The sequence below is a fragment of the Carassius auratus genome, chromosome 13 (genome assembly GCF_003368295.1).
Source record: "Carassius auratus strain Wakin chromosome 13, ASM336829v1, whole genome shotgun sequence".
NCBI classification, from domain to species: Eukaryota; Metazoa; Chordata; class Actinopteri; order Cypriniformes; family Cyprinidae; genus Carassius; species Carassius auratus.
The window spans coordinates 18,899,919-18,960,866 of NC_039255.1; the positions used below are offsets into that span (position 1 = coordinate 18,899,919).

General features: G+C 36.9%; 3 protein-coding genes and 1 pseudogene across 6 annotated transcripts in view; 2 read left to right on the plus strand and 2 right to left on the minus strand.

The window, feature by feature from the left end:
• Positions 1–3,906, minus strand: part of LOC113112954 (annexin A11-like) — a 16,410-nt gene extending 12,504 nt beyond the window's left edge. For 2 of the 3 annotated variants that reach the window (XM_026278941.1, XM_026278939.1), the window contains exons 1-2: positions 3,794–3,906; positions 1,167–1,394 (exon numbers count right to left, since the gene is read on the minus strand). In XM_026278941.1, coding sequence (XP_026134726.1) covers positions 1,167–1,386 — 220 coding nt within the window. In that variant the 5' untranslated portion in view covers positions 1,387–1,394; positions 3,794–3,906. The remainder of the gene's footprint in view (positions 1–1,166; positions 1,395–3,793) is intronic. The other variant, XM_026278940.1, reaches the window with a different exon arrangement.
• Positions 3,907–5,359: 1,453 nt separating this feature from the next.
• On the minus strand, positions 5,360–11,025 carry LOC113113280 (molybdenum cofactor sulfurase-like; annotated as a pseudogene).
• A 4,575-nt stretch (positions 11,026–15,600) lies between these two features.
• LOC113112955 (poly(rC)-binding protein 3) lies at positions 15,601–30,869 on the plus strand. Of its 2 annotated transcripts, none has more exons than XM_026278943.1 (14): positions 15,601–16,185; positions 17,572–17,660; positions 18,367–18,487; positions 19,590–19,613; positions 19,781–19,813; positions 20,201–20,317; positions 21,087–21,218; positions 22,457–22,585; positions 22,933–23,022; positions 24,260–24,301; positions 25,469–25,544; positions 26,443–26,495; positions 27,528–27,697; positions 30,573–30,866. In XM_026278943.1, exons 3-14 carry the CDS (start codon positions 18,404–18,406, stop codon positions 30,607–30,609), a joined length of 987 nt encoding a protein of 328 aa, XP_026134728.1. In that variant the 5' UTR covers positions 15,601–16,185; positions 17,572–17,660; positions 18,367–18,403; the 3' UTR covers positions 30,610–30,866. The 2 variants fall into 2 exon arrangements, with proteins under 2 accessions (XP_026134728.1, XP_026134727.1); XM_026278942.1 differs by having other exon boundaries at positions 15,616–16,185; positions 28,664–30,869.
• A 2,685-nt stretch (positions 30,870–33,554) lies between these two features.
• Positions 33,555–59,426, plus strand: LOC113112956 (brorin-like). The gene is made up of 4 exons (XM_026278944.1): positions 33,555–33,879; positions 40,800–41,550; positions 44,160–44,289; positions 58,444–59,426. Exons 2-4 carry the CDS (start codon positions 40,882–40,884, stop codon positions 58,593–58,595), a joined length of 951 nt encoding a protein of 316 aa, XP_026134729.1. The 5' UTR covers positions 33,555–33,879; positions 40,800–40,881; the 3' UTR covers positions 58,596–59,426.
• Positions 59,427–60,948: the final 1,522 nt, after the last annotated feature.

A 60,948-nucleotide genomic window follows, 5' to 3' on the forward strand; every position in this document is an offset into this window, starting at 1 on the left:
ACACTATAAGTGTTTATTCGTTTATGCATCCTTGCTGAAATAAATATTCTGGCATAGGCCATATTCATATAATTTTGTATAATTGGGATTTCTTTTTTGGGATTATCTGAGATCTGAACAGAAAAAAACAAAACAAAAAAAGTTTTTTTTTGAACCGTCAGATATTTGTAGGATTTTTAATTTTTTATATACAATGTGTGTGATCTTCAAATATGAATACATTCATGTCTGCTAACCCTTTTTAAGCCAACAGAGCTTCTAGCAAACAATGTGACATTCACAGAGTACTGTAGTACATAGTGAATGAGTGAATGAGTGAGTTGTTTTCAATGCACTACACCAATGGGTACAATACCTCTGGTGTTTATGTCCTCTCATGCGCCTATGAGTTCAGCACTGCAGTATGATCATGATAGACATGAACAGAGGCAAACTGACAGCTTTTGTATGAGAAGGTGTCTGGACATTGTGTTGACGCTTATATAACTACTAACACAACTGATGTAAATACACCGGATATTAGCTTCCCTGTTAGAACAGATCAGATTTCATTGTTAGCAAACTGACAGCGCAGACAGACAGTGCTAAAGAATAGATCTGAAAACCGATGAATCCTGCCTTAGAGTTTTGAACATTGTGATAATTAAAATAATGCTTATAAGTAAAACAAAGCAAGGTCAAAAGTGCTAGCATGTATACACACCAAACATTTTGGTCTGGCAAAATAGCTAAAGCAATCCGATTATGGAAAATGTGTGACAAACTAGACAACAAGTCATTGGTTTCCAGAACATTCATATGAGTCCGTTCAGTAATGTAATCCATATGACCTCTGGTGCAAAATAAGAGCCTTCAAATAAATGAGTGTATGTCAGTGCAAGACAATGCTAGAAACTAGCTAGCATTTCTAGCTAACTATACATTTAGTCACTCACTCACTTTTTTCCGCTGGCTCCACCTAAATATTCCACATTACCGTGTCAACATCACTATTCATCACTGTTCAGTGAAAGCCACAAAACAAAGTCAGTTTGTCCACTGAGTCTAATGTCTAAAATAAAACCTTCATAAACATTTCCATTACAAACTGCATAGAGCATGAGGTAAGGCAGGACAATGCACACTTATGGAAATCATTTACCAGATAACACCCTGCCCCGGCTCACCTGAAGGCACAGAAGGATATGACCCGGGCTGGCCAGGATAGGCACCTGGCTGGGACGGGTAAGCTCCAGGTTGGGGAGGGTATCCACCCGCCTGTGGGGGGTACATCCCAGGCTGAGGAGGGTAACCTCCTGCAGCTGGAGGATAAGCCCCGGGTTGGGGTGGGTATCCACCGGCCTGGGGAGGATAACCGGACTGGGGAGGATAGCCTGGATAACTCATTGTCCTGCCTGAAATTGAAAAAAGTAAGGGTTGTATTTAGCAAAATTGTGTAATAAGTAAACTGTCACAAGCCTGGATTGCAGAGACAGAAATGTAAAATATGATTTCAACATTTAGTTTGGTTGGGCACTGTAATTTTTTGAACAAACGCTAATGCATCAGATGCTTCCAGTTCATCTGAAGTCAATGCAACGATCGAGTCAAAACAAGTGAAATAGTGATTGTTTTTTTTTTCAAGTGGCTAAATGGGACTATAGAGTATTACACTTTTACAGCCATGTGTTTATACACAATGAAACTATTCTAACTCAATCTCTCCAACTTGTACTATAGATTTAAAATAGAGATGGAAAGGGTTGTTGAAAGCTTAGTGATGGTGATTCTGAAGTCATACGAACATGGTGTGGTTTGTTTATAACCTAAATTTAGCTTTAACTTCTGCTGATTGTATTCAATTATTCACAAAGTTTGTGAAGAATTTTTTTGATGAACAAAATGTGTAAGGATCACAAAACAAAATCAAACGCTTTTTTTTTTTTTTTAAACCAACCATTAACGGCAGTCAGTGTGTCTCACATATGGTTCAAACCATGGAAACACATTACATAAAACAAATTCAAGACAGCTATAGCAACCTACTCATATTCAGGAAGTAAAAGTAATTTTTTCCATAGGGAAATGTATTTTTTTGTGATAACACATTAAACTAATGTAAGACTGCCCATGAGCTCTGAGGGTTTTACACTTAACAGTATGAAATAAAAATCATTTTCAAAATGCCAGACTTCTCAAATGAACTCCGCCTATTTTCCTACAACACCTTTCAATCCCACCAATCAACAAATAAAAAGGTTGAACAGCTGGCAGCAAATGTTGAGCTCTATGGAAGTGTCATGCTCTGTTGTCTTTGCTAAATAACTAATTATTAAGGTAATGCAGAAAGACAATGTTATCTGCAGTAGGGTTAGAAAATGTAATACATAGGCTATAAATATGGATTACATGATAGGAGCAGATAAGATACAAAAAAGAAAACGGGGCTTTTATAATACTGCTCATTGACCTTTGTAGCATTGCCTCAGAGAGAGGTCCATATTTTGTGAACTTACAAATAAACAGCTATATATATTATTTAGCCTGATTTCATGCTCTATATGTGGTCACTGGTCATGGAAACTAATACTGATGTATCTGAAAGTAAAATACACTCTGCATACAATCTTATCATCTTTACTTAGTGTGGGGACGGTTCGCCACAGCACCCCACCTGCCATAAAACACATTACATGAACAGAGGACAGGAGTAGTACACACAGACTTTTAGAGATGAACTCGGTTGATAAAAAGCTCCACAACCCCAACATATGATGCTATCTAAACACTCAGACTTTCCAAACTTATCTATTGATGAATAAGATGTCGATTTCAGACTGGCCTCCGATGGGCCTCTATACAATCATGCATTGCTCAGGGCAGAAAAAGGGCTTTTGTTAGGCCTACTTTTTAAGAATGTGAATGTCCTACACTAAAATATCAAAACAGCTCTTTCCACCAACAGTTAGTCTCTCAACAGGCCTTGACTACACACTCAAAAACCATCACAACACCAACACCTGGAGAAGTGTCTCACCTCATATATATTTTGTGTGTGTGTGTGTGAGAGAGAGAGAGAGAGAGAGAGAGAGAGAGAGAGAGAGAGAGAGAGAGAGAGAGAGAAAATAATACACAATATTATATTATGCAAAACACTATATTATGTAAATTTAAAAATTAACTATATAGTGAAGTGTACAGTTCAGTAAACTTTAATTTTGCATATTGTTCTCTCTCTTTATATATATATATATATATATATATATATATATATATATATATATATATGTATATATATATATATATATATATATATATATATATATAACTATTAAATATGATAAGTAAAACTATTTACTTAGCATAGAATAATATGTTATACTCCACACTGTATACATTATTTTAACAAAAACATCTAAACTTGCATTTTATCCCAGAGAACAGTTACCGTCTCGGTTTTCCTATGGCAAATGTATAAAAGACCAAGTGTTCCGTCACAATAAAACAGTCTTTCTCTCCGTAACCATTACTTTATCACAGAACTGAACTGTGCTGATCCTTAAATGTGCGAAGTGAAGACCAGCGACAAAAGTACAAATGGACATTTAATGCACAGCATTATGGGTGGAGCTGTAAAAATGCTTGCTGGAAGAAGGCTTAGTGAACTTAAAATAACGCAGCCGTGTTCTTACGAGAATTAGAGAGCAGAAAGCGCATAAACGTCACAGCGCACTCAACAGCTTTATTACTCTTTTAATAGTTTCAAACATCAAACAGAGCGCATGTATATTGTAAAAGGGTATATGTTACTTACGGTTTACGCTACGGCCCGTCAGTCACTTCCTATGTCCAGAGTGCCTCTGCGCTGCGCTCGAGCGCGAGACACGCTACGTAATATTTAATGAGGTGGGTGGGACTCATTCTTTCCATGACTGTGCCACTCCAAACAATGTTTAACTAAATACTAAACATGTGACTCTTTCATACATTGACTCACGTTGTTTGGTAATAAAGGAATGACTATTGTAATCTTTCCATAAGTCCGTCAAATATATGACCCAACCTATTGTGGGGTGTAGTTACAGTTTAAAAGAGCAGCTGTATGAAATGCGTTGTAGTCTCTTTAAAATCTCAGTTTCTTTTAGGTAGTGTGTTTTGCTGATGCTGCTGTTTTAATATTAATATTTAATACAATGGATATGTTGTTTTTCTGGCACAAGTCACAAGTTTGACCAAGCAGAAAACACCCTAAACCCGGCCACGCCCATCTGTGCGTGCATAATATGACGTCCGTTTACGCGTGTGTTTAGGAAAACTCCAGTTGTTGTTTAATGTTGAAAGTGTTTGTGTGTGTGTGTGTGTGTGTGTGTGTGTGTGTGTGTGTGTGTGTGTGTGTGTGTTTAAACTCTATTACTGAGAATACATGGCACATTTTTAATTGAGGGTTCTCTCGTGGGGTTTCTTAAAGAGTGCAGAGCTGGTTTTCTGAGAAAAAGAAAATAACTTGTCCTTTGTAGATACAGTATTAAATATGGAAACGACGAAGAAGAATTTAGGTTTGATTAATAGTACTTGATTAATGGTATTTGTTGTTGTTTACTAGTTAAATATTTACACAAATATAGATTTTTTAAGTCTCCAAATTATTTTGGTACAATATCTAAAAAGCTGTCAAATAATAAGAACAAAAAATAAGATAAATATAATTTATTATAATGTTTTGTATACTCTTGTTTGATAAGGCTGTTTTTGTGATTTTATCCTGTCGGGAAATTTTTCAATGTGTGTGTGTGTATACGAAGTGGCTAACCTGAACTACAAACATAATGAAGTAAAAAAGCCGAGAACTTTTTCCACAATATGACTCCAGAATTTCACAATAGCACATCAATTCACTTTTAGAGCCTGTGATGCAAGATTTATTTCACTATCATGGTTTAACTTATTATTAGTTAAAATAATGACTACATTTTGACAGACCACATTCATGCATGATAATTACATTGAGGAAATGTTCCATAAAAGAAAATGTGTACTTCCTCAAATATTCACAGCAGTGATGCAAGGCTAACAGAATCTGATATCTAAGAAAAGGCTATATTTCATAAAATGTGGAAATGGTGGATTTTTTAGCTACTATGCCAAAATACTGTAGAATGTTTACAAGACACAAAAATGTAACATATTTCATATTGAATTAGAAAAAAGCCTAAAGTCTGTTCAAAGTGTATGATATATTTACAGTACATTTACATTCATTTGTTTGTCTAAAATCAAAGAAAATGGCAAAATAATTCTAAGGTTTTTCAGTAGATTCTGATATTCGTGGAATAACACAGGCCCCTATGGATAAGAAGAGGACAGCAGTTGTGTTCTTTGCTTACTGGTGAGCCAAGTAAATACAAAAAGTCACCTAAGAACAAGAGCAGAGGAGAAAAGAAAAGAAAAGTAATTTTTACATTCTGGAAATATAATCTCCATCTTCTTGTAAAAGCAATCAAAGGAAGAAAACATGAATAAGGAGTTTTGTTTCTACAGAACTTTCCACTTTTGCATTCAGAAACAGACCGAAGGGGTCCCTGGGTGCAAGTGGCTGATTTCTGATCAACTCCAATCTCCCAATCACCTTAAACAAAACATCAAGAAAAGGGCATGTGCATTTGTTTAAAACCTGGCTGATTATGACTGTCTATAACATCAGCTGCCCTACTGCTCTACTAACCTTACACTGTGTTTCTCCTATTCTCAATTGAGACCAGCCATCCTTTGGAAATGCCTCCTGTCCTGAGATGACCTGATTTGCCCTAAAACACTGAATGAGCTGCTTCATGTCATGCAGTGTTCCTTCATTCACACTATCATGTCTAACATACCAAATATAACAAAACATGTCAAAATAATGAATATAATATATATGTAGAGTACTGGCTGACATGAAGATGTCATTAAGGTAAATTGCTTGCCATTATAGGGATGTATACAAACAAATGTAATAACTGACATACAGTACAAAGGCAGAGCTACAATAAATAATGTGTATAATTTCCCGATAATGTTGTCTCTTAGCATGCTACGAATACTCTAAAGGTTTCCTACTTTTTCTTGTCGTAAAAATGGCCCATTTGTAAATTCTATGGGTCTGGCTTCCAGTCATATCTGCGTCCACTCCATCCAGCTATTTATAGCTGAACAAAACAGTTCATATGCTGCTTCATATTGAAAGTTGGTGTGTTCTATCATATTATTTTAACGTATTATCTTAACTATGAACACATTGGTTTGTAGTCAAAACAGTTTTACCTTTTACTGCACGTTGTTATTCTCCTCGTTATTTACCTATAGCGGCTAATGAATCCAAAGTCTCACCCATAAGCTTACTTCCATGTTGAAGAAAAAGGTGGCTACCTTAACTAAACTGTCCATTGCTCTGGTGCTGAATTGGTTGATATTGATAGCTCGAGAATCGATTATTTATTATATGCAGGGGAGAAAGTAAGAAAGTGGCGTTCTTTATATATATATATATATATATATATAAAAAAAAGCTCTTCAGAAATAGTTACAAATTTGCATTTGTCAGGGCTCATAGAATCTTATAAAAAATAATCCACATTGCAAACTAAATCCAACCCTGGATATTTTATTCAATTGCCCAAACGTAATATGCCTCAACACCGGCAGTATGCCTTCACTGGCATTTGAAAGGGTCATTTATATTATCATAATATATTCAACATAGTGTCTTCATTTACTCCCCAACCAGGGTTGATTTCCCAGCAACCGCATCAAATGATTGGTGTAAAATCACTGATTTCCATTATTGGATAAGCTACTTAATCACTGATTAAGAAGCACAAGATGTGAAAGGCCTATTACTCGCAGGATACCAGCAATGACATGGAAGCCTTGACGTGACTCCATCACCTTGTGTCTGGTGGAAGGCATACAGAGGCATGATGAGCAGGATGTTCGTGACTGAGTGAATGCACCAGCACACAGGGGTCTTACTCACCCAATATCCATCCACAGACCATATCCACATCTTAGAATTGCAGCTTCTGACATGGTAGCCAACGGACTAAAATTTTCACAGATTAAATAGTGCACATACACTAAACGACTCCGGGGACAGCGGCATCTTTGATTAACCTAAACTATTTGCTACATCACTGCCATAGTTGGACCAAACTGCCCACCCCAATCATTTCCTTTAAATAGAACCCTGAGCCATATTTGCCTAATGGTTTGCCAGCTGATGTATTTTGGATACTATAATTAAAAAGCTAACAATCATCATTGTAATAACAAATTTATTTGTTGCATAAAAACCCTTCAAGTAGCCTAAATGAACACTGGGTGTATTACAGCTTCAGACTGACTTACAGAAGACATACTTAACTAGAAACTTTTGGGGAAACACCTGTTAATGTTAAGACATACATAGCTTAAGGTATAACTTAAGAACGATGTATCATTAAGGTTTCCGGAAACGCACGCCTGGTCATTTTCTTATTAAGAATCTTTACTGACAGAGTCTCAAACATTTCTTTGTTTAAATATTTTATTATCTTTGGCTTTTTTGCCTTTATTGTGATAGGACAGTATGTTGACAGGAAGTGTGTGTGTGTGGGGGGGGGTGATTATTAACATAATCAATCCAAATACAAATGTATTTTACCTTTTGCTCACCCAAATTTCATATCATGCAGGTCATTCAGGTCTTTGTCTTATAAAACGACAAGGTTTTCCTAGAAACTCATAAAGCCTCTCCACAATCCACTGTCTGTACCTTACACCAAAACAGATTCATTTGAAGCTACAGCAATATTCATATTACTGTGGATTAGCTTCAAACACATTAAACTGTTTATACATTTTTAGCTCAACAATGTTTAAATGCACAATGCAATGATATAAAATATATAGAAGATACTCGTGTTTTATCTTCATAACCTGTCACCACAAACTTTGTTTTGGGATGTTCGTAGATCTGAATTTGTTAGACTGGTCTCCAAGGGAACAGTGACTTCCTGCATGCCTGAGACCGGAGAGAATACATTTCTTGACCATTTTATTGGAGAGAATATATTATTTTAGCTTAACACTGAATACATTATAATATATTACTAAAGAATAAATATCATTAATAATCTGAACTTTGACCACATAATGACAGACATGAACAAAAACAAAAACAAAAAAACAAAGCTATTTTTTTCTTGTAAAATAAAAATGTGGTTTGTTTTATAGTATCTTTCACATCCACAAGGGTGCCATGATATCGTCTAATGTCCTTGAACAATGGCACTTCAGCAGTACTTGAAAAGGCCCTTTCTACTAAGTATTTAGGCTCTTAAAAGGTGTATTTTATTTACATAAATCTGATGAGATGTCTGTAGTTGTGTTGTGCTTTGATGCGCTCTGACCTGAGACCTGCAGCTGCAGTGTGTTAGAGGCCAGACAGATGACAGGACGGATGAGACACAGATATGGCTCGCTTTTTTGGCTCAAACAAACTCTTTTTCATTCACAACCATCCACAGATGGTCATACAAAAAACCCTGTGGTCCCAGTGGTCACTCTGTCACCTGCTAGGTCACTCACAACAACAGAATACTTGCCATGAAAACTGGTCAACCTGCTTTTCATTGTCAAAACAGAGAAGGATGACCAAACAGCTTTCTGCAGGATGCACATGATTTGACAGGGTAGATGAAGAGATTTGTTAATTTATGGCTATTGGCATTGTTTTTCTTTCCTTCTTTTGACACACGTCTTCAAATTGTGTTATTCTCTCAGGTGAAGGAGTCCATTCTCATGCCCTAGTAGGCCATTTGGTTTTAATGGTAGTTCATAAGATGCTGCAGACAAAAAAATGCACGCAAAAAAACATTGCATAGTGCATTTAATAGACGCTTTTATTCAGGCTAACATTTTTTACCTAACATGTGTTCCCCGGGAATCGAACCCACAACCTTGCGCTGCTAATGCAATGCTCTACCAATTGAGCCACAGGAACACAAAACACAAAACAATTCACAACAAGTCCTCAAAACTAGAAATATATCCAAAAGACACACGCATGGATCCTGTGGCCTTGAAGGAAACCTTTATTAACAATTATTTCAAAGTCCTTTTATTTATTACATTCAATTTCTGTCTGTCTATCTATCTATCTATCTATCTATCTATCTATCTATCTATCTATCTATCTATCCAATATACTGTTTATAAATATACTTCTTTTAACAGGTTATTAAAATTAATTTGAAGACAACATGGCAGCTTCTGACTTACCTGAGAATACTCTACTGTTCGTTTGACAGTCCAGCAGGTTAAAGTTGAGGATCGCACCCTGTTCAGCAATATTCTTGAAGTCATTATCACAGTAGATCTGTTCCATTGCTATAACACAGACATGAGAAAACAATCTAGGTGTAGCGAGCTAATCCAAATGTGTGAAGCTAAAAGTTCATCATACTGCCTGGTTTTTCTCAAGACTTCAGTGGCCTCATTCCTCACCAGCAATGCTCCGAGTCCAGTCGGGAAGCCGAACATTTTGTAGAAAGATATCGGCACAGAATCAGCGGGATATTGGCTTAGATCCAGAGGTGAGCAGCTTACAAAACAGGCAGCGTCCAGGAGAACAAACCATCGACGTGGTGCTCGCATGCTGGATAGAGCTGCTGAGATTGAATTCGCTTCACATAGCTCAGAGGATACTTTCTGCCTGAGAAGTTACTTTGGGCAGAATAACAGAAAAGATGAGGTGCAGAGCTCTCCTCCTCTCCATTTGTGTGTGTCGGGGGTGTTCTCGCACTTCGTGAGGCAGAAGAGAAACTGTGACATCTCCCTGGAGTGCGGTCACACGGCGAATGCCCACCACAGAGGTGTGGCTGTCAGTGAGGTCGCAGAACTGACTTACCGGCCCCTCATTGGACACGGCCTTCCAGGAGAAAGTGTCCGCCACTACATTCAGAGCTGCAGTACTTTTTGTCATTTTTATAGTTTTTATTTTTATATCTTATACATTTATTTTATATTAATTATTTTAAGATTTATATTTAGCTTGAATTTAATTAATTTTAGTACTTCAGCTTTTTTATTTCATTTAGTTGTCAAAGCAGCTGTGTGTCCAACTCTTTCCTATTTGTATTATATTGCTCTTGGATCAATGTATACTGTATATGCATTATTATTATTAATAATACAATTAAATGACAATACATATTTCTATGCTATGACTCACTGAAAGATCAGATGATGTGAAAGTGCTTACCTGTACCTGACACTTTCCACAGTGTCATGCGTCAGTCTACTGCTGGGATTGTGACTGTGAGGATTGCCTGACAAAGAAAGTATGCTACGATTTAGAGCAAATTGATATTTTTTTATATTATTAAGTTGTGCATTCAACAATGCATATGAAGGAACTCACCATAAACATTCCTAGATATATTAAGATAAAATCCTTTAATCTGAGATGTTGTCCCTGCATGATCAGGTATGTGACACCTTATAAAGAGAAAGGAACCTGTGAACGTCTAGATGTAATTCACACTGGGATCAACAGAGGGCGCTGCCTTCTTTCTAACCACATGACAACAACAATTGAAGATAAATAAACACTTTGTAGCGCAGCGCTACCCACAATCACAACAGTGTTTTTTTGTGTCTAAACCATAATCGGCTATTTGCTAAACAAATATTAGTATGTTGTTAAAGCTTTGCAGATTTTGACAAGTTAATGAAGGTGAAGATGGTTATTGATTTTTATTTTATTTTATTTTTTTACCTTAACCACTTTTACCCGACCTATCAGTTCTCGTTGATCGACGCCTTAACCATAATAGCGCCAGAAACTCTTAAAACGCTCAAAAGTGCATAAGTCCGGGAACTCCTTCAAAGACTGAGTCTCCATCTGTGGAGTCAGACACAAGACAAGACAAGAGCTCCCTCTTTCGCGAATTTATGTTTGTCGTACCGTGTCCAATTGATAGAACCGGCTGAGACTGTCGATTTTTCCCAGGACAAAAAAATAGAGCTTCATTTAAAACCCCATGATGTCTAAAGGACTCGCATACAGAGGGAAGTTACCATTTTCATCAAATATAAAATTATAAATCCAAAAAGTATATACAAAAGTAAAAATTACATTTTTGAAATATATTAAAATAGATAAGTTATTTTAAATTGTAATAATATTTCACAATATTTTTGTTATAATACATCCTCGGTGAACATGAGAGACTTTTTATAGTTTTTTTTACTGACACCAAACTGTGTACTACATATGAGTTTTATTTTTTATTACATTTTCAAAGCCAGTATAATAAAATATTTTTCCTACAGTTCCTCTACATAATTTGAGAGTGTTGTCAGTTAGCCTAACATTATAGTGTAGCAAAAAGTCTACACATGACATTGCTCACTAGTGATGAGACAGTGCTGTTTAGAGACGCAAAGAGGTAATAATAATAATAATAATATATTTATTTTGTATAGCGCCTTTAAAAGTAGCTTTCTCAAAGCACTTTACATACAAGCATAACAGCAAATGAATAAACACAATGTAAGTACAAGAAACTAAACGCATAAAATCAAGTTCATGTAAAAGCAATCCTAAAATAAAATGTTTTAAGAAGAGATTTAAAAGTCACTAATGAATTTGCTTCCCTGATGTCGGCCGGGAGAATATTCCAGAGCTTAGGAGCATAGACAGAGAATGCTCGGTCACCCTACGTATGAAGCCGTGTCTTCGGAACAACCAAAAGACCACTCTGAGAGGAGCGCAGATTGCGACATGGTGTGTAGGGGATTAATAAGTCAGTCAAATACTCAGGTGCCAGATTGTGCAGAGATTTATAGGCCAACATAAGGATTTTAAAATCAATACGGTACCTAACAGGTAGCCAGTGCAGGGACTCCAAGACCGGAGTTATATGGTCCCTGGTCTTGACCCCAGATAGTACTCTAGCAGCTGAATTTTGAAGATATTGCAATTTATCCAGTGATGATTTAGATGCCCCAGCTAGAAGACCATTGCAGTAGTCAATGCGCGAAAAGACAAAAGAGTTAATCAACTTCTCAGCCAACGAAAAGGATAACATAGGATGTAGCCGGGCTATATTTCCGAGGTGATAAAATGATGTCTTAACTGTATTCTGGACAAAAGGCTCAAATGACAGAGTGGCGTCAAATAGGACACCCAAATTTTTTAATTTGGACTTAAACTCCAGTGCAACGCCATCAACAGACAGAGTAGGAGACCCAACCTTTCGCAGTTGATGTGGAGATCCAAGGAGCATGACTTCTGTTTTTGAGCCGTTTAGAGACAGAAAATTATTGGACATCCAAATCTTTATCTCAGCAATACAGTTAGAAAGATGCCCAACGTTCACTTGCTGACCCGGTCTAGTATGGATATAAATCCATACTAGGATCCATACAATTAGGTATCCTAATTCACACAAACTCTCTCTTTCTCTCTGTCTCTGTCTCTCTTGTCTCTTTCTAATAACTTAATTAGTAACTGCATTAGAATGCTAGCAATGGTTCAGGCCTCCATTACCAGCTTTAAAATTATGTTTTGGAGCTAGCAAAAGAGGCATTGGATGAAATGCGGAAGAAATAATCCTACCCCCAATACATTACAATTACATTTAGTCATTTAGCAGACGCTTTTATCCAAAGCGACTTACAAATATGGACAATGGAAGCAATCAAAATCAACAAAAGAGCAATGATACACAAGTGCTTTAACAAGTCTCAGTTAGCTTAACGCAGTACACATAGCAAGGGCTTTTAAATAATATAATAAATAAAAAGAGAACAGATAGACTAGAAAAAGAATAGAGCAGGCTAGTGTTTTTTTAAAGAATAGAATTAGAATAGTGAGTGCTAAAGTTAGAGGGTCAAATAAAGATGGAAGAGATGTCTTGAAGACTGAGTTGGATTGATTTGGGCAGGTGGGAAAATTTAATTTAAAAGTCTGTAAAAGTGACTTTGTGTTTGAGCTTTGTGTGACGTGTATTCTTTTCGGTTCATTAAAAATTCATCTTGCTGACAAGTTCTGGATTAATTGTAAAGGTTTGATAGAACTGGCTGGAAGACCTGCAAAGAGGGCATTGCAATAGTCCAGCCTGGACAGAACAAGAACTTGAACAAGGAGTTGTGCAGCATGTTCCAAAAGAAAGGGCCTGATCTTCTTGATGTTGAATAAAGCAAATCTGCAGGTTCGGACAGTTTTAGCAATGTGGTCTGAGAAAGTCACCTGATCATCAATCATAATTCCAAGGTTTCTGGCAGTTTTTATGGTTGATATGCCTAATTAGACAGAGAAGAGAAGTGGTCCAAGAACTGAGCCCTGAGGTACCCCAGTAGTTAGATGTTGCGACTTGGACACCTCACCTCTCCAAGATATTTTGAAAGACCTATCTGATAGGTAAGACTCAAACTACCGAAGTGTGGTTCCCGAGATGCCCTTTGCCAGTAGGGTTGATAGGAGGATCTGGTGGTTAACTGTGTCAGAAGCAGCGGACAGATCAAGCAGGATAAGTACTGAAGATTTGGAATCCACTTTTGCCAGTTATAGCAGTCTTAGTTGAATGTCCACTTCTGAAGCCAGATTGGTTGCCGTCAAGGAGGTTGTTCTGTGTGAGAAATGCAGAGACTTGGTTGAACACAGCTCGTTGAAGTGTTTTTGCAATGAAAGGAAGAAGGGAAGCTGGTCTATAGTTCTCTAAAAGAGATGGGTTGAGGGTGGGTTTCTTAAGTAATGGAGTTATATGAACCTGTCTAAATGTTTAGGGGGGAAAACACCAGTGTGGAGGGATATGTTAATGATGTGAGTGAGTGCAGATACAACTGCAGGAGAAATGGTTTGAAGGAGATGAGATGGAATAGGATCAAGTGGGCAAGTAGTAGGATGATTAGAAAGGATGAGTTTGGATACTTCTGCCTCAGAGAGTGAAGAGAAGGATGTGAATGAGTGTATGTTTGCTGGTGATATGAGCTTGACTGATTGTGGTCTGGAAAATTGTGCACTGATGTTTTTCATTTTATTAATGAAAAACATGGCGAAGTCATCAGTACTTAGAGTTGATGCAGAAGGAGGACAAAGGAGCGAGGAAAATGTTTTAAAAAGCATACCATAATTTTGTTATGGTAGTATGTCCTTTTAGCAGTGGAGACATTAGCAGAGAAGGAAGAGAAGAGTGACTGTTACACATTAAGGTCAGTAGTATTTTTAGATTTGCGCCACATCCTTTCAGCAGCTCTAAGCTTAGAACGATGTTGGCGTAGAACATCAGATAACCAAGAGGCAGAAGAGGTGGTACGGGCTGGTCTGGAAGACAAGGGGCAAACAGCGTCTAAACAAGATGTAAGAGTGGAGCAGAAAGCACTGTTAGCATCAATAGAGATTCCCTTTAAATATATCATCTGATCGATGTCTTGAGGTGTGGTTACCGTAATATAAGTCGAATAATTGACTACAGACCATTTAATTATTTTGTTATGAAACGGATATTCCTGGTCCTTTATTCTGATTGGTTGAGCGACGTTCGAAGCTGTTGTAATTTACACTACAAACTACTGATCTTTTGTTGATTTTGATTGCTTCTATTGTCCACATTTGTAAGTCACTTTGGATAAAAGTGTCTACGCCTAATGTTAATATATTCTCTATAAGTGCTACAAACATACACCTTTGTTTACTTCTGTGTGTTGTTCGGCAACACTTTGAAACTACCTTGTTTGGTGGAAGAATACTGCTTTTATTTATATCAGTACACTTATTTGCTCTGTTTTATTCTGTGAAACCTTACTACGTAGATGGAATAACCGTTTTATAAAAGCAACAAGCCCCGTGAAACCATGGTTTACAGTGAATTAATAATAGCTAAGGGGGTAACAGCTAACAATAATGTTAGTTGTTAGAAATTCACTGTAAACCACTGCTTCTTGAGGCTTATTGCTTTAACAGTTCTATTAGCAATTTTGGGATTTATATATATATATATATATGTATAGATAGACTCCTTTACCATTGTGAAAACAGTAATCAGTGACTGTTTTAAAATTTGTGTACTATTTATGTATTTTATGTAGTTTTATTAATATTTTGAAGTCGCTTATTAATTGTATATTTTATTTTTGCATTTTTTATTGTGTTTTTACTTTTAATATTTTTAAATAATTGTAATTTATTTTTAGTTTAGTAGTACTAATTTTAGTATTTCAGTACTTTAAAAACTTTTTTGAAGGTAGTTGCCATGGCTTTAGTTCATATCAACATTATAACTTGTTCTTACACTATTTATTAACACATATGCAGGGAGGGAATGGCAATCCACAGAGACATTGTTCATTTCCATCCCAGACAGCAGGCAGCGATTAAATATGCCACTTCTGCTCCACTAATTCATTCACTTTGAAATTCTACTGCCCAGCAGAGTGCATCTTTTTCTGTTAAAGGGCCACATTGTTTGCGCAGGACTTTGGCCTCATTAGCAGGAGTAGATGGGGGAGGGGAAACTGGCCAAAGAGACATTGTGTCTTTCTGTCCATAATGATGTGACACAGTCAATTTGGAGATGCTTATGTTGATTGGGGGTACCAGCAAAACATGTGGCATTTTCTTCTTCTTATGTGTCCTTCAAACTGTCATTATACATGCATGCATGTGTCTCACCTAGGTCTTCTCTGCCAAAATGGACCATGTATTTCAAGATGAGTCTCACAGTTAAACAATTCTGTCTTACTTTTTCTTGTGAATATTTTGCCAGACAATTTCAACTTTGCAATTTCACCAAAGTATGGAAAACTTGTTGCCTTCTGTTCTTCTTGGGATTCCCTAATGCACCCGTTCCCGGGATGAAGGCGCAGTGGCGTCGACTACGTGAGTATTAAGAACTGAGAGAGCCTCCGGGCTCACGTAGCCTGGGCTGAAGGCTTATCAGAGGCTAAGCCAGAGGGGGAAAAAAACAGTAAAGCTAGTCTCCAACGACCAGAGGTACAGGCACAAGGCCATCTGTCCATTCTCTGAATACAACTGACAACAAAGGAGGGCAACTCCGCACTCAGGGAATCATACACACTCTGAAGCCTCAAACGTTAACTCATCCTGGACTGACCAAGCAAGAAGAGTTGGAGAAGAATTTAAGTGGCCTCTTTCACGCTGTCTCAACCTCCATCACTTCTCAGGTCAGTTTGCTAACTTCAACCCAAAGCTGCTCGTCACGCTCAGGGACTTCCAAAGCACAGGAACAAATAGGCGTATTAATGCTTTTCTGGCAGCAACAGTGCTCTTGTTTTATCTTTGACAAAACTGTTATATCTTTCAAATACATTATGCATATTATGTGATTGTATATATACTATATGACACTTTATATTCTTGTTTCTACATTTACATATAATAATGCAGTATAACACTATATCTAAACAAATATAATGCATAGCTAAATTATGTTAATAATAATAAATTATATATATATATATATATATATATATATATATATATATATATATATATATATATATATATATATATATATAGAAATATAATTTATAAATTATATTCATGTTTATTCATATCAAAGTCATATTCTAGTTCTGACGCTACATAGAGTAACACTTGTTTAAGTTTTTATACATTTTGATTTAATTATAATAATGCAATATAACTAAATCTCAGCAAATATAATTTATAAAGGTATATAGGTATTTCTATACACATACCTTTCTATAAATAAACAAAATAAATATAAACTATGTTGAGGTTAATACATATAAATGTCATGTTTAAAAAATAATGCTCTAGGTTTGGGCAGTAATATTACATATTATTATTGAATGGACCTATTTAATTATATACTTTCTGTAATATATACAGATTTGTTATTGTTGTTGTTATTATTATTATTATTATTATTAAATTTAGTTTGAATAGTTAATTGCAGTGTATTGAATTCACAGTAGTGAGGACTAAGTCTTGGCCATTAGGATTACGCATTTAAAAAAGAGTGATCATTTCTGAACTCTAATCTGACACACCATTTACATGCCGCATCAACATTTCAACGGCAGTCGCATAAATTATTGATTCCTGATTCATAAACACGTTTGACATTTGAAAAACTTAGTGTGTGATATCTATATTCGGGCTTATTAGTGCTGTGTTATATGATGGCAGAATGCTTTCAGATGCCTGTTGACAAGCTTTGGAAGGACAGAAATGGGTCAAATGGGTTTTAGCATTAGCCAAACAAATCCAGGCCTACAGGATTAGACAGGATGGCAGCAGTGTGTTTGATGCATTTACCTGATGAAACAACACTGAACTAATAGCCACACAAAAGAACAGGCTTTTTACACCATTTGTTATTATTTCATATTAAGAATGCTGAATCCATAACTCATTGTTTAACTTCTGCATAAGGAGTCTTGTTGATGATTAAAATTGAATTCTGTCTTTGAGAATGATTTAACAAATAACCCTTTTACTGGCTTCGATGTTAAACAGAAGCAAAAAAAAACTAATTATATATAGATAGATAGATAGATATTTAACATTTGTTTCTCTTCTAGTCTATTTAAGGGGTTCACATCGCTTTAACAAGTTCCTCTGCTGCTGGAGTGTCATGGAAAGAGGGACCACATTTCATTTAACAGCTAATGTAAGTCTGAAAACATTTCAAAAGCAGTCGTTTTCAAAGAGACCTAACAAATGAAAGCACTGGGACTCAATTAGAAAAGATGTATTCGTGTTCTCAATTAAATAAAGAAAATGCATTCATTTATTGCTCGTAGTTGCAGGGCCTCATTAGAGGAATATGAGGAATGGATAAGGCATTATTAAAAGGAAATTTAAGACAATCTCCTAACTCTCCTTCTGATCTAGCACTGCCTCATTTTTTAGTTTCGCTCATGAATGTGCTCTGTGATCTCATCTGGCTTAGAATCGATTTAGATTGCGATAAGCTCGGTTTTAAAGTGAGGAATGTGGGAACAGATCACTCTCTGATAAATTAATGGGCATTGTTAGACATGGACACACAAACGTCACTTGATCCAAAGGCCTGGAAAGACACAAGTGGCTCTTTTTGAGTCTTTTCAAACACGGTCACACCATTTCTATCAAAGCAGAGCCATTAGAGAGGTTAGAGGCAGGACCCCGCTCACCCGCTTGGAGGGAAATAACGCCCAACTTAATGTCAGAGCACAGCAACAGGTATCAGCAGATAAACAGATTGAACACATTTATGGCTAAAAATGGTAATAGCAAGGAATTAAGAGGTTGGCAAGACTGAAATGTTTTCTCTCTGAAATTCATCTAATATCTCTCCTGACTGAACTGGTAAATTTGTCTGCTTGTGTGCACAGAGACAGTCTGTTTGAAGCATCTAGACCCAAGAGAAGAATGAATATGAATGAGAAGGAGGGAGGAGTATGTGAAGGGGGGCTAAATGTCACCCTCACCATCCGCCTGCTAATGCATGGCAAGGTAAGACACATCCGGATCCTCACAGAGCTGCGCTTGTTTTTATTCTCAGCCTTGTTTTGCAAGTGCATCCAGTGAAGCGATGAAACCAGTACTCGAGAAAGATTTATGAGTAGTGATCATTTTAGATTATAGATTGTCAGTATAATTGATTATAAAATGTTGTCTTTTAGAAAACATCATCAGAAATAGTACTGATAGCATATATAGTTGTCTGGGTCTGAAATAATGTCACAGTCTTTCTGGTTATGGTATCTATAGCTACACTACACAAATGTTTGGAATAATTACTTTTTTATGTTTTTGAAAGAAGTGCTCACCATGGCTGCATTTATGCGATCAAAAATACAATAAAAACAGTGAAATGGGGAAATATTATTAGCATTGAAATGAACTGTGTTATATTTGAATATATTTCAAAATATAATTTATTCTTGTGATGCAAAGGTGAATTTTCAGCATCATTACTTCAGTCCTTAGTGTCACATGATCCTTAGGAATCATTTTAAAATGCTGATTTGGTCCTCATGAAAAATTTCTTATTGTCATTGTTGAAAACAGTTGTGCTGCTTTATATTTTTGTGCAAAGCATAACAAAGTACCATTCAGTATTTGGGGCTTATAAAAGGGGTTGCACATATGTGCACTTTCCTGTACTTACAGTACAGTGTACATACATAAGAAAGTAGATTCAGGGTTAGTATATAATTATTACCAAGTTTTTCTAATAACTATAACAAGTACATAGCATGCACATATGGAACAGGACTGTAAAATAACATGAAGTAAAGTAAACAAATAGATATTATTACTTTTATTCAGAAAAGACACATTAATTTGATTAAATATGACAATAAAGACATTTACAATGTTACAAAAGATTGCTATTTAAAAAAAAAAATCAAATTCAAATACAATTCTAATCATGAAATAATCCTGAAGAAATGTATTAGTTTTCTTTGAAAATATTAAGCAGCAAAACTGTTTTCATTGTAATAAGAACATATTGACAGCCACGCTTCTTGTCACTTTATGCTGTCAGTAATATATCTAATTTTGTCATCTAAAAGAAAACACTGATTTTGTCTCTTTTATGTGTTTCTAGGAAGTTGGAAGTATCATTGGGAAGGTAAAATATTCAGTATTATCCTGATAATTGCATTATTGAATTTAGCATAACAGTCTTTATTCTTTGGCGTTCCTAAGCACTTCTTACTGTCTTTAAAACTGGCTTACAATCTAATTATAATGTACACTTTTTGATATAACTATGATTTTCCTCTTGTTTTGATTTAGAAAGGAGAGACTGTCAAAAAAATGAGAGAGGAAGTAAGTGCAACACTGTTCTTCATGATCAAATGGGACTTTAATTTAATTATGAATATCAAAAGCTTATTATATATTTCACATAGTAAGGTTTTTTAACTTTTTTTTATGAACTACGGACCGTTGCCTTGACATTAAATGCAGTGCATATTATTAATTCTGACAAGCTTCGTAAAGATGAAACTCATTTGGGGGGCCACATGTATATCAAAAACTAGACAGCAGAAAACAGCCTGGAATCATTTTCAGTTTGAGCAAAATCATCTTATTTTCTGCATGATCAGTTCAGTGGTATTTAACTGGCAGAGGGTGCAAATGTAAGCCTAGAGGAGAGACTGATCAATTAAACGTAATGCAGCACAAAAACTCTGCTCTTCCCTGTGGATTTAGAGTGGAGCCCGCATTAACATATCCGACGGTTCCAGTCCAGAGCGCATTGTCACCATTACTGGATCGTCTGAAGTCATCTTCAAAGCCTTCGCCATGATCGCAGAGAAATTTGAGGAGGTGGGTAGGAATTCCCAGTAATAAGCGATTCATGTTATGGATGATTTGATGCATTTTAGTACACTACAAAAATATTAATGTGGATTTACATGGCAACTATTTGCCATGCTTTCACATTAATTTGACGATTTAGTACTGAATACAGTGAATCCACAGTGAACAGGAGCAGGAAATGGGTGATATAAAAGTAGTATGCTATTGAATCACAATGGTCTGTGTCTGCATTACAGTGATCTTGTATATTTAGACGTTAACTGTAATAGTGTGACGACCACAGTAATATGCCTGCATTGCATCCATAAATTATGTGGTTGCATTTGTTTACTGTTCGATATATTATGTTGTTGTTGCTTGTTTTTTATTTATTTATCTATAACATTTTAATTATGTTTATTTTTAAGATTATACTTTTTAACTATTAGAGATAATGGGTTTTATATGCAGAGAGATCATACTAAGCATACTAATACTTAAAAGACAACAACAACTTATATCACCACGATAGTATTGATAAACCATCCTTCCTTAACTGTTCATTAATATTTCTATTAGTTACAATGTTGATATGTATAGTGAAGTTTGAGGAAGAGTCAATCACTTGCTTTATTTTCTCCATGTTGCACAGTGAAAAAAATTACAAACTGTGTTCTGTAAAACAACACCATAACACTTTTTCTCCCGTATAAACTTGTTTTTATAAAAAAAATGACACATTGCTTTGACACAAGCTGAAGTGAGCTTCTTTCTGATGCATATGCATCTCTTTCAGGATATCCTGGCATCCATGATCAACAGCACCGTGATGAGCAGGCCTCCTGTGACACTGCGTCTCGTCTTCCCCGCCAGTCAGTGCGGTTCTCTCATTGGCAAAGGAGGCTCCAAGATCAAAGAGATCAGAGAGGTAGATGTTCTAGGTAGAAGTTTAATTGTTGGCAGATGCGCAGGGTTTGTAATGCAGGTCACAGCGGCCCCCGGATGATGCGCGGAATGATCCGTTAAACAATTAGTTTCCGTTGCCTCAGTGGCAGGCAGAAACACTTCACATCAGCATGACTGATTGTCCTCATCAAATTAGATCTTTTTATTCCTGAGCACAGGGGGCCGCTCGATTCATGCTAAATCCACACGTTATGAGACGGCTGCAACCCTGAGCTGTAATTTCCTTAACTCTTGAACTCACTCGCTTTTCCTCAAACTCATCTATTCATGGCTTCCGTTGATGGAAAACACTGCAATTCATCTCAAAAGTGAAACCATTCGTTTTCATTTAGCTGTTGAAATTGACACGAGGACAGTGACGTTTGCTGGAAGGCTTTGTTTTTTATGTGGCTGGTGGATCACATTGAATAAATATAGCTGTCCTCGGCGCTGAGGGCTGTGAGGGGTGAACGGGATGCTTTTATTCCCAGTTGCTATGAATGTCTAGGACAGGACGGCCCACCAAGGCCTAAATAGACTAATATTTATATACAGCATCCAAATAGCTTGACCTAAATAACTGGCCAGATGAGAACAATGTCAGTTCTGGACATGAGAATAGTAATGCTGTAATACCAAAAGGGACTGTATGGCACACTTTGTTTGCTATTCACTTGGAAAGAAATCAGAATTTGTAATCTTACAAACTCCTCAGTGCTGAAATTTCTTTTTTAATTAGTGCTTGTATTGCAGTTGTGTTAATATGTGTGATGCGGACATTGTAAGTTAAAATGCTATTTATTAAACAAAATGTGCAATTCAAACATGAATAAGTTTCTCTCTGAAGAACTGTTCACTGAAATGTGCTTCTGGCATCCAAAAAAAAAAAAAAAAAAAAAAAACCTGAACCTTTAATTTTAAGAATGTAGGTAAGATTATGAAATATAACTTTTATAAATATAATAAATATAACTGATTTTACATTTTATGTGCGCACATTTATTTAATTGGTGAGTAGCTCTTTAATAAGCAGGATAATCTACAGTCATCCGCTCATTATTGCAAAATAAATCCAGGCAGACAGGGTGACCAGGAATGCGGATGTGGAGTGACCTTCTCCTTTTAAATGTCACTACTGAAAGAAATATGAAAGATGTCATTTGTGGCTTTTCTAATCATCCTGTCCAGCATGTGTTGACTTGAAGTGTTGCTGTGTGTCAGAGCACAGGTGCCCAGGTCCAGGTGGCAGGAGATCTACTGCCTGACTCGACTGAGAGAGCTGTGACCATCTCCGGCACCCCTCACGCCATCACACAATGTGTGAAACACATCTGCACCGTCATGCTGGAGGTCTGTGACAGAGCGTCTGCTTTTAACTTGCAAATCGGTGCGATTATGCACGATTTCCCTTATGCCTAAAATGTTATTTCAAGTGGGGAATACTTTTCAGGTCTATTTCACCTTCACACTTAATTTGTGTGCACTTTCAGCACATGGACTACATGTTAAATGTTCTTGTTTGCTTCATTAGTAACCAGCATCCGACCTTGGTTGCCTTTGTTTTGCAGGATTTTCCCTGGCCCGCATTAACTTTGGGCTCTGAACAGTAAAATCCAGTGAGGCTTAACAGAGTTCTAGACGCATACTGCCTAAACGCCTTTGCTTTTGTCCTGACTGTGCTTGTCTCCCTCATTTAGTCGCCACCTAAAGGAGCCACTATACCGTACCGACCCAAACCCACCGCCGGCGCCAGCCACACAGTGTTGTCACAACCTCATGCTGCGTCAGTGAGTACTCCATCTATCTCTTAATGTAGAAACCATACAATCGAAACATCCCTTCATGAGCATCAATGATTCCATAGTTCCCCGCAGTCCCAGTGGGACGCTCAGAGTGTGGATATTTACACTAATGATTAGACCGAGATCAGCTGGTGGAATAAATCTCACCCGTAATCAGTAATACAGTCACCAATGGGGCCACTGGACCATGCCAATGCATGCGGATCAGACCAGCTTTGAATCACTAATTCAGATCTGTAGGTGTTTGAATTGGAAAGATTGTAACTAATCATAAATACAGCTGTATAAAGCTGGACTAAACAATTTGTTCATCAGCATTCCATTCTATTCGGTTGTTCATATCTGGTGAAATACTTTCTCATAAGGGTGTGTTAGCTAAGTTTTGAGCCTTTATTTTTGACTTCTCTTGGTATGTTGTCAAAAGGGCTTCTGTTGCTCATTTGACTGATCATGATGACATTTAGTTTGACTAAGGTGAGTCCATATACTGAAAAATCATGACAACTGGTCTCTGGAAGATTAAAATGCTAAGAAACAGTTTAGTTCTGTGTTTGTTGCCATGTTTGACGATAGCATGGGATGTTCATGTGATGCCCCCTTGTGGTTACATTAAGAAGAGCTTAACATATTTCAGTCATAATTCCACCTGGCAGTATTAATTATGTTAATAACAAAGTAGTCTCAAGTAGACAGATTTTGACTTGTGATGTAAAGTCTGGTCCACTTCGCAGCTCATTCTGGTCAAGAGCCACTTAACATGAACAAAGCGGCCAACCACTGTTTGTTTTATTTTATGTATTATCTAGGGGACACATGATCCTTCAGACTACTATTGACTGTCAACTAATAACTAATTCAAAATATGACACAGAAATCTCGCCAAATACAGAAATCTGATGACTAATTATTTCACACAGCAAAATAGTTTTGCTTGAGGAACAACTGCTAGAAGCCACTAACCATTTCTTCTTCACAAGTGTTTATATTATCAATCTGGTACACTATTTTATATGATACAATCCTGTTAACCCCAATTGATTTGCACTGCATTTGAACTGCTTTGAGCTTACAATTTTCATAAAGGCTTTCTAGGTTTTTATTAAATATGCATTAAATGGACTGTGGGTGGTCCATGGGTGTGCCATATCATTAAGACTAATGACGAAGCAGCAAATAGGCAGCTGTTATCTGTACTAACCTAAACGTGTTATCTGTTCCACAGGCATTTGCTATTCAAGGACAGTTTGCCATTCCAACCCAAGACGTGAGTGTCTGTCACACAGGCTGATCAGTATCATTCACAGCACACTACAGTCCCCCGGCCACATCCCACCCCTTACACAACCACAGTTCTCCCACTGCATTCCTAACACACACCGATATCTCTGATATGGTCTCTGCCTACGACCGCTTCTTTAATATCTAATATCACTAACACTTGTTAGTCCGTAGTTATTTAATATCCCTGGTTCAGACACAAGTAAACAATATTCGTTAACTGAACCATTCACATATCAATGCTATGAATGTAAAGGTTTAAAGGCAGCACTGTATTGACAGATCCCTAAATATTACGGTTAGGTTTTTTTGAAATCTAAAACCTATGTAGTAAACTTCTGAAATTAATAACACCATACAGACTACATTCTGTGGAAGCCAGAATAACAAATCCAAGTAATTGTGGGATAAAGTTGAAGTAGATAACATTTGTCAAATATGACAATGTCAATGCGAGATAAACAGAGAAGTCGCAGGTATGGAAAACAAGTTGCAATTGTGAATTATTTAGTCCCACTGCAAGATAAAGTCACAATTTGACATATAAAGTAAAACTGCAGTTGCAGGATTTAAAAGTCAATGCAAAACATACAGTAAAGTCATAGTTATGAAAAACAAAGTTTCACTAGCGAGATTTAAGGTCACAATGAAGTCACAGGTATAAAATATATAAGTGATGGAAGGTTAAGTATTAAAATGACAATCAAATGTGATGATGTAATCATAATATTTGCATACTATACCAATTTTGTTGTGCTCGGTCTTCTTTCTTACACACATCAGTTTTCATTCTGAGCTGTGATTGGTCTTGCATGTAACACACGTAACACTGCATTGTCACATAGTGTACAGACAGCTGGCAGAAAAACAAGACGTGTGTCATGACAACTGCTTCATTTCACATACAAACACACCTCAAACTTGTACACCATTCTTTTCCCGCCTCTCAAGCAATTAAATTCCCTTAAGGAAATGCAAATCTAGTTTTTGATCACCTTACTTGGGAGAAGTGGACGGTAAGTCCGAAGGGGGACCTGATAACTAATCAAATTCTGAGACTTGATATGGGTGCCGTTCTGTCTGTAGATGTGAGTGTCCTCTGAAATAACTCCATTTTGATTGGCTAGTTCTAACCTCCTTCCTGCCCCCGCAGTTGACCAAGCTTCACCAGTTGGCTATGCAGCATATCCCCTTTACCTCCCTTGGGCAGAGCAACCCCACCTTCCCTGGTACGTACCCAGAGCTCCCCAGGGAAGTCTGTCTCTCCCTTTGTCTGTCTCTCTGCCTGTCTTTCTCTCGATCTTTCTCTTTCCCTCTCCACTCTTTCATCTGTCGTGTCTGACCACCTCTGTCTCATGCGCTCACCACCGCATGTTCTACTTTTCACCTCTGAAGAAAATGAGGGCGAAGCCATTTTTGTGGTAAGGTAATAAATATCATAACACTGTCAACATAATGCTGCACATGCCGTGCCATGATACGACCAAAAACCGGTCCGGATAGCTCCAGATAGTCTGCGTTCGGATGCCGGCCGCCGACGGCTCCTTTGAGATGTTGTAGAAATCTCCAAATGTGTGATGTCACCATAACAACAGCATCATGACGGCTATGTGATGCATATGTGTCACCCCTTTCTCTCCTTATATGTGAAGTCGTCACGAAGGCTTTCATTCATTTAATATTCTTCCCCCTCTCATATCCTCCACAAAACCCCTAACCTGTTCAAACCGGCAGCGTTTTCCTAAGCAAACCTGAAGCCCACTCTCACAGCAGCCCACATTTATCATGACAAACAGATTCCGTGCATTGCAAGTGCCAGCCCATAATTATTACCATGGAAATAGGGAGTTGAAGAAAGACAGCCTCTCCACAGACGTTGCCGATAATGTGTGCTATTTGGAAATGCATTTATGGGTGTTTTTGGGTCTCAGGCAGCCATGTATTAAATAGGAATTCATTCATGACTCACCCGCTGTAGCAGCCGTAATGCTTTCAAACACTGTGTAATTTTAATGTGATACTTTTCGATTTAATTCGAGTAGTCTCAGCGGCAGTGTAGCAATGTCAAAAAGTTGTTGTCTTTTTTCAGCTGTCGAGTTGTGCTTACCTTCCCATTTCCCTGCTTAGGTCTGGAGGCATCCTTTGCGACCACTTCTCATGAGCTGAGCATACCTAATGATGTAAGTTACGGTATATTAATTGTCCTACACATAAAATAATAGAGTTAACTTGAGGCTAAATGTTTGTGGCAGTTCGTGTTAAATTAGATGCTGTTACTGCTGTGTACACTGTCCCCAAAAAGTATATGGACATGTAAGGTCACGTTTAAACTGTATGAATGTCATTACATTAGAGCAAATGAAAATTTATAATAAGTTAGAATGACATAACCTTTTCTAAGACATATTTTTAAGGGTACACTATTCTTCAAAAGGATGGCATTGAATATATTTTTCAAGTCTTATGTTCACCAAGGCTGCATTTATCTGATATTTGTACAATTTTAAATAACTGTTTATAAAAATTTAAAATATAATTTATTCCAGTGAATTTTCAGCATCATTACTCCAGTTTTCAGTTTCACATGATCCTTCAGAAATCATTCTGATATGTTGATTTGCTGCTCAAGAAACCTTTCTTGTTATTATCTGTGTTGAAAACAGTTGTGCTGCTTAATCCTTTTTTAGGATTCCGTGATGAATAGAAAGTCTAAAAGAATTGCATTTATTTGAAATAGACATTTTTGTAACAATGTACAGTATACGTCTATACTGTCACTTTTGTCAATTTAATGCATGTTAAATTATGTTTATTTAATTCCATTTCATACAATGTTTTTAAACCAATATTTTTATTTTATTGTACTAGAATATTCAATTTGAAATGTTTTTGCTTGTCACATGATACTTTGAAATGCATGCCAATTGGCTTGATATTTAGTATTTATTCCAATGACATTCATACAGTCGTAGGTGTATCTTTTAGTAATTCAAGTTTTTATGATTTGCTATAATTACACTGACACATTATTACACTGATCATGGATTAAAGTAATCTGTTATTCAGCACTCACTTGTAGAATCTATTTAGTAAAATTCCAGGCATGCCATACAGTAGAGAACAGCAGCTTCCATGTCCTAGAGGTTCACTCTCAGCCTCCTTAGACTTTTAATGTCCAGATGTTGTTTGCCCCTCACCCGTCTGTCTCTCAGCTCATAGGCTGCATCATTGGCAGACAGGGCAGTAAGATCAATGAGATTCGCCAGATGTCTGGTGCCCAGATCAAAATAGCCGGGGCCACAGACGGTTCGGCAGTGCGCCACGTCACCATCACAGGCTCCCCAGCCAACATCAGCGTGGCGCAGTACCTCATCAGTGCGAGGTAAGACCTTCCCGCTCACATTTTGAAGCAAAGTTCAGCCAAAAATGAAATTCTGTCATCATTTACTCAACCTCATGTTATTCCAAACCCGTATGATGTTTTTTTTCTGTGGAAATTAAAGGGAGAATTTTAGAAGAATGTTCATGCAGCGCTTTTCCATACAATTCCATACTGTTCATAATGGTCACATGAGTCAAACTCCAAAAGAGACAATTTATAAAAGCAGTATAAAACTAGCCCATATGCACTACAGTACTGTACAGTAATATATAAACAATATATACAAAATTACTGTTTTAACTATTTGTGTTCAAATAAATTTCTGTTCAAGTAATCAACTTTTGTTAATAATAGACCAAAATTGAAAACATCTTTCAATTTAATTCTTTCCCATTATAGTTTTCAAAACAAATAAAGTGGATTTCAACTTATAACATCACTTTCTGGTGTTCTGACCAAAGCATTAATATACGATTAATGATTGGATATACATCAGACCTATTTTGGATTTAAGAGCTATATTTGATCTATTTCTATTTTGGAATATTGTGCATGTTGGGTAAGAGCAGCCAGCACATTCAAAAAATATTCCTTCTTACACAGAAAAAAGAAAGTCATGAGCGTGAATAAACATGTTGACAAAACTTTCATTTTTGGATGAACCATCCACAATCTGTTTTATGTAATGGTGTAATACGTAGGAATTAGACAGCAGTCATATAGTCTGTCTCATCTCACCCATTAGGCACTGCTTTATTAATTCTCATCCAGGCATGTTAAACCCTTATTATTATTCCTTCTTGTAACACATAACATTCCCTAAATTGATTATTCTTTTCTCTATTTCTCTCGCCCCCTCCCATGTCACTCTCTCTCCTCTTGTGTGCCACTGTAACCCCTCTATTAACCCCACACATGTCCTCACAACCCCTCCTGGTTTGCGTGCATCTGAATGTGTGTTTGCAGTTTAGAGATGGCTAAACTGAGCATCCAGGCAGCGTCGTCCTCCTCTTCCAGCACACCTATCGACCTCGGCCTGGGCTTCTCCCAGTCCACCCCCTCCACCTCTTCCATGACCGTCCTGGCTGCTCCCCCCTCTGCTATTAATGTCCACTCCCCCTCGTCCATCCCCAGCGCCCACTATGCATTGCCTGTTTCCAGCCTGCTTGGCATGAAAACCGTCCCCCTGCTGGCAATGCACACAGCCACCTCTGCAGGCTTTCCGGCTGGCTTCACACCCTACACCACAAAGATCCCCACCTCGTCCAGCATCAAAAAATCAGAGCGGCAGAAGTTTGCCCCGTACTGAGCGGCCGTGGTCTTTAAACTCATCAGTTATGTTGTATTTGTTTATTATTCACTCAAGAATATTAGGTAGATTGAATGTGCCCCCCCCGCTCCACCCCTATTTTGTTAATGTTTCTGTGCAATATTTCACAAGCAAGGAATTGTGAGTGCATGACAAGATTAATCACTCCTTAGATTGTCTTCCATTTTGTGTGGCGTTTCATTTGGAAGTGTTTGAGATATCCATCCCATATAATTTATCTGACACTGAACCTGTGATTTTTTTTTTTTAAGAAAAGCCAAAGCCAGCACGAACTTGATTTATTGGTACTATGCAGCTCACAGTGTTGTGTGTGTGTTTTATAAATCTTGGAGTGATCTTTAATGTGCTGATTAGAATGGCTGTCATCTTTGTTATTGTATCACAGTTCAATATAAAAAGTCATTTAAAAGAGAGTGTGATGCTCTGCCTCTCATACTGATGTAGTTATTCAGACTTTGACCTACTTTAATAATATAACATCATATCAGAATCATTTTTATTAATGCTGCAGAGACACAAAGGCACAGAGCTGGGGACCACCAGGAAAATTGTCCTGGGCCCGGTGATAAGGGGTCCTTCTAAGGCCCTTTTAATGGATGGATGCCATGGATAACATGACAATCACTTTGAGAGTGACCCTCATACAAAAATATATGTAGTAGCTCTATATTATGATGTATTAAAACCTATTTATACTGTGTGAAAAAGAAAAAAGAAGTGTGATAATATACTATTTCCAAAATTAAATAATTGGCTTTTATATTATCACTGTTAACAGCAAGACTATCTGGAAATATTTACTTTATATTAGGATCATACTGAATCTTTTTTTAAACTACTCTAGTATTGTTAGATGTATAAGGTATATATATACCTGACAAACAATTTCACAATCAATATTGTTATAACTCCAAATAAAAATATTTGTATAACATCATAAGTTAATGTCATTCAAAAATTGGGGGTCAGTCATTTTTTATTTTTTATTTTTTAGCAACAATGCATTAAATTGATCAAAAGTGACAGTAAAGAGATTTATATTGTTACAATAGATTCTATTTCGAATAAATACTGTTCTTTTGAACTTTCTGTTCATCAAAGAATCCTGAAAAACTGTTTGAATGTATTAAAAAAAAAAAATTCGGTCCAACTGTTCTCAATATTGATAATAGTATCATGAGACACTGAATACAAAATACTGATTTAAAAATATTACATATATATATATATATATATAAGCATAGAAGTGAAAAATGCATACAAGAAACTTTATGAGTTTTATAGGGTTTTTTTCTGTCTAATTTCCTCATTTACAGCCTGTGGGGGTCCCAGGACACCCGCCTGAAAAGCTTTAGTAGAAACAACACTTTGTGTTTTTAAAATGTTATTTTGTTCTCTCAACTAAGATATCTGATGACACTATGAAACTGTGACACAGCAGACCCATGCTTCTCATGCCCAGCAGGGCAAAGTATCAGAAATATAACTGCTTTAAACAATAACTTGATCTGTTCTTCTGTATCTGATTGTGTGTTTTCCTCCTAGGCTGTCCTCAGTGATAGCAAGTCTGAGGCCACTGTAGTGCAACATTTACAGCTTTTATCATTAATCTGTGATTGGATTACCCTAAAGCCACAGTGGACTCTTATGGACACAAGAACTCCTGGCTACATCATGAAAATGGTTTTCCAACTTGAAAACCATACTGTATATTAAATAGATGCGCTGTAACTGTAGTTTTTTTAATGTGTCAGCCATTCAGTGTGTTTGTTTTTAGATCACCTTTTGAAATTCTGTAAACATTTTGCAGTTAATGTATGACAAATCAATAAATGTAGAATTTAAAAGAGTTTTTTTTGTTTATTAAACAACAGCTTTTTATTAGTACATGGACTTTCTAGTTCAATCTTACATATAAAGTTGCATTAAAATGCATTGCATTTATAAACCTTTAATGAAATTAAACATTCACTGTTTCATTTCATTTCAGTGCCTGACCTGTTGTGATTGAAGTTAAAAGGTAAAAAGCAAAGAGTTTTCATGCAGCGCCAGATGCATATCTGGCTCTTTGAGTCTTTCAATAATACATGCAGTGCTTAAAACAGGGTTATTTTGGTTAACGTAAGCTGGTCTCTAAGAACCAGAAAGCACACCAGGGAAAGCAGATTTCATTTCTATTTGTTGTAGAGAGCTTATTTTGTCCTTCTTATTCATCATTTGTTTCTGATGGACGTTTGGTGTTTTGTAAGTGTCATCAGTACGTCACTAGTTTACTGGAGAACACACACAGTGAATGACTGAATGCTATTCATCTCAGTCAGACACAAACATAACATTCCCATGGGATCTGTGGATACTGCTTTAACAAACAGTGCCTCAAAGCCACTCATTTTCATGCATTCTGCATCCACATTCATATAAAACTGCATGTTTTCTCATGACTCGTCATGTGTGCTAATAATTTCCCCATAGACTTATGAATGCATTAGGACAAAAGCTTTACCCTGATCATGGATGTTTCACGACAGCCTACTTTCTAGGGTCCTCTGACTCCCCTAGACAGAAAGAAAGAAAGAAAGAGAAAGGCCTCCATGAATATTTATAGTTTGTCTGAACTTTTTACCCTTTAGCAGAAATGTCCACGGAGACATCAGTTGGTTCTAGACAATAAACTTTGTCTGGCAAAAATCAGAATGAACTTTTCATCCCCCTTGTTTTAGAAACTACATTTTCACAGATACTGCTGGGACAGGTTTCCCTGCAGGTTGCTCAATCATGCATGTGGCCTGAGTGGACCATTACCACACTGTCACTCAATGCATGAAGAGTCCTTGTCCTGTTCTCAGGGAGCAGAGGCGCCATTCAACATTAATAAAATAACTTCTGCTTTTAGAAAAACACTCTCACACATTTGCCAAGCCTTGAGAAACTGTCCTTAAACCTGTCTGCTGGAGGATCTGAATCACATTTGTATGCCAAATACAGGTTCAGAGTAAGGCTGGATCAATTGTTAATGGGTCTGGAAATGTAGTGTCTTCTGTATGGAGGGGTTCATGGTGCCAGCAGCTTGTGCTCTGTTGTGAAATGTACTGTTGTGGACATCTATCCTTGCCCCTTTGTTAATGTTAAATTAATGATTTTCCCCTCTCACCCCATCAAAAAAAATGATGATGGAAATGGCTTCGACCGACCCTGAATAATCAATTATATTAATGCAGGCCTGTATTGGATATGAAGAGCATTTCTTTAAATGGACATCATCATCTGGCCTCAAGCACCTGTCGTTCTGTGTGTATGTGTGAGTGAGTGTGTACAAAACTGTCCCCAGAAGTTGGTTAAATGTGACCGCGTCCTTTCGAGGACATCTGGGGACATTCCCATTTGGAAAAAAAACTATTCATGAATAAAAATGTTTGTTGGGTTTAGGGTTAGTTTATGGTTGTAGTTTGTGGTAACTCTTGTATGTTCTCTTTTAGATAACTAATAAACGTGTGTGTGTGTGTGTGTGTTTAGCTATAGTTTGGAGAAAACATTGTGCCCTGAAGTTAGATACACTATGGTTCAGTTGTTTGGGGCCAGTGAAATGTTTTTGAAAAAATTCTCTTAAAGTCACTAAGGCTGCATTTATTTGATCAAAAATACAGTTAAATCAAACATTTTGTGAAATAATATTACTTTAAAATACGTTTTTATATGTAGTAAAATGCAATTTATTCCTGTGATCAAAGCTGAATTGTCAGCATCATTACTCCAGTCTTCAGAGTCACATGATCCTTCAGGAAACACTCTAATATGTTGATTTGCTGCTCAATTTTACATCTCTTATTATCATCAGTGCTGAAATCAGCTGTACTGCTTTGTATTTTTGTGAAAACTGTTATACCGTAAAAAAAAAAGTCCGGATTGCTTTGATGAATAGAAAAGGAATAATTTATTTGAAATTATATTTTTTATAACATTATACATTTCCGTACTGTCGCATTTGATCAATTTATTGCATCTTGCTAAATAAACAACATTAAAAACATAATGACCCTAAACTTTTGATTGGAAGTGAAAAATAATTCAGAAATAAAATATTTGTAACTAATATCAGTAATATATCTTCTTTATTATTTTAAATGTATTTTTCTTTTATATAAGTCAGTCATTGTAATCAGATTCATACAGAAACAAATCTCACAATGTTGAGAACTTACAATTTGAATATCAGCTTTAGATCAAAACTATTTTAAATCAACTTATGAGGTTATGATAAAGTTATGATAAAGGTTTAACAAATATCATCACCCTAATAAAACTCAAGTGTATATGTCTGTTCTGATTTCACTGTTCATAACTGAAAAAGTCACATCACACTTCAACAGCAAATACAATACGGAAAAGTTCAGCCCCATGTGCATTTTCATCCATGCACACTAAAAATGTCATCATCGCACATCTTAAGACAGGTCTGAGAATGGATAGGTTCTGTCAACACAACATGAACGATTGATTAATCACACAGTAAATTGTATGAGTCCAGTAAGGGAATGTGCCCCCTGGTGGTCGGAAAGGCGTCGCGCTGTTTTCATTAAACTCCTCACCATGTGACGTAAGTCTGCCGGTACAGGTTTTTTTTTCTTTTTTTCTTCACTGATGCTGTGGAGTCCACTCCTTTCTTTCAGTTCTCCTGCAAGAGCTGAGGAGACATTAACAGCCCTGTCGTCCTCGCTAGTGGCACCATTTAAACTAAATGTCCTATTTTCTGAGTGCAGTTGTTGTGAGGTGATGAGGAGATGAACGAGCCTCGATATCAACTGTGTGACAACTATCTAGACAACACACCAACCACACCGACGGAGAGATGCAGGTATGGACGTCCAGTCTGTTCTAACGCCTCTACAGCGCATTGTAAAGTTACAGTTAAACGTTTAAGAAGAGTCCATGTACTGTTCTGCATGACCGATGCGCTGAAGCATGTCCAGTATATGAACAAACTGAGATTCACGGGAGAAGAGTGAAGTATGACATGGATAAACGCTATGCTTGCTTTCCATAAACGCTTTTCTTTGGGTTGCATTACCTTGATTAACTTATGTGTGTGCTATGAATATTAAGGATAATAGCTTCTATTACAGCGCAGAGAGTGTTTTTTTGCATCTGCTTTGTGTCGCATCATTATCTACGCCTCTTTTTCTTATTCTCAGCTTCAACTCCAAATGATTGCATCAGTTATTAAAGTGATCTTTCACCTGAGATGTTACACTTTCTATCGTTATCCGTGAGGCTGTAGATGTGATTTTCGAGTGGATGTGAATGATGCTGTGAAGAGCACCTGTGCATTGCATCAACAGGCTCCACAGCTCACAGGGACTGGAGTTGAGAGCTACATGCATGGCTTTTATGCTTGAATGGGAGTTTAGTTAATAATGTCATTTTCGTCTAACATGGAGTGTTTCACATTTCACAGTTACTGTACACATTGTTTGATGTCTTAGGCTACTGCAATTTTACCACAATTCATTCGGGTAGTTGAATTTGTATAAAAGAGCTGGAACATTTCACTGTTTGCAACACTCATCTTGTTTTTGTCAACAGCCTTCGCACTACAGTATTTGTGGTGGGCAAAGTGGAATGAGGAGCAAGGTTTTAAAATAAATGTAAAAAAATATATATATATAAAAAAGTGTTTTGCAGTGTCCAAATCCAAGCACAGTTGTGTCTTTTTACCTGTATAGAGCAGAGGCGAACCAAGATGAAATGGGGCCCCAGGAAAAATAATAGATGGGGCCCTTCTAAGATTATTTTGTTAATATAACTTCGTTACCTATATATATATACGTATACAACATACAAAAATTTGTTAAAACACGTATAATAGAACATAAAATTTATATTTAAAAAAAGTGGGTATTCTTAAACAAAATATCAATCTTCATCTTTATGGCAGAAGATACAACTCACAGCCTCTCTTATCTCATTGTTGACCTATGTTTTTATCAGCTTTACTAGTTTTATTAGTTGCCAACTAATTATGTTAACTCAACTAATTCAATGTAGACGAGCTATATAAATAGTCAATTTAGTAAATGTAATACTTATTGGCTGCAAGAAACAGCACCCAGGGATCCAAACTAATCATGGGATCACAAAGACGAGCACCCAAACAACCCCCCTCCCCTAAACCGAAATTTTTATAATTTAATAATTTAATAAAATGACAATTTAATAATTTAAATTATATTTTTGAACTCCGCCAAAATAATGAAAAATCACTTTAAATGTTCACTTTCATTCATGAAGAAGACAGAAAAAAATGTCTCCTGTTGGAAAACAAAGACTTAAGATGAAAATGACATGAAATTACCATTATATCCAATAGATGGCAGCAGAGGATCTTTCAATAGCTCAGTTGCCATTTCAACTCACTAGTTTTTTTTTTCATACGGAGCCCCGCACATGACATGCAGGAAAAAATATTAGGCTAAATTGTGTGCACGATTTACTAATTCGTTCCCTCAATGTACTAAAACGTGCACACGATTACTATAGCGTTCCCTCGATTTACTATTGTGTTCACTCGATTTATAAATTGTGCGCACAATGTTAGTAAATCGAGGGAACGCATTAATAAATCGAGGGATTGTGTTAGTAAATCGAGGGAACACATTAGTAAATCGAGGGAACGTGTTAGTAAATCGAGGGAACGCATTAATAAATCGAGGGATTGTGTTAGTAAATCGAGGGAACACATTAGTAAATCGAGGGAACGTGTTAGTAAATCGAGGGAACGCATTAGTAAATCGAGGGAACGTGTTAGTAAATCGAGGGAACGCATTAGTAAATCGAGGGAACGTGTTAGTAAATCGAGGGAACGCATTAGTAAATCGAGGGAACGTGTTAGTAAATCGAGGGAACGTGTTAGTAAATCGAGGGAACGCATTAATAAATCGAGGGATTGTGTTAGTAAATCGAGGGAACGCATTAGTAAATCGAGGGAACGTGTTAGTAAATCGAGGGAACGCATTAGTAAATCGAGGGAACGTGTTAGTAAATCGAGGGAACGCATTAGTAAATCGAGGGAACGTGTTAGTAAATCGAGGGAACGCATTAATAAATCAAGGGATTGTGTTAGTAAATCGAGGGAACGCATTAGTAAATCGAGGGAACGTGTTAGTAAATCGAGGGAACGCATTAATAAATCAAGGGATTGTGTTAGTAAATCGAGGGAACACATTAGTAAATCGAGGGAACGTGTTAGTAAATCGAGGGAACGCATTAATAAATCGAGGGATTGTGTTAGTAAATCGAGGGAACGCATTAGTAAATCGAGGGAACGTGTTAGTAAATCGAGGGAACGCATTAATAAATCGAGGGATTGTGTTAGTAAATCGAGGGAACACATTAGTAAATCGAGGGAACGTGTTAGTAAATCGAGGGAACGCATTAGTAAATCGAGGGAACGTGTTAGTAAATCGAGGGAACGCATTAGTAAATCGAGGGAACGTGTTAGTAAATCGAGGGAACGCATTAATAAATCAAGGGATTGTGTTAGTAAATCGAGGGAACACATTAGTAAATCGAGGGAACGTGTTAGTAAATCGAGGGAACGCATTAATAAATCGAGGGATTGTGTTAGTAAATCGAGGGAACACATTAGTAAATCGAGGGAACGTGTTAGTAAATCGAGGGAACGCATTAGTAAATCGAGGGAACGTGTTAGTAAATCGAGGGAACGCATTAGTAAATCGAGGGAACGTGTTAGTAAATCGAGGGAACGCATTAGTAAATCGAGGGAACGTGTTAGTAAATCGAGGGAACGCATTAGTAAATGGAGGGAACGCATTAGTAAATCGAGGGAACGCGTTAGTAAATCGAGGGAACGTGTTAGTAAATCGAGGGAACGCATTAGTAAATCGAGGGAACACGTTAGTAAATCGAGGGAACGCATTAGTAAATCGAGGGAACGCGTTAGTAAATCGAGGGAACGCATTAGTAAATGGAGGGAACGCATTAGTAAATCGAGGGAACGCATTAGTAAATCGAGGGAACGCGTTAGTAAATCGAGGGAACGCATTAGTAAATGGAGGGAACGCATTAGTAAATCGAGGGAACGTGTTAGTAAATGGAGGGAACGCATTAGTAAATCGAGGGAACGTGTTAGTAAATCGAGGGAACGCATTAGTAAATCGAGGGAACGCGTTAGTAAATCGAGGGAACGCATTAGTAAATCGAGGGAACGCGTTAGTAAATCGAGGGAACGCATTAGTAAATCGAGGGAACGCGTTAGTAAATCGAGGGAACGCATTAGTAAATCGAGGGAACGCGTTAGTAAATCGAGGGAACGCATTAGTAAATCGAGGGAACGCATTAGTAAATCGAGGGAACGCATTAGTAAATCGAGGGAACGCATTAGTAAATCGAGGGAACGTGTTAGTAAATCGAGGGAACGCATTAGTAAATCGAGGGAACGTGTTAGTAAATCGAGGGAACGCATTAGTAAATCGAGGGAACGCGTTAGTAAATCGAGGGAACGCATTAGTAAATCGAGGGAACGTGTTAGTAAATCGAGGGAACGCATTAGTAAATCGAGGGAACGCATTAGTAAATCAAGGGAACGCATTAGTAATCATGTGCACGTTTTAGTACATTGAGGGAACGAATTAATAAATTGTGAGCACAATTTATTTATTTTTTATAAATCATGTGTGGGGCTCTGTATTTTCATGTCTTGCTTCTGAGTTTATTATAAAATGACTATTAAGTATAGCAAGTGCAGGAAGTTATATAGATATTTATAGATTTAATTTAAACATTGCATTGTCCAAACATTGTCTAAAAGGTACACATCAAACGAGAGCTTTAAGTTATCTTGACCTGTAGAAGATGCTAAAGGCAACACAGACTTGTTGCTGCTGTAGTTTTGTTACTCTGAACTTACTCTACATCACATAAAGCACAGCTCTGTTTTGACATCTTGTCAGATAGTTTGTTACGTCCATTGCCAGGGGGCCTGGACTGGGGGTAAAACCAGTACTGATTACCAGGGCCCCAAAGGAAGAGAGGGCCCTTGAAAAGTCTGGAATATATATTTTCGGGGGTGGGGGGGGGGTGCATTAGGACTGCCTATGCATAGGGCCCTGGATCTTGTGCAGCGCCCCTGTCCATTGCTGCAGTTATCACTGTCAATCGCAGATCAATTTGGCAGATTCACTCAAGTAATTTTTTACACTCATGTTTGTCATTCCTGAAACAGCATATGTGGACCGTTTAGTCCTCTTAAAATTTTCTTCAGCCTGTGAATGTAGTATGTAAGAGACACTGAGCAAAGGCTGATAATAATTTTTTACGCATGCACATATGTTTAATGTAGTGGTAATCAAATCTTCAAATACTATAGTTAGCATTACTAACGGTCACTGTATAATAAAACCAGGCTTCATTATCATAAGGGACTGCCAGTTGCACCCATTAAAATGCAATATTTTTGTTCTGAGAGTGTATTATTTATATTAACATTAGTGACAGAATAGAACATCATCAGTATGAACTTCTTATGTTCAGTTTAAATAAATGTAATTGCACAAATTATGAGCTACAATTTCGATTAGTTTTTTTTGTTTTTTGTTTTTTTGTTTTATTTAAATAAACATATTACGTTTTCTGTCCTCTGTTAAGACATCCCATTCCTAGTTTGTCTTCATGTATATGAACCAACTAATGGCCAAATTTTTTTTCCTAAAAGTTAATTGATATTAATTACTTTGTATGAGTGCATAATTGTAGAACTGAAAGTACATAATTGAAATACACAATGTTTTATAAGATTATTTCTGTGGTTCTGGCTGTTATTGTCAAAGTTGATTAAATGAAAATGCACCCTGTCTAAATGCATGTTATAACTGTTATTGTGAACAATTAATCCTTTATAAAAAGAATCGGAATGTAATAACTCAATCTTCTGGTGAAAGGACAGAAGTCTCTCTGGTTATGTATGCAGCTTGTGCTTATCAACCTCCACTTTTGAGTGTGATGCCCACATTTCAACATCCAATAAACATCTTGCAGATGGAATCAAGTCCCAAACCTACATTTTTTCTTTTTCGACAATCCGGTGTACATCACAATACATAAGAATAGATCTGTGGCTACTTCCGTTTCATGGTCACTTTAATATTAGCATAGCTGTGATAACTTGCAGTCTTGCTGATATTCAGCACATCAGTATGCTTGTGTGATATTGCTTAAATATTTTTTTCAACTGATCCCTTTCCCCCCCCAATCTTAAATCTATTTCACGATTAACCTCTTCGTGTCGTTTAACAGATTCATTTAAAGTGAATTGATTGCGCTTAGCTGGATGGAGAATAGAGGAGTTATTGAAGTGCTTGTGAGTCAAGTTCCCTTGAGGCAATTTACTTTCGTGTCCATCACCCCCGTGAAAATTGATGCGTGGAGGTGTGATTGGAAGATTGCTGTCGCTATGTGTGATCTCACCCGAGGCAGTCAGCCTTCACATGATTCCAGAATGGGAAAGTTGTATATCTTTTCTGAAAAAAAGAGAAAATTAATTAATTAATTAATTATATACATTTTTGCTTATTTTCTATTTTAGGCGATATTCTGTACAGTTTACATTACGTTTACTTAAAATTATAGCGACAAATTACATATAAATGTTTAGAAATCATCTCCTTAAAAGTGAGTAATTCTGCAAATAGATTAAATAAAACAACTGAGTTAAACAAATACAGTTAACTGGAATTAAAATAAACATCAGTCGTATTAATATTAATAAATAATTTCTAATGTAACAATAATTTATTTAGATTCCATAACTGAAGATTTGTTTATATTTTACATTCTGGATCTCATTTATTTATGAGAAATGTATGAGTGACTAATTCTTTGTTGTCTGTTGACCACATCACATAAACACTTACCACACTAACACTCCTGAAATAAAAAGCATTCATTTAATACTTTAAAGACCTCACAGACCTCGGCATTCGGTACATGAAACATGACAAGGGTAACAATCAAATAATTTAGAACATTTAGACAGGCCATGCTTGCAAATCAAAGATTGCTTATTCAAATTGTATTGGATTTGGTCAATTTATTGCAATCAGTGAATGATTATTCTCATTAGCTGTTAGTAAAAAAAATTAGTAGCTATTATTTAAACCGACTTTATATTAAGTTAAACAATGAAACTAAACAAGATCATTCTATTAAATACAATTTACATATTATAATTTCATGAAATCTACAGAAGCACAGAATCAGTTTTATAGCCTGCATGATTTACTTGACTGAAGAAACATTGAAGGGGTTTGAAAGGAGTGTTGTAGATCTCTGTTAATATTTTGGCACTCCTTAAGAGAATTGATTTTTGGTCAGTTTTTGGATAGCTGCTTTAGCTATCTGCTATGACTGATGATGCATTCATGTCATGTCCAAAAGATCATATTTATGAGTTGAATGACCAAAAACACATCAACAAACTCATAATTAGGACTGGAAAACTCATAAAACAGAACTCATGGAATTTGTGATTTATATAACAATTCGTTCAGCAGCACCTTTATAAACAAAATAAATCATAACATATAAAAACACATCATATTGGATCAATATGGCCATCACCATTTTAATCCAACCAAAGTGACCTGAAAGCACCAGATTTCCCAACTCGTAAATATGAACTTTTCAGGAGGATTGAATGCACCATAACATTGCATTGCCTCTGTCCATGGTGCTGAACTCTCTAGTTTGTTTCTTTTACAGATGTGACGATGCTTCTGCTATACTAGAGTCTACCTGTGATTTAAGGGCTGTAATGTGAGTCCAGGTGCAATCCTGTCTTTTTATGCTGGAGGAGAGGAGCGAGATGCTTCACTCGGCTGCTATGACAACAGGACTTATCTTTGTTTGCTGGCTCTTGTATACGAGCGCACGGGGCAATCCCATTGTGTCTGTGCCAGAGGGTGGGGAGAAAGAGCGCTTAGAGCGTGTTCTGACCCAGGCCAAGGAGGGCGCACTGAGCCCTGGTGCAAAGCAACGTCTGGAGGAGCTGAGTAATGTTGAACTGGAGGGGATCAAGGGTGGGAACAAATCCAATTCTAGCAGGACCAGACCCAACTTGAGTCCCTTGAGACGAGGGTCCAAACTACAAGGTAAGACAATCGAATCCTGGGGTGAGCAAGAATCGCTCAAACAAACGGAAGAGGCGCCAACAGAAGAGGCCAACATATCCCTGGATGAGATCGATGACTATGCTTACCCTGATTATAGGGGTAAAGGCTGCATGGACGAAACAGGGTTTGTGTTCGCCATCAAGGAGAAATTCACCCCAGGACCCTCCAACTGCCCATGCTTGTGTACAGACGAAGGTCCTCTTTGCCCCCAACCAGAGTGTCCAAAACTTCACCCTCGTTGCCTGCGTGTCGACACCAGCCAGTGCTGCCCGCAGTGCAAAGAGAAGAAAAATTACTGTGAATTTCGAGGAAAGATCTACTCATCTCTGGAGGAGTTCAAGGTTAGACCAACACATTAAGTGCTTCATTATCCATATGCCATCTTTAACTAGGTTTACTCCTTTCTTTTTTCTGTATTCAACAGTGTCAGGAGTGCCAGAATGACCTTTATTTTATGGTAGATTATGTGAAGTCTTTGCATTTAGATCTTTACTCCTACGAATCTCTGTTCATTATTGAGCTGGAATTGAATTTTTGTGGTCCAGTGGAGTTTTCTGTCCAGTTGAAGAAATCTAATGTGTGCACATCATGTCTTGATTATATATTGATTCCAGCAGGCCAAAAATGAGATTTCAAAATTACTAATTTTTTCATTTTTAATCCATCACTCTTCCTCAGCCCCAGACTTTCCCCAGGGAGGAGGCTCGCCACTACATAAAATATTGTTTTTCCTGTCTTTTATGCTCTGAAAGTGTGAGGTGTTCAATTATTATGCGAAACTAATGGTGACTTATCTTGTTTAGGCTGTGTTATGTAAGAGAAGACGACAGGCCTTTTTTCCCTGTAAGGTCTTATTATGATGCTCTCTAATTTCGCCTTAAGTAAAAAGTGCATGCCATCAGTTTCAGAGTTAGCAGCAGATGCACAAATGATTCTTTTTGAACTGTGTGTCTCAACCCACAACAGTGTAGCCAAAGCCATTAGCTGCTTCTACACTTCTTGATTCAGCTTTCATTGGCTCCTCCTCCTGTGTCTTTGGAGTCCTTATCCAAAACACTTGCATTAAGTGTTTTTCACAAAGACTGGTAATGACCAAGCACTGAATTTATTGGTTCTGCTCGGCCACACCTAATGCATTTGCAGACCGCAAAGGTAACAATTAAACCCTCGGCAGAACGAAATGAGTCCCGGTATCATATCTGTTTAGTCCCACAATGCGAGCCTCTGAGGTGGAACTGCTGAACAAATCTGTGCTCGCCTTTGTTGAACTTTTCAATTTTAGAAACCCCCTGTGAATTTGTATTTTATTCTCCATCTCAACTGGAGGTGACACATTGTCCTCTGTTTGATTCGTTGAAGATTGTCTCAGGAGATGCTGTGTGCAGAAGGGTCTTTTTACAGAAATGCTAATGCCAGAAAAGTCTTTTGTATTTTATGCTTGGAATCAGAGAAGAAGCAGTGAGCAAAACTGATCGTTTGTTCAAATATACAGTATGTGATTTCTGAGACATCTGTGGAGTCACATGAATGCTTGAGAAATCCACTGTGTGACAGAAAGACTGAATTTATCACATGAATACAGTTCAGGTTCATGAAATGCAGTTAGTTTCTTTAACTATGGGAACTTTGGGTGCTGTGGATTTTTAAAAATGAAGCACTTTTTGAACTTGCTACTTGATTTAATTTTTTTTTCTAACAATGTTCAACAATATATATATACATGAATAACAGCAAAATTCCCTGAATGACAGTTTCCACTACAGTACATCTGAAATACCCATTCATGCAAATGATGGTGGTGGAAATTGACATTTTAAACATTTATGGAGTAAAATGGCAGATTCTTTCCCCTAAGGCAAATTTTATAGCTAGCATTTTATGTTTTGTAGATACAGACATTTGTAAATACTTTCAGACTGTTTGCATACTTTGATAGAAAGCAACAGTTATAAGTGATATTTACCTGGATTTAAAAAGTTTTCTTCACACACTGGGTAAATTATTAGTGGCAAATTTGATGTTTGTAATGGAAAATATGCTACAGCCGAGGGACAGTCATAAAGTATGTAAAATTTCATTTATATATAAATCATTGGTAACACTTCACAATTAGGTCCCATTAGTTGATGTCAGTTCATTAAGTCACACAATGAGACACACAGTCAACATATTTATAACCCTATGTTCATTGTTCATGTTAATTCAAGACAATTAAATTAGCAGATGCAACTTGATTTTAATAATATAGTCATACATATTAATATTTACATTAAGATAAAAATGCTTTAGAAGTCATTTTCATTGTTAGCTCAAATGTCACATGTAATGTTGTTTCTACTAAATAATTTACACACAATAAAAATAGAAATGGGTTATCTTTCACGGTTTATTTAGATGAAGCGGATTCTCGTATTTTAAGATCGAAAGCTTGGGTAAAACATATATAAAGCAATATATAAACAAGGCATGCTAAAAAGATAGTTTTAATATGACCTCCGTCTAACAAAAAAAAAGGGGGGGGGGAGAGGGGTTGTTGGAGTTTTAATGAAAATAAACCCTTGGGACCTAAAAGTGCCTGTAGTTGAAAAATCACTTAAAAAAATAGACAGGTATTGATATTCATCCATAATGAATGGGCTCGAGCGTAAGGTACAACTCAGAGTTCCCTATGGACATAAATATGGAAAGAAAGGAAGGGAGATGAGCAATGCCAGAGGAATTGCCCGAAGGAATTAGGTAGGCATTATTAATATACTCTCAAGTGCTCTGATTGGCAGGACTATATGAGCGTCCTCATCAATTAAACCGAACACTTGTCAGTTCCCAGTAAGAAGCACACCTCAGATCAGAGCTCTTGTTCTTCCTCTGATAATGAAACCTCATATCAATCACAATAGTACGATGAGTGTTGCTACAGAAGGTTTTGTTTCTCATCTGGCTGTGCTTCCAGGTGTCTCCATGTGAGAAGTGCCGTTGTGAGCCCAGTGGAGAGGTTCTGTGTTCGCTGTCCGCGTGCCCGCAGACCGAGTGTGTTGATCCGGAATATGAGCCCGAGCGGTGCTGCCCGGTGTGTAAGAGCGGTAAGTGGTCGTGTTCTTCCAGCCTTTCTCTCTTTCTCTGTCCTCTCCATCCCCCGAAGCGCAGAACCCCTGCTGCGTCCCCCAGGAGCGAGAGAGAGGTAGGTTAGAATCGCTTCTGTAAAATGACCACAGGGACTTCACTTTCACTTCACCCAATTACCATACCATGAAGAAAATTCACAGAAAGCATGCACAGAGCCGCAGATCTCATCGCCTCTCATATGGCTTACGTGTGCATCCATCTGATTGTTCTATAATAGCCAGTTTACCTCAGTGAGGTGATGCAAACCCGAGGAGATTATATTTGTCTGCAGGCCTTTCTTTAAGACAGTTGCTGGAATGCATTATAAAGAGAGCAGTAGCACTAATGAACCTGCAAAGTTGCTCTGCTTGTTACCAGGAGGTGAGGTGATTAGCACAGGCAGGCGTTTCGGTTGCAGTCTGCTGTCTCCAGCCCTAGGGCACAGATGATTAAACTTTTACATGTTTTTCTCCCCTCCATTTGACTAGAAATACCGAAGTATAAGGTACATAAATGTATTCCTTCGTCAAAGTACCCACTGCAGAGAAGGAAGTGTTTTCAAAGCCACTCTACATGAAAAGCACCCTTGCACTGAAGCCTTTTTTTGCTCCGGTACAAAATCTAGTGAGCGGCATACAGAAGCAGCATTTTAAGAGGTGTTCGGCGTGCTCCTGACAAGAAGGCTGTTCCACAAGGAATCTGACGTATCTTATTTTGGACAAATTCTTAGGCAGTGTATTATGTGTATACTTCACAGCCATCCTATAAGGCAATGTGTTGAACTCAATCAAATATACTATTGTCATTGTTCCCATAATTGTAGTGTTTTAGTCTGTATGATTAAATTAGTTTTTAAATTATATCTTCTGTTTGCCAACATACCATGAATGACGTTATCAGGATGAGTATTTTGGGTGGAGAATTGTCTCAAGGGCGTCTACCGAACTTGTGACATACTGTAGTGAGGGGGTGTCTCTGTTCATAAATATTGGTAAATTATTATTTTCTATCATTATTGTTATTGTTCTTGGCGTGAACAGGCTTTAATAGTGCCACCCAAGCTGCTGGGTCTACATTTATTTTATTCGTTTTTGGCTTTTTACAGCTCTCTCTGTTCTTAAGCATCTAAAATTAATCAATAACACAAACTAAACAATACAAGAATGCAATAAAATATCAATATTTATTAAGTTTAACACATTTTGTCATTGCTCAATATTCCTAATTTATCTGTAATATAAATAAGATGCTAAATTTGTTATTTATACAGTGATAATGGTCATTCAGTGTAATGGATTTCAGTGTGGTGTAACAGAAATTGCATTACACCAAATGACAAAAAACATTTTGTAACTTAGGTTATCGCACCATGAAAAGGTGAAAAGATCAAATATTTAAGAGCAATAAACTCACTTTTCTGCAGCACCACACAGTCTTCAGGGTGCCATTTGATGATGATTGATCAGTTTTTTGTATGTTTTCAGAATGGCTTCTTGTTCCTGTTACACTGGATGAGCTCTGATCAATTTCATTTTCAGGATAAAAGTCCCCTGGTTATTGAAATACATAAAAAAAAAAAAAAGACATAAACCTTTCAGTATAACAGCTAACACTTGCCAATGCCAAGAAAAAATGCCAAGAAAACAAATATATTTTTTAGCTTGCTATTTTATTGTTTATTTAAAGATGTAAGTCTGGACCAGTACACTGAATGACAATTTTACAGTTTAGAACAATATTGCCCCCATATTTCGACTTTGTTTTTCTTTCACAAAAGTTATTTGAAATACAAAAGCAGACACTTTACTTGCATTTAACATGTTTTTTATGTATTTAAAATGACTTTAATTTGATACAGACAGCAAAATGTTGACGTTTCCTCTTTGACCTATGTATAAACTGAGATCATTACTTAATTATACTAAATGCTTTAACCAATTTATTCTCATTGTGAAGTCTTACAGATTAAATACAGTTCAATGAATCTGAATAATTTAATTGTAGCTTTGTTCTGTTAGCATAGCTTCATCGTGTGTTAATAAGATCAGTTGAATGAGGAACACTATCTGTGTGATGACAGTTTAGATGTTGCCTGTGTAGACAGCAGACAGTGAGGGGACACACTAGGTTTCTGAACAGAGCTTTTGTGTGCCTTGTGCGTGGTGTTGTTCTCTTTTTGACCAGAGGAGTGTTTTACAGTCAGGGGGAGCAAAGAAAAGCGGTGACCTCGGGTTAGTGTGTGAGTGTTCTGTGATTGGAACACATTACAATGTCTTGGGAGAAGTTTTCTGAATCAGTGTGGGTTATATAGAGTTGTTTGAGATGCTTTTAGACAGCATGTCCAAGACTGTTGCTTCTTGTGTACGCCTGGATGCTGATCTAATATGGCACCGGCAGCCACGCTGCCTCCTTCAGCGCAAAAGGAATGATGACTTGGTAAATGGATCTCTGACTCGGCAGCTAGTGTGGACCGTTGGGGGAAGGGTGATGTGGGGCAATTATTTTAAAGAGCACACATGTTTAAATGGATCCTCTTGGCATTTGCTGAGATGCTGCCAGGACTCCCTGATCCAATATCTCAGTTGGTTTTTGGCTGTGAGATGGAATCCATGGAAGTCATGCTGTGGTGAATTCAAACAGTTTTACAAATGTATGTGCACAACAAGCAGTCAAGCTGTATGATTTTATGATGGATTGGAAACCTTTTTGCTCAACGCACAAGATTACAGCCGCCTAGTGATTTCACGGCATGCTGGAATACCGTAGTTCAGCTCGGCTCCGTTGCGCTTGCCAGGTTGTCTGCAATTTGATTTCATCTCAGAACTGTTTCGATAGATACACTGTTTGTGTTTCCTGTGGTTCTTGTTCATGTCTTGGGTGGGGGGGGGGGGGTGTAGATCACACAGAGACGTGAGTGTGATGGGTGGCACCTCTGAGGATTTTGCTGCGAATGTCAGAGGTACATAGACTTCTGCACAGATGCAGTACAAGAAGCAGCCAGATGCTCTGACCCCATGAGATTTACACTCTTCAAAAGTAAGACTTCAAGGCTTCATGCAGTGACACCGTAGGATGGGTGTGACAGCTAGTTCTACCACAGCGTCTGATGAGGATAATCAAACACAGACTTAGCATTTGCCAGGAGAACACAAGAGAACATTGGAGAAGACTGAAACTGGATGTAATATGATTGCAAATCAGGTACAGAGTCAACTCTGACAGGGTAGTCATTTTAGCCATAAATGTCATGACTGATCACTTTGGAGCCAAAATGGCACTATGACAATGTTGATGGGCTCTGTTTACAATTCCTGAACAATCTGAATTCAGTTGGAGCAAACAGAATGCAGATTTTTATTTCAAATGTGCATTCAAGGAAGTAGAATGAAAATGTATTTATTTTGACTGGAAAAGTACTGGCTAAGTCTAGCTTTGAATTATGGCTTATTAATGCCTTGTTAAAAAATAATGATAAAACACATTTAGTTTTGTTGATTTACAGATGGATGTTGAAAGTATGGGGCCAGTAAGTGGCCAAAAGTGTCAGTAAAGACATTTACAGTGTATCAAAAAATATATATTTTGAATAAATGCTGTTCTTTTGAACTTTCCACTATTCAAAGAATACTGAAATTTTTATCAGGGTTTCCACAAAAATAATGAGCAACACAACAGTTTTCAACATTGATCATAATAAAAAACCAGAAATCAGCATATTACAATGATTTCTGAAGGATCACGTGTTACTGTAGACTGTAGTTATAGCTGCTGAAAATTCAACTTTGAATCACATGAATTAATAATATATATATATATATATATATATATATATATATATATATATATATATATATATATATATATATATATATATATTTAATAGAAAACAATTCTTTTAAATTGTAATAATATTTCAAAATATTACTTTTTTGCTGTATTTATGGTCAAATAAATCCAGTCTTGTTGAACATAAGAGACTACTTTTAAGCATCTTGACCACCATTTATCCTAAGCTGAGACAGATGCATATACATGAAATTTACACTGTTACACTGGCACTATAAAATATGGAAATATAAGTGCTATATATATAAGTTAAATGATTAAGTGTAGATATAAATTTATTTCATTAGAATGCACGGCTAATTTCAAATGGCTTCCACTGAAGAAAATGCGATTTAGCATCAGTTAATGTATCTACAACGAGGCTAAAGGAGCATTGTTAACCAGCTAAAACTTGTTCCCTTGCTCCAAACAAAACTTTTTCAACTTTCTGTGCAAGTGATTTGTCCAGTAAATCATAAGGAGAATGATTATTTAATTGGTACCATTAAGAGTCAATTACCATCTGATTGACTGCGTCTTTGTATGGAAGACCGGCCCTTTGAGAAAAATGTGGTGTCTAAGGGATGAAATGATAATAGCTGCAGTAGAAATGGGGTCTGTCGTCTTCATTTTGGTTGGCAGAGTTGACACTGAATGGGGAAGCAGTGAGGAGAATTGATTTCTAAATGGGTTGCAAGCATTTCTCTCATAATCATAATCTTGTGCTCGGTTCACACTCACCACGGCATACCCAGCAGGGGCTACAAAAGCCTCCCCCTCCAACTGTTTTAGCTCAGGTCACAGAAACCACACAATTCAAAAGACGTAAATGCTTGTAATTTGTTCGGTCATTAGAACATCTCATCATTGAGGTGATTCATCTGTGGCCAGCGTCAGCAGCTTGCAGAAAATGCAGTAAACAGTGCAAGGCCACCTACACCTTCAAGGCTGCGGAGCACATTTCATCCTATTAGCTACAGTTTCATTTATTTTAAGTGGTTGTTAGCATATGAAAAGCACAAAGGGTGAATAAAGCAGTCACGAGGGCTGATATCTCTATTTGTTGCTCATGAAGAGCAGAGGTAAGCACCTCTTTCTTAGCTGCTGAATGAAGTATTATGTTCCCGAGCAGAGGGCTGCCTGGGTCTGTTGTTGGAGGAGTATGCTGGGAGACACTTGAGGAAGTGCCATGGGGGGAGATGAAAGTGAACACTATTGCTAATATCCACCCTAGGCAGTTGTTCATGAATATCAAAGAACATCTGCGATGAGCTGCAATGTTAGGACTCAAAAAAAAAAAAAAAAAAAAAAAAACGGGGGAAAAAAAATATCCCGATTCAGTCATAGCACTCCCGCGTTCTTTTCACCAACTGAGGGACTGTCAGTAAATAAGAAACTTGACATTGAGTGAGCTTTTGAGTGCCTTTTGGTGCTTTAAGATTCATAGAGAAAGCTGCACCAATATCACAAACTCCCAAAGATGCTCTTTTGGAAAGGATAAACAAGCTTTCACAAGGAATTCTTGTGAGATGATTGAAACAGCGTCAACTGGTCATATAATCTTTGACCACATACAATTGGGAACAATAAAGCAACGCATAATTCACATGGTGCTGTGAATGAATCAGTGCTTTTGAACAAAAATTGAACAAATTTTAAAAGTGAATGAATCATTATCTTTTACTTTCATGCACTGGCTCTGACAATGAATACTTTTTCTTTTTGAAGAGTGTAATTCTTTTCCTTCCTTCAAAGGCTCAAGGGACGACTCAGGTTGTCATTGAATGAGCTAACATAGGTGCACTTTTTTGATCTTAAAAATACATTTTGGTTCACCCAAAAATGAACATTTGATTGCTATCTGTTTACCCCCAGGGCATCCAAGATGTAGGTGACTTTGTTTCTTTAGTAGAACACAAACTAAGATTTTTAAGTCAAACCTTTGCAGTCTATTTACTCTTAAGCCCCTTTCACACTGCACGTTGGTCCTGGAAAATTGCCGGATTACCTTCTGTGTGAACGCAGGATTCCAAGAGTGATCCCGGATTGGGAACCTAATAACATTGCTGGATTCAGTCCTGGAACGAGCTCTGTGTGAACAAAAGCCAGAACCAATGGCGTAAAAGGTGTGTCGTGGGGATTACGCACATTATCTCACGACTCTTTTACCAGGTTTTTTGAAGGCAGATCAAAGTTTGCGAACAAAAAAATATGTGCAAACTGTAATGAAGCAGTGATAAGGTAGTTCTTCACTATTTGTGCTACAGCTGAGATCGTTCGCCAGTTTAATTGAAAGGTAACGTGCCTAGCGTTTTCAACTCGTACTGATGTCATGTGTCATTACGACACCTTTACGGGTTGTCTGTGAACGCCCGCAAAAATTCCAGGAAATCACTGGCAATGGGAATGAACCTAAATCTAACGATCCGGGAACAATTGCCAGGACACATTACTCGTGCATTATCTGGAATCTCAGTGTGAAAGGGGCTTTATAATGTAAGTGGATGTTAATCATGGCTAGAACATACAACAACAAAAAAACATACACAAAAAAAAAAAACAAATTAAACCCTGCGGCTCGTAATAATACATTGATGTGTAAAGACACAAAACGATCAGTCTGTGCAAGAAACTGAACAGTATTTATATTGGTTTTTACCTCTGATTCATGCAATGTCCGAACTGTTAGAACTCTCCTTAGAGCATCCTCTGAGCATGTTCTCAAGCAGGCATGTGAGGCATCTTCTTCTTCTTGCTTTATGGCAGATCATAGACTCATAAGTGCATTACTGCCACCTGTCTTTCAGGTGGACCATTGACACTCAATTAGAATCTCAATTAGAAGTGTCAATGGTCCACTTGAAAGACAGGTGGCAGTACTGCACTTATAAATCAGCAATCTGCTATAAAATAAGAAAGAAGAAGATGCCTCACAGGCTTGCTTGAGAACACGCACAGGAGGACGTGCTAAGGAGAGTGCTAACAGTTCGGACATTGCTTGAATCAGAGGTAAAAAAAAAACGATATCAATACTATTCAGTTTCTTCCACAGACTGATTGTTTTGTGTCTTTACACATCAGTGTATCATCACGAGCCGCAGGGTTTAATCTGGTTTGGTCAGTGTATGTTTGTTTTTTTATTATTATTGTATGTTTTAACCATGATTCCCATCCACTTACATTATAAGAGTGATAGACTGCAGCGGTTTAACTTCTACTGAAGAAACAAAGACACCTGCATCTTGGATGCCCTGGGGGTAAGCAGATAAACATCACATTTAAATTTTTGGGTGAACCATCCCTTTGGTTCATACAAAACAGCCTTGTTCATAAAATCAAATGAACTGGGTTGTTCATTGTTGCACAAGGATCTATAGACTAACTAAATGAGATGGGTTATGTCAATTTAGTTGCAAATGTGAATCAGTTTTATTCACAACAATGAGAGAAAGGAGATGGAGAATTTTTAATAAGTAATCAATGACCATGCACAATTATGTAAATTGATTCTTCTTTTAATGAACGCCTGCTGGTGAGATTTAACCAGCAGAAAGCATCTGTGAACAAATCAGTAAATAAATCTTTTTAGGGAATTCAAAATAGAGTAATTGAAGTGACTCAAAATCTCTTCTAATACCTTGCATGTACAAACAGGAAAGAGATGCTTTTTTCCCCCTGGAGCCCTTTCCTTTATGTCGACCTGCTCTCATGTGGGCCATCACCTTGGCAACGTACAGGGAAACAAGCCCTTTTCTTGAAGGGCTCAGGCACTGGGGTCGCTGCTAATCTGAGAAGGTTGCAATAAACATTTATAGCAAAACCCCTGAAATTTAATGTTTCAGGGGGGAGAATGGGATCACTTGCAAAAAAAGAAAGAAAAAAATTGGAGGGAGAAATATTCATGGGTGCTTAATAGTAGGGATGGATGTCCCATTCCGATCCACGACATCGGTATTGTGCAGATACTGGCCCAGAACGCTAGATCGGAGATCGGAGGGGAGAAAAAAATATGATCTGATACCTATGTCCGATACCTATCCAACACAAACCATGGGAAAATCTAGCTTAAACCATCACCTAAATCCTTGAATTTTAGCATTTCTCTTGCTGCGACATGATGATAACGATAGTAGTCAATTATAGTCGCATGAGTATGAGAGTTAAAGTGCTCTTGCAGTCCGGTCTGCCTTCAGTCAGCCATTTCTTTCGAGGGAAGGGGTGTGCAATATGAATATTTTTGATCGTGGACGATAAAAATGTTTCCACGATTTGCTTTTGAAGAAATATCGTTGTACTATGCTGCAGCACACATTCTATCCATGGAATGAATATACTGCGACAGCCAACATATCCAGTACCATATAGATTGAGACTATAAAATCAAACAGACAAATTAATAGCCATAGGCAACTGTCTAGATACAATTGTTATTTGTAAATAATAATTGTTTTATTTTTACTTGTTCATAATCTTTTTTAATGCTACTGCTAAATTCTATTGTACCTGCAAAACACAGTTTATTTTTATTAGTGTATTATGTGTATTTGTAATGTATATCTTTGTTCTATTTTTTTTAATAATGAAGATAAAATAATTACAAAGATTTTTATGTTTTTAGGTGGCTAATTGAGCAACGTGCTTCCATTTATTTCATTATTATTATAAGTATTAGTTCAAGAATAAAATAAAAATATCGGATTGATATCGGAATTGGCAAATAGCCAAAGCTGTGGCATCGGTACCGTTATCGGAAGTGAAAAAGTGGTATAGGGACATCCCTACTTAAGAGAGACCTTTCAGTCCTCAGCTCATCTCAAATATTTCCTTTTCTTTCTTCCTCTTGAAAAATATGTTTGCCTGGATTTGTTGCACTGATGGTTTTATCCGTTTGTAATGGGACTTGTGTCTCTGCGATACTGAAGGAGAGAGGTAGAGGACAGTGATTTTATATGCACAGCACCTTCATCTCTCTCTACATTCTCCTGAAAGACTATTTTTTCAGTCTTTTATGTCCAGGAGATGCACAAAAGTAGGAGAACAGGATTTGAAAAGCAAACCACATGGATGTATTTAACAGAAGTCTGTAATAAAAATGTCTTGTATTTATGTTAAAAACATCTTTCTCATACATAAAAGCTCAACAAATTAGAAAGATTCCTGAGGCCGGTTACACCTTAAGTTACGACTTAAGTTATGCCTAGTTTTGATGTGAAGTAACAACTTATACTCTAAAAAAAATGTTGTGTTGCACCATTAGATTTGAAATATTGAACTAACGTTTACAGAGGGAGTAGTGGTTGAAATCAAATTAGTAAATTGCCTCAATAATACTTCAAATCAGTTTCTAATTATTCACATATAAAAATATATTTCTTATTATTATAGGTATTGTTTACCACAAAAATGAAAATGAAAATGAACATTTACCCTCAGGCAATCTAAAATGTAAATAGACCAGATTTGGAGAACTGTAGCATTACATCACTTGTTTACCAATGGATCCTCTGCAGTGAATGGGTGCCATCAGAATGAGAATCCAAACAGCTGATAAAAACATTAGAATAATCCACAGCTAATCCACACAACTACTCTCCATCAATTAACATCATGTTAAGTGTAAAGCTGTGTGTTTGTGAGAAAAACAAATCTATCATTAAGGCGTTTTAACTTTAACCCATTGCCACTGGACATATACCAGTCCATAAATCAAATAATGCTCCTCAAAAAACACATCTACATCTTGGTTGGGCTGTGCATGAGTACATTTACCGTACATTTCAGAGTACCTTTATAAAGGCTATTGGATCTCTGAAGTAAAATGTAAAATTATTCCACATTGCAATATTTTATGGCGATCATATTACTACTTAGCTATTTTTTCTTAAGAACAAATGGTGCAACCAAATACAAACCAGCTAGTAGTCACTAAGCCCCTACTCTGTACTTTATGTTCCATTTTAACAAATACAGGTGCAATACTACCCTGGTCCATATGGCATAGCGTATGACTTATTATGAGAATGTTGGAATTTGTTCATTAATGTTTTAGTGAAGTCCATCCACTGGCACTTCCAGAATAAAATATACCCCTGCAAATCCACATACACCTTCTCCATCCATCCCAGCCCAGTCATCATTTCCACAAAAAGTAAGTAAATTTAGTGGCATTTATAATGCATACGTACTAAAGAACTGCATTAAAGGGCTTTCCTTTTACAGTACTTATTCTCAGAGCAGTGTGAGCTATGATCCCGGCTCTTTCAGAGAGCATCAGCTCTAATGAGCTTTAAAAGATCATGTCATTTTCAGGATCCAAGCTTTCCTTTTCTCCTCCTTTGCCTTTTAGCTCAATTATCACTGTGCCATGGGGAATGCAATTCATCTCTGAATGGACCAAAGTCTTTAATGGTGCACTCTCTTGAATTTAGCCTTTACAACAGTGCTTTGATAGGCGGTGAGGATAAGGGTCTGCTCAGCGTGATAATCACTCCTGTCCACTGCCAAAAATGCAGCATGCGCACTGCTCCACTGCTGTATTGTTTGTTGCTGTATACTGAACCCATTTATCTTCCATTCGATTCTTTTTGTCCTCCTTTTTCAACTTTCTCTACCCCCTCTCTCTGTGTACCAGTGATCACATATAATGTGACAATACATAATCATGTTCTGTTATGCGACAGTTAAACATATATGGCAGCTGTTTTAATGCACATATAGTACAGAGCCATAAGATAATGTGAGATATAACCCATCACAATGAATCAGCTGTGCCAGCTGTTTTTATTTTCACAGTCTTGATATTTGGGGACAGGAATCTGAAGTGTTTCCTCTGGAATTATTATGAATATGGATTGGATGAAGTCTTGACAGCATTGGCCAAATATTCAAGATGATTGATGTGCCTGCATTCTTTTGATGTAGTCCTCCATCTTTTATGATAATGTCTTTTAGAGGCTGAATATCATTTTTCCTTGTTTAGCGAATGTAAAAAAAATACCTGGTGCATAGGTAGCATTTCTCTTTGATGGCATAATGTTTTTTTTTACTAATTTTGTTTCTTATTGGGTTTTTTTTAGTTTCAGACCTGAGACTAAACATTTAATATCTTTAATAGTTTTGTAGCCCGTTTCCCATAGTTGAAGAGTAACTTCCATCGAAAAATTCTGACTATTAAAGCCATTTTACACAGCATGTTCTCAGATTTATTATCAATTGGAGCAATTATCCGAATTTTGGCTTGCAATTCTATATCCGAATCTAAATTTATTTTGTTCAGCCTGCTATGCCATGCCCCAAACTCTAACTGATTGTTGATCGGATCACTCTAAATTTTTTGATGGTTCCTGGGAGGCTTTTTTATTTTATTTTTTTGTACACTTTTTGGGGAGATAAAGCCATGAATGGCCTACTTATAGAGGCCAATGAACAAAAAAAATTGTTTAACTGAATGTATTTTGACATAAACTTTAACTTTATTAGCTATCATTTACATGCAGCACAGAATGCATTATTTACATATGCTAGCATGGGGGTGAAGCAGTATCTCATTAAGATGGCAAATAAATGAAAAGCTTGCTGCCCATCGAGTACTGTGTAAAATGCCATTAAATCCTGCTAGAGCTTTCAAGCTGTGTTCACCAAGCTCAGCACAGTACTTCAGGCTGTTCTGACTTAGCAGGCTTTATTTTTTCGAATTGATCAGACTTGATTGTCTTGTAGTAAAAAGCCTTCCATCCATCCATTCATTCAAGATTTAAACTATTTAAACATTTCAAACACGTTTTGTCTACGCAGCTTCTGAGTTTGTCATGACAAATTCTCTTTTTCTAGTTAACATATGCATCTGAATGTGACAAGCCATTTAGTGTTTGTCCTGATGAGTCACTTTTAGACCTGCATGGTCCAGTGCATGATGTGGCATAGCAATTCCAGTCTATCTTCCTCTGGTAACTGATAATGTTTTTTGTTCTTTTTTGTTTTTTTGTTTGCGTTTGTTTATTGTCTTTTTGCCTATACAGGTGCTGGTCATATAATTAAAATATCATCAAAAAGTTGATTTATTTCACTAATTCCATTCAAAAAGTGAAACTTGTATATTATAGTCGTTCATTACAAACAGACTGATATATTTCAAATGTTTATTTCTTTTAATTTAGATGAAAATTTAACTGACAACTAAGGAAAATCACAAATTCGGTATCTTAAGTATCTCTTAAGTAATTAAGACCAATACAAAGAAAGGATTTTTAGAAATCTTGAAAAGTATGAACGTGAAAAGTAAAAGCATGTACAGCACTCAATACTTAGTTGGGGCTCCTTTTGCCTTAATTACAGTATTAATAGGACGAAACAGGAGCGTGGATGGCTGTTTACTGACATGGGATTCATTCCCCATGAAAACAACTGCTACTGTACCATGGCTTTGAATACTGTAGCAGGATGTTTGCTTGTAGCACCTATATTTTATACCATGCCTGTTTATATTTCTATTTGCCAGTGTTTGTTTCATCAGTTTCAACAGCTATTTCCAAAAAAACAGCTTTACTATTTTCTCTTGGCAAGTTCTCAAAAGCATTTAAGCTGGATTCAGGCTTAAACACATAAGTTTGTTTAAATATTTTACATTTTGAAAGAGCACTTGCATGAGAGGAACAGCTTTATAGATTAGCACACTAAAGGTTTGTGTCTGCACTTGGGGCTTGATAAATGTTTATTTGTGCACCAAGAGCTCAGCACTTACTCCTCTATGAAGTAATGATACACTCATGTTAAAAGGAAGGCCTGATATTGAACAGCTGTTACCACACAGAGCCGTTGTTAACTGAGAAGCTGCGCAAATCCACGTTCATTATCAGCGTTTATTTGCGGAGCTTCTCACTGAACAACGGCTCTGTGTGGTAACAGCTGCTCTGTGTGAAATCTCGCACCTGATGGAATTTACAGCTGATTAGAGAACTGATTTACTGACGAGATGCGCATTAACGATCGGCCGATCTTGATCGATGCACCACTATCATTTAGAGTTGTTACTGAATTTACAAGTGGCTCCCTCGCTGAACTGCCAGGCATTTTTTATGTCCAATTCAAAATGAACAAAGAATCATTAATTGGAAGCTGCACCGTCTTTTTTTGGAACGAACATATTTCTCATGTCTGTGTGTAAAGTATTCACTGAGTTTCAGTTCATTTTAGAGACACGTTTCAGGAAGATATTCACGGAGAACGAGACAGCTGAAAGCACAATGTATTTTGTCTTTATTTTACAAAAGCACAATGTTTTTTTGGTATTGGGAGTGTACACAAATAAAAGTGGACCCTTTATAAAGTGAAATTGTGTATTACTCTTAAGTGTCAATCAAAAACGACAGAGCATTTTTAGTTCTTTTAACTCTTATTATGAAAAAATGCACGTGATTTTGCCGGTGCCATCGTCAAACCCAGGAGGTAAAATTAGATGCAATCTTGTGCATACAAGAGTTGAATGCGAATGAAAAATGACTCTGATAAAGTAGTTGCTTGAAATCATTTATAAAGATTCATGAAACAGATTGAATCATTTAGAGCTGTTACTGAGTTCACAAGTGACCCCCTCACTGAATTGCGAGGCGAGTCTGATTTAAAAGGAAACAAGAATCATTACTGTTATATATGGTTTAAGTTTTTCAGACATACATGTGTCTGTTTATTGACTGATCATTTATATGACAATGTATATTTAAAGATACATATTCAAAACAGCATTTTGTTGAATAAATTAATAATAGTGTTCTAAAACTATCTAAAAAGATTTTATTTTTTCAAATACAACGATTTTTACTAATAAACTAATAAAATGATTGGTTATTGTTTAAAATGATGTCCAATTATAAAGTTTTATACTAAATACAGATACAATAACACCCTAGTTTATAAAACTAAAACCACTGTAGTTTATATACAAAAGTGTCTCTTTATCACAGGTATAGCAGAATGAACTGAAGCCTTTCTGAACAACAATTTATGTCAGGCAATTTTGTAATTTATCAACTGAAAAATTATTTGGCTCTTAAATATTTAATTGCTTTTATAATTTATTTGTTGGTTTGGAGCCCTTTACATGCAGAAAAAAAAGAACCGACTTGGGTCATAGTATTGTGGTTTGATTGACTGCTAACTTGAAAACATCATAAAACTTACATGAAGTCAGTTGAAAATTCTAGCTTGATCCTTGGCAGTCACTGCCACTCAAAACCAGGGCTTGCAGTTGTGTTGGCAGATCTCAGCAGGCTTTCTCTCAATTTGATGCACTCTCTCCTGTCTGTGTACAGGGCCAAACTGCTACGCGGACACAGCGGTGATCCCGGCCGGCCGAGAGGTTAAGATCGACGAATGTACCATCTGCTACTGCACGTACGAGGAGGGCACCTGGCGTATCGAGCGGCAGGCCACCTGCAGCAAGAACGAGTGCCAGCCGAGCTAAGGCTCGAAACGCTCAGCGTTCACCAAGACAACTGTGGAGATCTGGATCACCTGTCCCAGCTGGGGTCTTTACAGGCTCAACACAGCAGCCCTGAGCCTCACACGCAGCCAAGACACCGGCACCATGTGCTGTAACATCAGTGGGTCATCTGTGACCATTCATGACTATGAACTCAGAGTGTCCTGTAACAAACAGCGGATGGACCAATTAACCTGGGGAAAAGGCCAAGGGCCAGGGTGCGAAACGCTACTTTCCTCTCGCTACCACGGAGCCTCTGAATTGGCATCGAGTCATGATGAGTGATGAGATTCATCCGTTAGAGTTACATGTATAGTCTTAGGAGGCATGGAGTCGAATTCAACTATATTAATACTTCAAGTTTGTATTGAGATTTATAGCCCATATAAAGGATATTTATTTATGTATGTGCTGGTTCAACGATTATGATTGGATTCAGATATCTGATTTACAGTGAAATGATATTTTTATAGCCACTGTATTTTGATATGCTGTAACGTTTTAATACCGGATCGACTTTAATCCGTCTTATTAGAATGTATAACGCACCTACAGCTGTCAATGTGTCTGGAGGATTAGTTTCGTCAAAGACTGTCAGGAGTGACACATAACATCTAACACAACGTCAGGATAGTCAGCAGAGCAGAATGGATTCAGTCTCCATTCAAGGAAACCTAAAATAAAAATAAAAAAGCTGCTTGCAGATGTTTGCATTTTGTTAAGTCTCTATTGTGCTCTTATCTGAGGTCTGTTTTGCTAAGACGCGTTTCTATATGTACGTGTTTTCAATGTTCCAAATAAATCGTTACACTGTGCACGCTTGTTTGTGATTAAGATGCTGATGTGAAGTCGACTAAGGTTAGTAACCATTTTCAAACACAGAGCCACGCTTGAAATGTCAAGTAAAATCGTGAAAAATGACACATATTTCACAAGGAATATTGAAGCAGGAGGAGCGTCTGATCGACTGCCACGTCCAATAACTCGATGATTTAAATTTAGCTGTGTCAATAATGAGCTCTGTATTAGCATTTTGCTTTCAATCCAATTCTTGCAGTCAGTGTACTAAACTGTAGAGTAAATAGCTCTGGGTGAAAAGCAGTGTTAATATCATTGAGATACTACTATACTTTTTATTAACATTTTAAATTAGTTGGTGTTTTTGTATTATAGTTGCTTATTACTTGCATATTGGCCATTTATTAGCACTTATATTCTGCATATTAAATCCATTAATACTACCCCATACCAAAATGTAATAACTACCTTACTATCTATTAATAATAATCAGTTTATTAAGGCAAAATATGTAGTTAATAGTTAGATAATAGTGAGAACTGGTCTCTTTTTAAAAAAATACAGTAGTACTTTAGATTAGAGAATGATATACAATCTACCAGTTGCTTATTAGATGCATATTTCTAGCATATTGGTACTTATAAAGCACGTAATAATGGATGACCATATTCTAGATCCCTTAACCCTACCCAATATCTGAATATAACTACTACAAAAGAAGACCTTACTTGTTATCAATAAGCAGCAAATACGTTTATTGAGAGAAAACTGTCAGTTGATAGTGGATATGTATATGTATTCCCTTATCTAGTGTTACTGTCTATATGGATTTGAGTTTTTACTCCAGTTTTTTATTTTTATTTTAATACATTAAGTAATTTTTCGCTTAACGTTTGTTATATTTCAATGAATTAAATATTTTTTTATGTATTAAGTATTAGTTAACTATAATAACGCTGGTGAAAAGCTCCTGCAGAATAGAACATAAAATAATTAACAGGGAAATATGTACTGTTTATGCATGTACCTGTTTAAGATTCATGTATACTATGCATTCAGTAATCACGTACTGTATGTCTTCCCAGTTCAGGTCTTGGAGCATCTAATAATGAAATGTTGCGTGGAAATGTCCAAATGTGCAGTGCTAGGTTACTCCAGGACCACCGGACTGAGAAACACTGCTCTAGATGATTCAGTCAGCTCGCACACCTCCCACTGATGGAGATGTGAGATACATGTAAGATGCGGCTGTGCTTGAACAATAAGCAACAGTGCCTTGTGGCATGCTGCTACTGCTCATATTAATCCAGCTGGATTAAAATAGGGACATTTTCTTATTAAATTAAATAAACCAGTGTTTTTTAGTAGCATTTATTATTTATCGTTATAGTATTTATTAATATTTTAAATTAGTGCTTATTTATTTAGTTTTTATTATAATTTGAGATTTAGTAATTTTGTTGTGTGCTTTTTTCATTGTTATTAGTTTTTTTATATATTACTCCAATTAGCTTTAATATACTATAATATTTAGCTT

Excerpts from the sequence above, each read along its gene's own strand:
- LOC113112955 (XM_026278942.1), top strand. The coding sequence starts at position 18,404 with ATGAATATGAATGAGAAGGAGGGAGGAGTATGTGAAGGGGGGCTAAAT. Across the intron at positions 19,814-20,200 it reads TCAAAAAAATGAGAGAGGAA|AGTGGAGCCCGCATTAACAT; the intron begins GTAAGTGCAACA and ends CTGTGGATTTAG. Across the intron at positions 23,023-24,259 it reads CACAACCTCATGCTGCGTCA|GCATTTGCTATTCAAGGACA; the intron begins GTGAGTACTCCA and ends TCTGTTCCACAG.
- LOC113112956 (XM_026278944.1), top strand. The coding sequence starts at position 40,882 with ATGCTGGAGGAGAGGAGCGAGATGCTTCACTCGGCTGCTATGACAACA. Across the intron at positions 41,551-44,159 it reads CATCTCTGGAGGAGTTCAAG|GTGTCTCCATGTGAGAAGTG; the intron begins GTTAGACCAACA and ends CTGTGCTTCCAG. Across the intron at positions 44,290-58,443 it reads CTGCCCGGTGTGTAAGAGCG|GGCCAAACTGCTACGCGGAC; the intron begins GTAAGTGGTCGT and ends GTCTGTGTACAG.